Here is a 72,089-nt window from a genome sequence, read left to right on the forward strand (position 1 = left end):
TCGTATTTGTACAATTAACCGTTCACAGGAAATTTGATAAAGTTTCTTATGTATTGTGTAATATTGTATGCGGAAAATCGTTCATAATGAATAATTTTATTACTATTTTCATGTTATCACCTTCCGTTTCAATCATTTAATAGCATTAAAAATGCAAAACATGTTCAAAGTTCAATATTTAACTGCCATATTGTGTGAGTATGTTTATAACAAAACCATATGCCATGACTGTGTGCGTATTTTTATAAAAAAGCTTGCAGACATGGAGAAAGCTCTTTCTGAGTTCACCTGGAATTTACTCGAATTGTTGCTCATGCATCGTGGAGTGTCAACAAATATTTTGCTTTGATCAGACTCGTCATACACGAACTATTAAAAACATTTTTTTTATCAATCAATCTTTCCCGAAACTTCTTTTTTAAATTTGTACTTAAAAAGCTTGATATCCACCATTATTTGTATTCGATAATCCCGTTGGTAACCATAGGATCTGCTAAATTATTTCAAAACCTTCACCCTCAGTTTTTTTTTAATTTTTCAGAACATATTTTAACGGGAACCAGGTGCAAACAATGAGCGTGCTTCTAACGTTTTTATGTACGGAGATAAATCATCCTTAATGTCGTAAAGATGATAATTAGAATAAGCCTTCTTGAAACACATTCCTTGATCGACCTGAGAAATTTGCCATAAACGAACATTACCAAACTTAAGTAGGTACCATATATTGTGAAGATGTTTATTAATTCAAACAATTATTAGATTTTTCATCAGTACCGAAAATACCGGTACTCAATGTGTTCCAGTATCGGTATTTCGGTACCAAAAAATGGTCGGTATTACCGGTACTACCGGTACCAAAACCCTAATTTGATTGCGAAATAATACTAAGCTGGAAGTAAATAAGACAATCGGCCATATATAGAGAAACGAATCCTGTTACCGAAACTTAAGGTTGACTTCGCCATAATGATTTTTCTTAAAGCAAATTTTTCCTGCATTTTATGTCTGATTTCCGCATTCAAAAATCTAACCCACGTTCGTAAGCTGCAAGACCCGGAATTCAAAGAAAGTTTTTTCAACAGAATTATGAATACAAGAAATCATCATGTTCACATCGTTGAAATAGCTTGTCATCCAAATATCCATTCTACCAAATGTCCCATCGACCAAATGTCCCATCGAACAAACGTCATTCGACCAAATGTCATTCAACAAAATGTCCTAAAGCCGATGAATACACACCACTAGAGATTCCGTCAACGAAATGTCTTCAAATCCACAGGGTAGATGCTTAGATACATCATATCTTCTGATTGTTGAATGTGAACCTGATAAGTATTTTGCTCGTTTTGAAATGGTAAGTGATGAAACGTACGGGTTTTTTTAACATGAAAATATCCCTTGAAAATAGCCCTAATTTTTCAAATTACTATAACTTTCATTTTCCTCTATGGAACATTTTCAAATCAACGGAAAAGATGCAAGGATACCATATCTTTCGAATGGTGGGTGCAGAATCAATGGTCATTTTCTAACGGTTCTAGACACACCGTGGCCACTCAATGACGAGTGAGTTTCTTGTGCAATCAAGAAGTGCACATTCTTGTATGCCAAACCGGCCCGGTCGACATTGATGATGATGCCTATACACTTCACATATATACCAAGTCCTGGCTAGCATGCCACCCAAACTGATCCGAGCTACAAGGATAAGATTTATTTGCATAATTTAATATTAAATGTTTCATGCATTGAGAAATTATAGCGAACATGACTTTTCCGTTACACTTGTGTGGCCGCTGATGGCTCTATAAGTGTACGGCTCTGGTCCGACCAGAACAGGAGTGCCCTGTCGACGGCTTAAGTTATAAATGGCGCCGATGTTAACGGAAGTTGTATACCTCACAGAGACAGAGCTCGAACGAGAGACAGTCGTTGGCGAATGCTGGGCATCTGTGCGCTATCCAGGGCAAACCGGGTTCGAGTGTGATTTGTTGTGAGAATAATTGTTTGACATTATGCTGGCAGATGCCTAATGGAAAATGTTGGTTATGTGATGAATAAATGGTGCCAGAGTGTCATCGCTTTGGCGGTCTGGGGAAAATCTGAATAAATAATGAGAAATTTTTCTGTGGATAACTGTAACTGATCGGGATTTTTTGGAAAAAAAAAAGCTTTTCACGAAGTGAGTATTTTAGGGCATAGAGCAAAAATTAAATCCCAGGAGAACAACAATGGAGTGTGCATTAACTTTCTTAGCAACGCCACTCCCAACGATTTTAACTATAGCCCTGAATTGAAACGGTTGGTACGGTTGTCCCCGTTTCTTCCTTCCTCGAATTGAAAAAAATTTGTCAATTATTTTATTCATGCGTGAATAACCTAATCGTCAGACTTTTTCCAATCTTCTTCAACCCCAAAGTATGCACAGTGGGCCTGGCCATTTTAATGTTTGTACCATATCGCTGATATTTTGCAAATATTAATACTGACAAGAAAATACCTGAATATATTGGGCCCAGATAGCCGTAGCGGTAAACGCGCAACTATTCAGCATGACCATGCTGAGGGTCGTGGGTTCGAATCCCGCTGGTCGAGGGACTTTTCGTAAAGGAAATTTTATTGATTCCCAGGGCATAGAGTATCTTCGTACCTGCCACACGATATACACATGCACACACGGTCAATCGGCAAAGAAAGCTCTCCGTTAATAACTGTGGAAGTGCTCATAACAACACTGATCTGAGAAGCATGCTTTGTCCCGGTTGGGACGTAACGCCAGAAAGAAGAAGAAGATATTGAGGTATTACCAGGATGCTTTTCAATATTGGCTGTGCAAGCACTTAGATTAGATTAGATTAGATTAGATTGGATAGAGCAAAAATTGAATATTTTTAACATATTTTCTTTGCTTTGGAGCAATTCTCGCTGAAACCAAGCTGCCATCGGCACCCATCGTTAGAATTCCAATTTTATGTCACTGATCGCTAGTTTTCGATAAAACTTAAGAGTGGTCCTTTTGTTTTCTCAAATTGGTGAACCCCTCGTATGCCAGCTAGCTGAACAGTTTGCGAAAAAGCCCATTTTTTGATAAATCTTGGGTATTTCTTCACGGGATATGTCTCATATTTCGCTTGGAACACATAGCGAACTTAGTGGCATCGTATAGAGAAAGAATATAGCTTTCATTTAAACTTGAAAAAAATTTGGCGGCCATTTTGAATTTGGCCGCCATCTTGAATTTTGTTAGAAAAATCGATTTTTCACCATTAGCGCACCGCTGGTTTTGAATTCTGAGATCACCATCAGAAAGCTGAGGAAAAATTGCGTAAGATAGGCTACAAAAATTAGGTGAGTAAAGGTGTTTACCCTATGATGTGAACGATTTTCTAAATCATGTTCTACTATTTTGACGTATATGGCGAGTGCAATCAATGCAAACATATTTTTTTGTACAACAAAGAAACAAGTTTTCAATCGTTGGTGTATTATTTGAGACATATGAAGAATAGGAGTATAAATTTGAGTAAAAAAATCTGGCGGCCATCTTGGATTTTGACGCCATCTTGATTTTAGGTAGTAGAATTAATTTTACACCTTGATAGCGCTCAGCATGTCGAATTTAGAGGCTACCAATAAAAAAAAGGTTACGTATACTCTTCTTTTTATTATTCTTCATTTTACTGACGTTACGTCCCTACTGGAACCGAGCCTGATACTCAGCTTTATTAGTTATAAATCCAGGTTATTAAACAGGAATTTTCTTTTTTAATGCGATTTCTGACAACAGAATATTATTTTCAAGTTTAAATGGAAGTTATATTCTTTCTCTATACGATGCAACTAAGTTCGCTATGTGTTCCAAGCGAAATATGAGACATATTCCGTGAAGAAATACCCAAGATTTATCAAAAAATGGGCTTTTTCGCAAACTGTTCAGCTAGCTGGCGTACGAGGGGTCCACCAATTTGAGAAAACAGAAAGGACCACCCTTAAGTTATATCGAAAACTAGCGATCAGTGACATAAAATTGGAATTCTAACGATGGGTGCCGATGGCGGCCTGGTTTCAGCGAGAATTGTTCTTTGCTTTTAATGGCACCTTCAATACATAACTCTTGCCACAATAATGTTACACCAACAGTTACTCGGTCCCATGGCTGCTTACCTCCAATTTCTCCATCGTCCCACACTTCCAAGATCCTGATCCACCGGCCGCATTCGAGATAAATAACATTTTTGCGGGAATGTTGTCCGGTATTCTCACAACATGCCCAGCCCATCCTACCCTTCCTGTTTTGGCGACTTTCTGGATACTGGGTTAACCGTAGAGTAGCGCAAGCTTGTGATTCATTCTTCTCCTTCATTATTTCATATACCGTTTTGACTCATATTCCGAACACTTAAGGCCAGCAGTGACTTCAAATGCATCTAATGGGCATAAACTAGTTGATATTTGTGAAAATTTTAATTTCTTGGTGAAGTCTAATGGTTAGCTGTTGAGTGTGACAATAAAAATGTTCATTTAAGCTTGTTTAGTGTTGTTCAAACACAAATGTATAGAACAACATTTTGATTCAAATGCCGAACACTGTGTTCATTCTGTTTTATATTCCAAACACCTTGATTCAAATTCCGAACAGCACAAATAAATCGTATTCAAATTAACAATTTCGCAAATTAATTTAACTGAGCTAGTTTCACTGACCTCGAACTAGAAATCATCACTACTCCTAAGGTATAACCTAGATTTGAAGACACGTAAACTGAATTGCAACTGACTACCATTTCCTTGTTATTCGATGACATATTTCAGCGAAACATTTTAACCAAATCGCCATACAAAAACCGAGTGTTCGGAATATGAGTCTGTTTGGAATTTGATACAGAACGGTACACCGCCAAAGATCGTTTTTATCACACGTAGCTCGAAAACTCCTAGCGCTTGCCTTTAGAGGACTACCGGTCTTATCAACGTCTTGTACATGGTAGACTTAGTAAGAAGGCGAAGTTGACCAGACGTCATCGAATTTCTCTGCTGCGACATTAGCAATGATCAGACGTACACAATTTCATCCACCACCTCAATACGAGCTCTATCGCTGCCAATACGAGCCCTATCGGGCTCGGTTCCTCCTGCCAGTAGATCCTTCGTCTTCGATGTATTTACCTTCAATCCAACCTTTTCTGCTTCACATTTCAGCCTGGTATACTGCTCAGCAATCATCTGGAACGTTCTTCCGACAATGGATTTTTTAATGATCTTGTCCCGCATGTTGAAGCCCGCTTTTTTCGTAACTCCTTCTAGCACAATATTGAACAGGAGGCAGGAAAGCCCATCGCCTTGTTGAAGTCCTTTGCGTGTTTCAAACTGGTCCAATAACGCACCTGATATCGTCAAACAGCACTGTATCCATCGTCGCTTTGATGAGTCTAGTCAGTTTTTCTGGAAAACCGTGCTCATCCATAATTTGCCTAAGCTCTTCGCGGTCGATGATATCCTAGGCCGCTTTGAAATCAATGAATAGGTGGTGCGTAGAAGCTTGATATTCGCTACACTTTTTGAGGATCTGCCGCAACATATAGATTCGGTCTGTTGTCGACAGCCACGAAACCTGCTTGATAACTTCCTACAAACAGTGGCGTAGCTAGGGTTTTCGGGGCCCGGTGCGGAGTCTAATTTGGGGGCCCTTCCAAATAGGGATATGTGCCAATTGACTGATCAATTATTCGAAATAATAATATACTTTTAATCAACATTAATAGTTAGGTTTGAAAATATTGGACCTCGTGTTCATCTATTGTTGAAATGGTTTTTAATTTTTATTTAGTAGTCAAAATGTCAACTTCAGGGCTTTAAAAAAACGAACTTTAGAGACCTCATGCCAGAAAAATGTAACCAAAGTGAGACTGAACAGGAACCACATTTTGATAAGGATTCCTCAAGCAATCCGACCAGACAACTCTCAGAGCGTCTTTCTGAAAGTTGTTGTGGGATATATTGATTTTCTTTAGAAATTCCCTCAGAATGTAATTCAGATACCGTAAAATGGGATGGGGTTTTAAGGAATTGAGCTTCTCAATCAAGTTCAACAAGTCACAGAAATGCTGAATGTCGATATATCAGTAATCAGAAATGCTTGATTTGTTTGGAGGATTGTGAGCTGCATTATCTGATAGAGATCATTTATTAATATAAATTATAGTGGATTCTAGATATTGAAAACGTTTCAAAACATATTTGTTCGAATTTTATGGGCTCAATACATTTATCTACAAAAATATAAAACAGTATCGTGAAAAATATGGAGTAACTTAGAAGATATGTATATTCAATTGAGATCATACCGCAGATAAACACTTTTGAAAATTTCATCCAGTTTTCGACTCTAAATTATTTTAATGCAAAAAGTCGCCTTTTGAAAATTAGTGGAATGTAAAGGGATTACCTATTCTACCGTAAGGGTGGGACAGCTTTTGCTTTCGAGCAAACTTTTGAGTAAGATTCAGAGCAACTCTGAGTAACTCTCGTTGCTTGTTTCATGTGCGCTTAGCAACCCAAGTAGCAACCCGTTATTGTCTGGAAACTTTACGAAGACAAAGAAATTCCCCCTTTATTTGCGTAGGAATATTACGGTAGTAATCTGTGAAAACATGGTTACACTAAATATAGCAGTGGAATTTATGAACTCCGAGCTGCTAGTCTGCAGTTTACTGATACCTGTTCAATAGGCCCGTTTAAAAACCGAGCCCCAAGGCATTCACTGAACGGAAGGAGCAAATACCTGTTCCAAAAATGCAATCAGAGCCCTATGTTCAAAACTGATTTGTATAGGAGAAGAAGTTACGTACCGCTTAAGACTTGAAAACGTTTTGTAAGGGACGTTTTCAAACCCAATGGGCGTTGTACTTTGGCAAGCCAATCTGTTGTGTTGTGTGCTTCCTCTTGACTAGAACTAGAAAAAGACCTGTGTAAACTTAAACGATCCGATTCCTCAATTACAGCATCATTCATATGATCAACTTTCAATGGAATCTATCGTTTTAGTATGCTATCCAAAAGGTTTGTCTTGGCTTAATGAAAAATGACAACACACAGAGACATGCGCCAAAATTTTGAAACAAATTGATACGAGTTTTCTATGTGTTCTCGATTAACCATTATCAATCATTAGCACAATTCTATTGCAATAATCTTCAACAAACTAATAAATTTTGTTTAGCTTAATAATGGATATTTCCTTTTGTATTCGTTGAACTACCAATATTAGATAACCACCAGGCGTTACTCTTGTTAGCTGAAATTAAAAATAATTCTAAAACGGGAGATGCATGTGATCTATTGTAAATTATTTTGGTTACTTCCAACGAGACTTCCAAATTCGGAATACCGTCGAATTTATCCTTGGGGCCTGAAATGGAAAATAATTAAATGCTTCGTAAAGCTAAGTATGCTGTTTAGCTCAAGAAAAGTAAAGAAATTCCTTGACTGAATGGGTCAAGAGTCTCATTTGAAATGACATTTCTTTTCAACTGCGTACTGCGATCAGAAAAATGTGATTACCTGGACCATTTCTGGGAAGAAATTTTCCACGCATCGAGATTCTTGTCAGTAGCAAACCAGGCTTAACAGAAGAATGACTTATCGAACGAACGCTTGACATTAGTTGTTTTTCAGATCCAAGTAATCGTTAGTTACTTTGAGCAATATGCGAGTAACTCAAGCTTGCTCTGAGTTCAAAGTGTTGCTCTGTGCAATGCTGTCCCGCCCCTAGATTCTACCTTTTCTTAGTTTCTTAACTCATTTGATTCATGCCATTAACTTTATCAATATACTTTTGGCTTGCTCGTAAAACTGCAATGTGAAAGCAAAGGGATCTATTTTGTATGTCACTCAATATCTGCAATAATGACTATCTTAAAAATTGGTAAACCTGGGTAGGGATCTTAATAAAAATGTTTTAATGTCATATTTGTTTGTACATTTTTCTCAAAATTCGATCGATCACATAAGTAAAATGTTTAAAAATGGGAATGATTCTCTGATTTAGAAATTGTTTTGGAGCTATTGATCCTATAAGTATCACGTAGATAAACAATAATAATATTTCATCATTTCTGACCTCTTTTTGGCAAACTTGTTGGGCTTCGTGTTCAGTGTTGACGGGAATTAAGTACTTTGTTCAATAGAGTGTGCGTTAGATTTGCCTTTCATACTACGATAGGATTTTTTCCGACCATGCCACTGAATTTTCCATGAAAATACGTTGCTAGTATATTGCTTTACTTACATGGTAAAATGGCCACTGACCCTATTGAAACCAAAAAAAAAATTATCCTTACGTATGGTTATTGACAAGGTTGATCTGCATATCTTCTGGGATTCTAAAAGTGGTTATGAACATATAGGAACATATAGGAACAAACATCATTTCAAAACATTTTTACTATGCACTGATAGCTTCCAAATTATGAGAGATTTAGCAATTAAAACAAACCAGTTTGCATTTGAAGGAGTTCCAACTTGAATAATATCAGCAAATAATAAATAATAATGGTAATATCAGCTTTAGATTGAACAAAACATATGGAAATGAAGGAAATCATTGATATTATTGACCAAAAAGACAATGTTTTGCTGTTGACTATATATAGCTTCATTTACAAAACTCATGTTCCATTTTGCATTTCCGTCAAAAATATTACATTTTCATGATTATCTCAGAAATCTGTCATAGGATTGGCTTTTGATGTACACTTCGTATATTATTCAATTATTGACATACTAGAAGTGGCTTGAAATTGAAGTTGCACTTCTTTCTCATCCCTTAACACCCCATTTTTTTTAAGACACGGACACCGTCTTCAGCCATTTAGCTGCACAGACTGTAACTTAACACTAGACAACGGACAAGCATGCTCCAGTGGCACAGCCGAGAAACATTCCTGACGAAAAGTTTCAACGGCTGAAGCGGGAATCGTACCCACACCCCATGACAATCTCGAGTGGAACAGTGAGGAGCTTGTGTAGAATTTTGAGGTTTTAAACGCTACCAAAATTTTCAAATTCAAGGATTCAAGTAGAATTTACTTCGAAAATAATTCCAGAAATCTTTGAAATTAATCATTTTCTATGGAAAAATAATGGCAAATCCGCAGTGGAAATTTTTAAGAATCCTTGGAAAAATTGATGGACGATTCCTGGGATAATCAGTGGGGTAATTATTGAAAGATATGTTCTGAAAACGACTGGAAGTGTTTCTGAAAAATTGCCATGAGAGATTTTCGAGGAATTGTTGTATGATCACTCGAAATAGTTTTTACGAATATACACCAATCGTAGAACAAACCTTTGCCATTATTGTTATCTTTATTATCGAGATTTTCAGCCATAGGCTGGTTCATCTCCTAACAAACTTTGTTATTTTCGTGGAAATTATCTGTAGGAATAAGGTATCTCAATGTAATATCTGGAGAAATCGTTACAAGCATTTCTGAAAGAATTTTCGTTGTAATTCCGTTGTTGGTCTGCTGCAGGATTTTCTGGTGCAAATTTCGAAGGAATTCTTTTTAGCATATCTTAGGAAATCAAATTCCTGGGATAATTGCTAGAGGAATCTCCATAAGAATTCTTGGGGGGATCCCTGGAGAAGTCTTTGTACATATACCTGAAGAAAGTTCCGAATGAAGCTCAAGAAGAATTCCTGGAGATAAAAATCAATGAACCTCTGGAGTAGTCGCGTAGTAATATCTGAATCCTAAAGAATTTACATCAAGATTCATTACATTGCGAAAATGAAACTATAAATTTTAGAAAGATAAGATAGTTTGCATAGAAAAGATACTGTAGAGACCTTTGTTCACTTTTGTTCGCGTTATCAAAAAAGCTTTGGTAGTTTTAAAAAATATATACAATATTGTGTACAAATATTCATTTCGGCTCGGTGCAGGAAAAAAAGTTTCCAAACCAGTCCATGGCTATAGTTATAGAGGGCCCCCTGATATTCGATGATTACGATGTTCTGTTCAAAAATGCTGTTCTATAGTGTTGAAATAAATGCCGCCCTTATCAATATACTAGATGATAGAGGGGCCCCTACTTACTACTAATACAGGGCCCCTCCAAACCTGATTGTTTTTGCCCCGATAAATTTTAATTTGTGAAATACTCAATTTCTAATACTATGAGAAATTTTCACCATGATCTCGGGGCCCCTAAGAATCCGGGGCCCGGTGCGGACCGCACCCACCGCACCCCCCTAGCTACGCTACTGCCTACAAATCTGCTTGCTAACGGCGATAGACGATGGAAGATGATCTGGGCAAGCACTTTATAGGCAGCATTAAGAATAGTGATTGCTTGATAGTTCTTATATTCTAACTTGTCATCCTTTTTGTATATTTGGTATATTACTTCCTCCTTCCACTCTTCCGGCAGCTATTTCCGTATTCCAGATCCTGGCAATCAATCTGTGCAGACGAGTAGCCAACCTGTCCGAGTCCATTCTAATAAATTCAGCTCCAATACCATTCTTCCCAACTGCTTTGAGTAGAACTTACGCGTTTTCCGAGAAGCTGCTTCATCTCATCGCACTTCAACTCTTCCAGGAAGCGCTTTTTAATCCACAGCAGATTGGTTTGCTGCCTTCGCTTGTTTGTATCGTTCCACATTTTGACAGGTACCTTGCTGCTGCATCATCGCCCGCGATACATTCTTCTCGTTCTTAACCGTCTGAAATTCCTCGTCGAACCAACCGTTCCGTCGATTTCTTTCCACGAGCCCAATGACACCTTCTACTGCGTCAACGCCATGGAGCAGGCTTTGCGCATAACCAGTTGCGACTTCGGGTAACTTGAGTCGTTCCAGGTTGTACCGTTCGTACCGACGAATGCTGTTCACAACAGAAAGTCTTTGGAGAACTTTAACCATCACAAGGTAGTGGTCCGAATCGATGTTTGTGCCACCTTAGTTTCTGGCGTAGATTATATTCGAGAAGTGTCTTCGATCAATCAAAACGTAGTCAATTTATGATTCAGTCTGTTGGGGTAATCTCCAGGTGTATCGACACGGGAGACAGTCCTGGATGTATGTAGGTACTACGTACGGTCAAGTTCTTGGAGGCGATGAAATCAATGAAACTAACACCGTTTTCGTTCGAAAATTGGTGAGCGCTGAAGTTCCCTATAATCGGTCCGCATTCCTCTACTGGCCAACCTGAGCTCCTTCGATTACGATTTTGACGGTATGGCTGCGCATTGAAAGCGTCTTTATCGTCATCGTCACTTGCTGGGTGAGAGCTGTGCGCGTTGATTATGCTAATATTTAAGAAACGATATTTGTTCAACAACTTTCATATTCTGTTGTCGATAGTTCTACACCGTAATCACGCGCCTCTGCATTTCACCGATCACGAGAAAAGCTGGGCCCAGCTCGTGTCTGTTTCCGCAGCTCTGCTATAACCATCCGTTTGTACCGTCGACCCTTTCCAGCAAACCTTCTACAGCGCAACGATGTCGAACTTGCGGACCCTCAATAAGTCGGAAAAAGTGCGTCTGAGCATCGTCATATTGAAGTCTCCATATAAAGAACAAATGTGCAGGTATATGTGCGTTTCGTGACAATTTTTGCTCTAGATGCGTAAGTCTGGAGCATTTTCACCAATGGTCATTCGTCCCAATTAACGGGTCGGATTTGCTAAAAGTCAGGACTATATTTTACATAATTTCCTGGAATTCAGGTTTTTAGATCTACAGAAGTATTAAATGTTATATTGGAAGATTCATGATGCCATACTTGCTCAATTCTATTAACTCCTCTATCGACATGTTTATATTTTATCGCAATAAAAATATTCAAACCTCGCTAACTTTTTTGTTTCTTGATATTTTAGCACCATTATTTCACAAGTTAAAAAAACTCTTCTAGTTTTAAAATCTGTGTCAATATTGTTCATTGGTCAACTGTATCCTGAGATATTCCGAAATTCCTTGGGGGACCACCGCGTAGCTATAACCCACGTAAATGCATCAGGCTACATAATTTCTATCGTATTCGGATATTCACACTTCGGAATAAAACATTAATGAGAGTATGTTGTGAAAAAAATGAAGCAATTTGATGTAGCCGTCTTTGAATCATGAGCATTCATGTGTCTGGTACCACGCTGGTCAAATAAAGATCAGATATCTCCTAGAATGACCAATAGACCAATTTGTATGATTTTTCCAGAGTAGCTAATCATCACCTAGCTTTGAGTAGTCCACATTTTATTTTTTTGATAAATTGGCGTAAATTGGCCGACAAAGACATTATATATGAAGAATGTTGGTCCCCCAAGGAACATTAAAATATCTTTAAAACCAGATCACCAACGACTAATGTCAACATAGATTCTTAAACTAGAAGCGTTTTTTGAAAACTTGTGAAAAAATGGTGCAAAAATATCGAGAAACAAAAAAATTATCAAGGTCTGAATATTTTTATTGCGGTAAAAAATAAAGCTGTCGGTAGAGAGGTTGAGTAAAGGCAATGAACTCTAGATGTAATCGGAATATGAGAATAAGCATGAGTATAGATAACCGCTTCGTAATTGCTACTTCATGACTGACCAGAACAATCGAAGATGCACAAAGACTCAATAAATAGGGCTTGGGATAAATTAACGATTTTCAATATGCAAAAGCGAGAGCTCAAAAAATGTCAAAAGGTCAATATGGCGTCCGCTTTGTCGGTACGATCATCTTCTACGAGGGAGAAGAATGCCAGTTAGACAAACATTATAAATAGAGTCCGAACCTACCTCTGCATCTCCACAGTTGTCATGGAAAGGATGGTGGGTAAGTAAGATAAGGCAAGGTTTCTGAAAAATGACTTATTCAAAAATCTGAGTGTCGAAACATGTTGTGTTTTACAATTTCCGCTTTAGTGTGCCAGTGTGCCATATGAAAGCAAGAACTTCTAATCTTCACAAGCATATCATCATTAAGTAGGAAAAATGCTTATTTATCCCATATATGACAGCCTAAACCTAAACTGTTAATAGGAAATTGATGGACTCCCAGCATTAGTGCCCTGACAAAAAGAGAGCAAATAAGAAACTAACAACTTGTTTGCCTTCTCCGACAGTGCATTAGTATTTTCGAAGTGGGAAATATCCATTTGCTTGCCATAGAAGTTCGCCATGAAATATTCAGTTACATATCACACGTGCTCCTCTGTTTGTTGGTTTTATTATTACCTACCTCTTTCATTTATCATTGCTCAATATGTTTTGGGAGGATTTTCTATGATAAAAAAAACAGAAGGGATAAACGTAGCGGCAATCAAACGATGTATGTTCAAGCTTTAACTGATGGTTACGACAACATAATCATGTTTCTGACAGCTAATTAATTACTAGCGGAATCATGCTTAGGTCATTCTCTTCAGATAGGTATCACATACATATGCTTGTCATCTGAAACAGGAAAATTATGCTCAACTTTATGAGTTTTCTCTGGGTGTATTATGAAAACGGCCTGAAGTGTTAGGGAAACCATCACATAAATGTTCCCGCGTGAATATTTGATCGTTTGAGTAACGACTTGCAAATATCGCTATTGTGTTCCTAGTGATACTTCGAACGAAGGTGTCACCTCTTTCTATCTGAAAAAGGTATGGTCGGAGAAAATAGTTACCCATTGGCACAAGCAATTGAAATCGTCTAAGACGAGTATCTATGCACCAGTGTTAAACAAACGAGATAAAGGTCTTTCTGATACACTACCCAGCATATGTACTAGGGTTCCGGCCAAACACCACGTTCCACAAAACTTTTAAAATTCTTGTGTGGACAAACGTGGGGTATGAATTATGAATTCTGGTGACTTTATGCGTGCAACTTTGCTCTATACCTTTATCACAATTTGTTTGATGTCCACAATTTTTGATACAATATTTTTGTTTAAGCATTGCATAATAACCAATACTGTTTTGTCGCTTTCCATTTTACGTTAAGACACCTTTTGTGTTCTGTGATTTTACAAAACTATATCTCATCGGCCAGCGCCACTACGCTCCCCAAACTCTTAAATCACCACTGGCATACACTTTTACGAACAAGCAGCTTTCCATGTTTACCTTCCAGTTCAACAGAAGCACTCCGACACCCAACGGTGCACAATCAGTTGGAAAAGTGCTTCAATTTTTAAGGACAAGTCGATGTGCGAGTGCTTTTAGCTGCACACAAAAGCAATGCCAGCCGAACGGAACACACTCACTTAGACAGAAAAATAACTGTTGAAAGATATCCTCATAAATAATGCAATAAAATCGGCGAACGCGCGAATACATGTGCGCTTTACTCCTTGGGTTCTAGCATTGAAGTCCTCGGAAGCGAACCTTTGCCAAGAAGTCATATTTACATAAAAATGTGTTTATGATGCTTTCATAGAATATGGCATTGCAATACTATCAGTAGTTTAAATATTTCTATAGAGTAGCGCCACCTGATTGAACAGGCACTTCTCATATGTAATATATGCATGTGAAAGAAAAAGATTGACCAAATTTTTTAATCAGACAATTTCAAGCTTTTAACTTTTTCGTATTGATTTCAATCTACTTACAGTCTTCAACAAAGTCGTATGGCATACATTTTTTTAACAATAATATATTTTAGAGTTATTTTTTTTTTAACATTTAAAATTTAAAATGCTATAACGGTCATAATCTTAATGTATTGTTTCTTCAAATATTTTCTACTTTATTTTCTACAAACTTAACGAAATTTGACCGATATGACGAAATTTTGAGAAAAGCGCCAGAAGTGCATTCCAATTTTATCCTTTTAGAAGTTAACTATTATCTTGAGTTGATTATCTTTAAAAATGTTTATATTTCATACAAATTCTCCATTTATAGGGTGTCCCAGAAAGTCTGAGATTTCATCATTCTGAGTGGCAATTAAAACCAGGTGTGCAAAAATCGCGTTTTTTTTTTGAGAGACTTTTTGTACAAATACAGTGCTAGGTCAGAAGGTACATACAATTGAATTCATAAAAGTATATTAATCAATGCCAATACGATTATCAATCACAATATAACTCATTTGAATTAATATAATAAACTTAATTATAAGAAATTTGCAAAGAATTGCAAAATATGCTGCCAGCTTTGGATTATTTGAATATAAATAGACAAAAACAAGCATAATTTACGTTAAAACATGTACAAATCTTTTTTGTTATTGTCTGTGATTCTTATTAAAAAAAGGACACGGACACCGTCACAGACTGTAACTTAACAATAGACAACGGACAAGCATGCTCCAGTGAGATGATGCACAGCTGAGAAATATTCCTGACGAAAAGTTTCAATGGCTGAAGCGGGAATCGAACGCACACCCCATGACACGATGCGCCTAATTGCCTGACGACACTAACCGCACGGCCACGAGGCCCACTTATTGACTTGGAAGACAACTTTGATTTATTGAAACACCTAAGTTCATTTATTTTAAACATCTAATGAAACACAAATATCAAGATTACAGCGTTTGCAAAATAAAATTATGCGTTTGATTTTAACATGTTTCAGTTCTTCACTTTATTGTTAGATGCTGACTGTCTAATAATAAATGTTTAAGTCTTGTCATGATCCACTAGAGACGTAAAGCCTTATAAATCAAGAAAATTAAATGTAAGTCGGTATTTAAGTGCTCTTGATGCTTTTAGTAAAATACTTTACTCCAAAACTTATCGTGTGCACAGAACTAGGAACATTAATGCGCAGGATAAGGAACATTTCAAAATAGAGTGCGTAAAAATAGGAACACGAACAAATTTTAGGAGATTTATCATTCAGCAATAAAAATCATCACTTAGTGGAGATTTTAAACTTTACATTTTACACTAGAAAAACAAGTATTTGCTCTCAAAATTTCAGAGCATTGTGTTTCGTTTTCAATGAATTACAATGCGGAAAACGTTTTTGTCTCCTGCACCAAAATACCGCTATTCACTTAATTAAAGGTTGCTGAAAACATCATAGCACGTCTAGCTTTTAAGATATTGACTGTTGAAAATGCGAAAATTGACTATTTTAGCCAACTTGTATGCAAGTTTTCCAGCTTGTACGGCAATTTATTTGCTTAATTTGCCACAGAATTCAAAATTTATATGTATAACAATACTTATCATCAAAGTTTATCATACCTTCGATGCGGAAAAGTTATTTTTTGATGGTTTAGAAAATTATTGTATTTCGCCATATAAGAGAAACGAAGAATTTTCTATGGAGACTGCAAGCACGTTGAAAAAATCGTTTTTATCGAAATTTAGTTGTGTAATTTGAATCAAATTATATCTGAAATGAAAGTTTAAGTTCTATTTTGCATATTTGGTGGATTAGATTACAAAAAAGTTAGATAAATTGTACTTTAAATTTCATGTAAACATCAATAAAACCGGTGTTTTATACAACTTTGGCGACCTGTAGCTAAAAATTGTGACGTGCTGGATCATTTCTGAGAATGGCATCAGATTCAGCAACCCCAAATCTACTCGAGACACATATTTTGGTCCTTGAGACACGCAAAAATGTCATTTTTGTTACGCTGTGTTACAGCTGATTTAAATTTTAAAGCCTTAGGTGTATCCTCACGGTATACGTTTCGTGTTCAATATGGAGAAAATATTTATTTTTACTCATTTGAACATGTTTAATACTATGAAACAGTTTGTTAATAGTATGATGGTAAATAATTGCCCATATGTGCGCAAGATTAACATTGAAATTTGGAGGGCATTAGGAACTAACTTAGTTGAAACTTTGGTCAGAATTTCATCTTTTTCGATGCACGCAATCGAAAGTTATGCTTTTGCATGGGAGTATCATTATTTTTTTTGTTACAGTATGTGGTGATTTATGGCAAACCAGATCGAAATAGGAACAAATGGACTACTTGCCGAGTCCTGCGGCGGATGAAACCGGCGCCAATCGATTTCTCAGACTTTTTTATGTCAGAAACGGTCTACTTTACGAACTGAAACCAGCGGCCATAACAGATCCGTTTTTTGGGTCGTTTTTGCCCATTGTGCCTTGGTTTGAACTCAAATTTTGGGTGTATTTTGTTTTTCGTGTCCCTTCCGAAATGTCAGATAGGAACAATGATACAAACATTTGAAAAGGGCCCAAGAGGTCTTGAGCCTTTTTTCAGAAACGTTGCTGTTGAGCCCTTTTTAGCCCGCCCACGCAAACTAACACCACTATCAGAAAAATTGTTGTTAGCTCTTCCTAATAGTGGTATCGGTGAGTGTGATCGAGTTGAATTGGGCTCAACAGCGGCTTGCAAAGCCAATGTTTACCAATGTTGATGTGCCCTTTTGAAATGTTTGTCCAGAATCCCAGTGTTAAAACTAAAACCCCTGTGATTTTTTTGTCGACATGATCTCAAGTGTCAAGGTTCATATGGATCCAATTTTTAAATTAAAATTTTAGTAGGATATATCCGTTATTCGAGCGGGAAAAATTGCTAAAGTAGTTGCAGTAACATGCTCTTTCGTGTAAAGAAATTAAAACAAGATTTCATTAAACATTTTAGGACCCTATTAGACATAGCATTGGCCCTTTTTCAAATGTCGGTCGAGAAAAATTTTAGAAAAATGTTTTTTTTTATATGTTAAACCATATAAAAAATTAAAACTACAAAATTTTATTATAATCTCTTTGTTTAAACAAGTTGAAGAGGCATATTTCGTGTGATTTTTATCATATAAACTTCAAAAGGTCAAAGTTCTGTCTAAGGATTTTTTTTAAAATTCGGCCAAGAGGTGCAAAACAACGTCAGTACACGGTGGTTTGCGATTACCCTTCAATGGGTGAAAAAATACCCATTATCGAATAGCGTACTAGAGTTTTCAATCCCGGGAACATTTCCCGGGAAATGAGATTTCCCGGGATTCCCGTTTCCCGGGAAATGATTTCTGTTTCCCGGGATTCCCGTATTTCCCGGGATTATTCATTTCCAAACAAATCCATCGCACAATTTACTTTTCATATCATTTGAAACAATGCACACTGGTCCAGGAAGCTAATTTAGGCGGACATGAAGTTTTCGTCAAGATTTAGTGATTTTAGAGCCATAGTTTATTCTGAGAATATGTTCAGAATTTTCAGTACTACAAAATGTACGGAACAAAAATTTTTTTACGGTGATCGCAAGAGTGACGCATACGCCAACTTTTTTATTTTAACGAATCGTAAGTTGGTATGTTCAGCAAAGTTGTAGCAAATGATCATAGAAACAACATTGCCGAACAAACTTTTTCTCGGTTTTGCTTCAGAGCCGAGATAATTAAGTATTTTTAATAAAAAATCGTTTTTTGCTCTTAAGTGTTTTATTTTTTAGTTTTATTGGCCTACTATGTTCTACAAAGTTTTTATACTTATCATTTGTTACAACTTTGCTGAATATACCAAAGTTGTATTTCTTATGGTTTTCATGTTATTTGAGTTTTTCATCTTAAAATTAGCTATTTTGTATGCCTTGTATCTCAACTATGAGCACCTCAAAAAAATATATCTTTCCACCAAATGATTTTGTAGTCTTTCAAGTACCTGTGAGCAAAATTTGGAGACGATGATATTTTTCTATCTCGTTTAAAATCGATTTTACTAATAGACGATATGAGATAAATCCATATTTATTGAATATTCATACATGTTCAACTCACAAAAGTCATGGCTAACTAAGCATATCAAACCAAAAGTAACACGTGTATTTATATAGGAATATAAAGCACATCGTTTTTCAGTTGTTTTCGATTAACTTGGAAGCTTCTGCAAGAAATTCATCGTATTTTTCTCTACCTGTATTTAATCAATTCCTAAGCAAGATCACCGGGTTGGAAGTCAACATAAGCGGTATAAAATACTTATACAAAATTTACAGTCCGATTGAATTCTGTGGCATGATTTTCCCAGAATCTTCTGATGGATTTATTCCGCATTTTTTATGTTTCTTCGGCGGCATGCCGGACAACATCACTCCATGCGAAAGTAGTACATACCAATCGTAGAACTGACGATACTAACAGTACGTTTCTGACAAAAACTGTTCAAATGCCTCCTCGTTAATCTTCCGATTAAAGTTGACCACTTTTAAAATGATTGAGATCCGTGAAAAGAAGTTATTACAAGTGCGGAAACGCTAACAAAAGTACGCAATTGAATCAAATCGGGTAGGTGTCTTCGGGGGACTTATTCTTCGTAAATCTAAGAATAAGTTCTCTGAAGACACCAACAGGATTCAATGCAATCCCTCACTTTTATTCACAATTTCGGACTTATGACGCCGCACTTCGCAGTTCAGTAGTGAAAGAAATACACAATATCTACTTCCCGTAAAAAGCGGCATGCCGTGTTACGACCATTTGAGTTCCTACCAGCTGGAAGAGGTTCGTACAGTCTCAGCCCTAACCTTCCTTCGAGGGCTTTTCGGGGCGATCCTTTAGAATGCTGTTACACTTACTGATACGTCTACAACTATTGCACGGAAGTGGTGTTGTCCGGCATGCCGCATTACCAAAGAAAAACATGAAACGTGGAATCCATCAGAAGATTCTGGGAAAATCATGCCACAGAATTCAATCGGACTGTAAATTTTGTATGTGTATTTTATACGGCTTATGTTGACTTCCAACCCGGTAATCTTGCTTAGGAATAGATTAAATACAGGTAGAGGAAAAGACGATGAATTTCTTGCAGAAGCTTCCAAGTTAATCGAAAACAACTGAAAAATGATGTACTTTATATTTCTATATAAATACACGTGTTACTTTTGGTTTGATATGCTTAGGTAGCCATGACTTTTGTGAGTTGAACATGTATGAATATTCAATAAATATGGATTTATCTCATATCGTCTATTAGTAAAATCGATTTTAAACGAGATAGAAAAATATCATCGTCTCCAAATTTTGCTCACAGGTACTTGAAAAACTGCAAAATCATTTGGTGGAAAGATATATTTTTTGAGGTGCTCATAGTTGAGATACAAGGCATACAAAATAGCTAATTTTAAGATGAAAAACTCAAATAACATGAAAACCATAAGAAATACAACTTTGGTATGTTCAGCAAAGTTGTAGCAAATGATAAGTATAAAAACTTTGTAGAACATAGTAGGCCAATAAAACTAAAAAATAAAACACTTAAGAGCAAAAAACGATTTTTTATTAAAAATACTTAATTATCTCGGCTCTGAAGCAAAACCGAGAAAAAGTTTGTTCGGCAATGTTGTTTCTATGATCATTTGCTACAACTTTGCTGAACATATCAACTTACGATTCGTTAAAATAAAAAAGTTGGCGTATGCGCACTCTTGCGATCACCGTAAAAAAAATTTTGTTCCGTACATTTTGTAGTACTGAAAATTCTGAACATATTCTCAGAATAAACTATGGCTCTAAAATCAATAAATCTTGACGAAAACCTCATGTCCGCCTAAATTAGCTTCCTGGACCAATGTGCAATGAGCTCACTAAATCACTAGTTATAATTTGATGTTGATTTGCTGTTTTTCGTAATCAAATAGTGATTGATAAAATTGATATCTTTTTGATGATATGTTTATGAGAAAAGATTACATGCTTAACATTTTTTTCATGAATTGAGTAGGCTTATTTAGTTTTAATCGATGTGACAGTCACAATTTGAGCATAAGACTCTAGTTGGTTTTTTATTCTAGTGCTTGGAAGGATTAATTCAATGTTGGTAAACGTTATCTGAACTTTATACGATTTGTCAAGAACAACTCAAGTTTATTTAGTTAAAATATGCTTAAGAGTGATTTTCTCAACTCTTTTTTCACTAAAATGTTTGGTGGGAAACTTCACAAGGACTTTTGCTTAATGTTTTGAACTTTCTTGTTTGAAGCCTAGAGGTTTAAAACGAAGTCAACAGTTTTTATTTTTTTTTTTTTTTTTTTTGAGAAACATTAATAAATTACTCACAAAAAAACAAAAATAACCATGCAAATTTACTGGTATAAAATAAATACACTACCCACCAAAAGTATGGAATCGTTGTATTACGGTTGTTAGAAAAATTTTCCAGTTTGCGGTAGCCGCAGAGTTCTACCGCAGCTGTCAAAGTTCTACCGCAGCCTTCGAAATCATTCTATCATCGAAGCAAACAATTCAATCATAGTATGCGAAAAGAAAAAACGCTATGAAAAATAGCAACAAACAACAATCATCACGACGGTATCCAAGGTACCATTGAAGCCTACTGATGATTTACCAGTGCAAATCAATGATGTTACAGCTGCGGTAGCTTTTCGTTGAACCGTAAAACGGAAAGTTTTCCCTAAAATTGCAATAATACTGAGTATTGCAGCACTTTTAAGTTTAGCATCACCAAAAATCACCTAAAATTGAAAATATTAATGATTAAAGGCCGCATATTAAAAGAAATTTCCGAAAAACAAACTGAAATTTCTCTTTGCAATCCCGAAATAATATTCATTTTAGGAGATGCTAAACTTTTCAAGGTGCTGCAATATTCAGTATGAATTTTGCAATACGCGATTCCATACTTATTATCGGTAGCGAATACATGAAATACGTATAATTTAAATAAAAATTATACCCATTTGTTACAACCATTGTTGATCTCATAAATGGGTGAAAAATAGTTATGAAAAGCGTACATCAATTTGCAGAGAAAATTATCGTACTTCTTGATTCTTTTTGAATTACTCATATTATCTCTTTTATTAAGTACTGGGATATTCCATAAAAGTGGTAAGTGATGCTCGTTTCGAATATTTATTCAAATAACTAAAGTTGTTGATTTTTTTCAGGAAATTTCAGATTAGTTGGAGGGTTGCACCGGTTTGGCATCACCTTTCATTCCGGCACAATGTTACATCGATATATCAGCAATAAAAAGTGCTTAAATATATTTCCCATATGATAATATAAACCAAAACTATTATTCCTCAATTGGGTCCTAAAATTTTTAATGAAATCTTGTTTTTATTTAATAACACAAAAAAGCATGTTACTGTAACCACAGACAAACAGACGTCACACTCTCACGGATGTCCATCGACCACCTTTTTAACGGCCGATTCAAATATATGGTAGGTGGCCAATCCACCACCCGCAGCGCTCGCATCGTTTTTGTTCGCGTTTGACGTTTACACACTACCGCCATCTGTTGGTCCATCGGCCAAACACACCGATTTTAGCATTGGGTGTACGATGACATGATGACATTGTTGGCCGCCCACCGAAAATGAAGATCAATTACACAATCGCAAAAGAAAAGACCACACGAAATAGTGCTACGGATGAAATATATTCGAAGTTTCTCTTGAAACAGTTCACTTAATACTAAGTTATTGTATAAAAACAAACACTCGACTGTGTTTACTTCGTCTCGTTCATGGCAGTGCTGCCAGTTTATCCTACTATTGAGGGGCGATCACTGCATAATCCCACAGACATGACTATGATTTTGATCGGGATTTGTTCTAAGTGTTACGTCAAATAACACTGGTTTTTCTATCCAAATACAGATTTGCACTTGACTGCAACATTGCCACAATTAATTATAATCAAACAAGCCTATTTCAAGTGGCTGACATATTTTTACAAATGTTTTACATCTACAAGCAAAGTTTTCGTGAATCTAATAAAACAAACAAACTAGCAACCCTGCAGAGAGCACATGCTTTTGCTAAAACGTAAACAATAGGCCTCTGCACTGTTTTGATTTTGTATGGGGTTTTGACGTTTACTGACCTTGTTGTTTACAAATTTTATGTAAGTGTAAAAGAGAGAGAATGATTTTTGTGTAGAGCCCCATTTTCGTTGGTGCGAAACCGATTCACTGCCTTTCCTTGCCCGCCAACGGCGAAAACAAAGGGTTTGACGTTTCCGCACTTATGAACCCACCCGCAATTCTGAAGTGCGGGGTCCAATGGAAACTGGGAACTGCGCACAAGGTAAAAAATGAAAATTCTAATTAGGGTAATCTTTATTACATTCATGACATTTTATATATATATATATATATATATATATATATATATATATATATATATATATATATATATATATATATATATATATATATATATATATATATATATATATAATCATTGCAAATCAAAATAGTTTATACTTCGCAATGCATATCTAAAATATATATTATTTCTAATTGAATTTGTTGGTGCCAGTGTTACTCTTGGAACTTAATGATTTTTCTTCACTGTTAGCGACAAGTGTAACGGCATCTCCAAGAAAATCAAATAAGTTTTTGATGGGTTTAGAAATATAGATCTACGGCTATGTCAAAGGTGAGTTAATCTTATACATTTTATTTTTTTATTATTATTTATTATTTTATTGAATACCCTATGTATCAAACTTTTTCATCTTTTACTAACAGCTCGGCAGGAGGAGGAAATGGAGCTGACCGGGAGATTCCAGAGAGAAAATGAAATTTAACTTGTCGATCGAGCAGAATGTTGGGCCAAGTGTTCGGAGAAGCGGATCATTCCTGGTCCGTTGCAGAACGTTATTCCGAGCCATCTACATCAAGGCACACGCAGAAAATCAGGATCGAAATGGTATTCATCGTGAAATTATCCAGTGCCGGCTTCGGTGCAGGATAACGACGGCAGTAGCTCCAACCCGAGTAAAGCGAAAGGAAAACGAAACGACGCATGGCGAGCATCGCACCAATAATTGATTATATTAACAGGATATGCTAATGTGTGAAATAAAGAAACAAGTTTCTTCTTGTTTGTTTTTGTTTAGATTTCATTTTGTTTTTATTTTGTTTGAGAGCGAAAATAGGTTTTTATGTTTAATTTAATTTAAGAAGCTTTTAAACATTAAAGCTAAGTATGCTGTTTCGCTCAAGAAAAGTAAAGAAATTCCTTGATTGAAAGGGTCAAGAAATTTCCTACAGAGAGCCCCCTTTGAAGTGACATTTCTTCTCAACTGCGTACTGCGATCAGAAAAATGTGATTTTCTTAACCATTTCTTGGGAGAAATTTTCCATGCATCTAGATAGGCGATTCCTTTTCTTGTCAGTAGCAAACCGGCCTTAAGCAGATAATTGCACAATATGCATTAGATTTGATAAACGCCGTTTATACTAGCAATGTATAATGAAAATAAATGCCTTACACGCTCAAAAAAATAGATACAAGATAGCTTAATTATCATTCTAAACCCATATTCGGTCTATTCACTCATTTACATGCATTTTAATGTATTAAGCTTTGCTTAGTATAAACGGTTTTTATATCGGTAAATGAATTTTCGAGAATTATGCATTTAATGTTTAAAGTTCTAAAATCATGCACAATGAATATAAAGGCCATTTTTCTTTAATTTTAGTAAACAAAGGCAATGAAAATGTAAGAAAAACAATTTTCACATGCAACTCATTTATTTTCATATAAATTATATCTTGGTGAATGTGTCTCTGCAACTCATGGTTAATACTTATTCCAACCTGTTCCGCGTTGATCAAAATCGCAGTTGTTTCCGACTTGATTACGGCGACCGGAATGGAGCTCTCTCACAAAATAATCTGCAAAACTTTGGATGATGACGAAACATCGATACGATTCTTATAAATGAACATACCTTCATGATCGTAATTCCATATTTCATCCCATTATGAGCTTTTAATCACAGACAAACAGACGTCACACTCTCATCACTGTCCATCGACCACCTTTTTAACGGTCGATTCAAATATATGGTAGGTGGCCAATCCGCCACCCGCAGCGCTCGCATCGTTTTTGTTCGTGTTTGACGTTTACACACTACCGCCATCTGTTGGCCTATCGGCCAAACACACCGATTTTAGCATTGGGGGTACATGCTCTCGTGACTATGATTTTGATCGAGATTTGTTCTAAGTGTTACGTCTGTTTGTCTGTGTTTTAATCTCTTCCTGCGGCAAATTTCCTGAGACAAATCTCCTTTGGGGATGGCGTCTCTGATAAGAGCTGAGTACTGATCTGCTGCGAGCATTTATTTTCTCCACATTCTGGTTTTATTTTATGGGCTTCACTTGGGACATATAGAATGCTGGTTTTGAACAACACTCGGATGTAAAATAATTTGCTTGGACTCGTATTATTCGAGGATATGCTAAGGAAGACGATGTGATTCTGATACCGAACCGAACAAAATGAAATTAAATTTCGAAAAGTCACAAAGGTACACGGAGAAAAACGAATATACTAGCTAGTGTACGATATATTACTTGTTCAATATTATGCCCTTTTATTCTTGAGGGTGCTTAAAAATTATTCCCCATATTATTATATTTTATGATTTACCATGCTTATTCACGATTAATTTTTTGCCCTGCATATGTAGTGAATCACATTACTCTTGGGACTTATTCAAAATAAAATGGCATTTTTTTTCAGTACGGGTTCGTCATCTCATCGCGTTATTCAATCATTTCTGTAATTAAAACCCATTATGAAAAGTTTTTCTTTTCAATCAAAGTGTCGTATCATTCCGACTTTTTTGCCTGTGTCTCAAGTGAAAACCGTTGAAAAAAACGAACAGAAATGTGTTGGTAGATCATCCGTCGCCGCCACCATGCCGCCTTTTCGCAATTTTCACTTCGGAAATAGCATCATCGAAGGGAATGAGAAATCAGAAAAACCGCCACAGTAAGCGATCAAGAACTCAGCACTTGAAAGTAAAATATGGAACCGTTAATATCGAGAATGAAGGTAAGTTTGTTTATCGTATTCATTTTGGAATTTCGTCATCATTTTGTCAAACTTTTCCAGATTGTTCTATGGGAGACCTCATCCATTTCGGTTGTCGAGAGCATGATGGAAGCAACTGCGGCAAATATGCGGAAACTGGATTTTTAACGATACGAATAGGTAGCAAAGTCAGATATAACTGTACATGATTAATATTAAAATAAATTCACTAAATGCAAAAATCTACATTTTAGTATTTTTCTGGTCTTTGTTTACTATGATTGACGAAAATGGCTAATTTTATTCATATCACAATTTTTTTGAACATTAAGCCACAGATAAACAGACATAACACTCTTATTATTCTCATCGTACAGCAGAATAGCGCCCAATTCCAACAAATGGTAGTTGGCCGACGGGCCACTCGTGGCGCTCGCGTCGCTTTTGTTCGATTTTGACGTTTGCTCACTACCGCCACCTAGTTCGCGGTAGGCCAAATGAAGAATTCTTAGCATTGGGCGTAAATGTTCGCGTGACTATGTTTTAAATTGATAATTGTTCTAGCTGTTACGTCTGTTTGTCTGTGATTAAGCATCAAACGCATACTTTCCAAATAATCATTTACCAATATAAAATTCGTTTATACTAGCCAAGCTTAAAACGTTAAAATGCACCGTAATGAGTGAATAGACCGAATATGGTTTTAGAATAGTATTTAAGCCATCTAGTATAATATTTTCTTAGCGTGTAGCGTGTTTCACTACATAAGCACGACAAAAAATAAATCACGGATAAGCTTGACAAGGTATAAAATAATAAGCACAGACAAACAGACGTAACACTTAGAACAAATCCCGATCAAAATCATAGTCATGATGACATGTACGCCCAATGCTAAAATCGGTGTGTTTGGCCGATGGACCAACAGATGGCGGTAGTGTGTAAACGTCAAACGCGAACAAAAACGATGCGAGCGCTGCGGGTGGTGGATTGGCCACCTACCATATATTTGAATCGGCCGTTAAAAAGGTGGTCGATGGACATCGGTGAGAGTGTGACGTCTGTTTGTCTGTGTAATAAGCTTCTCAAAGATTAAAAGAGTATTATTTTGAGAAAATAATATATCGTACACTAACTAGTATTTTCATTTTTCTCCGTGTACAAGGGGTGAATAGATCGAATAGGATTTTAGTATGACAATTAATCTATTTAGAATGCTTTTATTTCGGCGTGCAATAGTAAATTTAAAAACTTGTCTACACTGAAAGGAAAAGCATAGTATCGCCACAGACAAACAGACGTAACAGCTAGAACAATTATCAACTTAAAACATAGTCACGTGAACATTTACGCCCAATGCTAAAAATACCTCATTTGGCCAACCGTGAACTAGGTGGCGGTAGTGAGCAAACGTCAAACTCTAACAAAAGTGATGCGAGCGCCACTAGTGGCCCGTCGGCCAACTACCAAATATTAAAATTGGGCGCTATTCTGCTGTACGATGAAATTAATTAGAGTGTTACGTCTGTTTGTCTGTGGTATCGCTAACCATGTCGAGGGTGAAATTAAAACATTTTTACCACTTGATTTCAACAGAACATGTTTTATTATTGGCGTTACTATACCATCGTGAAATTTACTACGTGAGTTCCATCGTAGTAAAATTTACCATGTTGCTGGTAATAATGATTATATGGATTTAGTTAAAGCAACCCCCGTTTGTAGTTGTATGATATATACAGTTTAGTTGGTTTGTTTACATTGGTAAATTTTGTATTTTGTTAATCTATTTTTTATTATTACATGGGGAGGAATAACAGTTTCATCAAATAAAATAAAATCGAATGCTGAATGATGCAAAGTAAGGTGCAATCAACAAAGCGAGAGTCACAGCTCACACCGTAACGTGCTGCCGTTCCAACTGGATTTACATCTTTTGCTGTTGCAGCTGCGAGGGCTGCGGGACATCACCGCGTCGAACGATAGACATCTGCTGCAGGAGTTCGGCAATGGGATCCACAGGTTCCCGTCCGGAGGGTGAAAGTGCAGAGATGAGATTACCGCCTTGTTTGGGACCGCAGCTGCTAGCGGTCTACATTTTCATGAATTCACCGGGACTAACCGGAGGAGGTGGAATGGTTTCAGGCGGTTCCGGAGGTTCTCGCGATGCATAGTTGTGGAGGTTCTCGCGATGCATAGTTGTGGACACTGGTGGCCAGAGTGATAGCGCCAACATCACTCTATGGCCACCAGTAGCCAACCTCAACAACTATGCATCGCGAGAACCTCCGGAATAGACCTATTCATATTTTCAAAAATGTCTGGAAACTCGCCAGTCAACCAATACTTTTATTTATCATTGAAAAATGAACTTCTGGCCAAAATTTCACTAAATTTACAGTAAATTTAGGTGTGCTTCAAATCAATTATGTGTTTTTGGGCTATTTTCAAGCTTTAAAAAATCATGACTACCGAACGAAACATCAAAGTTTATTGGAAATACCTCTACATAGTAGTTTATCCAATTCTACGAACTTTTGCCGAACGCGATTTTAAGATTGGAGCAAGTTTTAACATAGTTTGGTTGAGGTTTGTATCTCGAGGTTCTTGGAAATCTCTTTTTTCGGGAAGTGTTTTCACTGAAAAGCATGCCTGCATGAACATTTCGGATTTTTAATTTTCAGGCATGATGACTATGCATATCTTAAAGTCAATCCCGTTCAAAGTTACCATTTATCTTACGAAAATAAATTTTAAAAAATTAGTAATCGTAAAGCACATTTGTAAATCCACTGTGGGTGAGCCAAGAGCACCACCGTGAGCTTCAAAGAACACAAAAAATGAACGCGTTAGCACTGGCTTTTCTCAGTCGATGATGATGATTGTTTTCAAATCGTTCTAAATGATCAGTGAAATGCGATCAAAACAATCATCACTCGGAAAGAAAAAGCAATGCTAACTTGTTCAATTCATTCGTTTTCGGTACATGTGTCATGCATGATTTAATTATCATTAGGTTGCGATGCAGTGCTCGATCTTTGGGCATTTATTGTAATTTATTGCCTTGAGCAACAAGTAAGCTGTTGATGGTCATTGAAGTAATAAATGTATTATGTTCGATTCCCGTTGACAAGGGCATGAAAAAATAATTTTATTGGGTGTTTTATATACCATGTATATTGAGAAAACTGTAATTTCTGGGTACTGTGGAGAACAAATTTGGATCAAACAATGTTAAAACTCAATTTAATCTTACTAGCGTGTTCGATAAAGTTTAACAGAATAGAAATTGCTTTCAAATAGTGGTGAAAGCATGTGGTTTTGATTTTCCACATGCTAGTTATGATTTATTAAACCTTGAAATAAGCCCAAAAACACATTTTCAACTTGAAGCATACTGAAATCTTTATCAAATGAGCTGATAATAGGGTCCTAAAGCCCTGTCCCAATTTTATTACCAAACGCTTAAGTTTAGGGCAGAAACACATGTTTACTCAATTTTTAAATGCTTTTCATTGGTTTAAGTACAAAAAACATTTTTTTTATGATTTTTGAGATTTTGTCACACCCCTTGGTTTAAACTCGAATTTTGGGTATATTTTGTTTTCCGTGTCCCTTCCGAAATGTCAGATAGGAACAACCCCAGTGTTAAAACTATATGCCCTGTCGCATTTTTGTCGAAAAAGTGAATGTCAAACAAGATCACAAGTGTCAAGGTTGATATTTGGAACCATTTTTAAAATTGAAGTTAAAAAATGATATAGCCGTTATTTGAGCGGGAAAACTTGCTAAAGTAGTTGCAAGAACATGCTCTTTCGTATTATTGAATAAAAACGAGAATTTATTAAACATTTTTGGACCCAATTTGACCAGACATTGTTCTTGGCATGAGAATTCCGAATACTGCTTGACCGGTAGATTTCCAGACATTTTTTCAAATATGAACAGTTCTAATCCGGAACCGCCTGAAACCATTCCACCTCCTCCGGTTGGTTCCAGATGAAGCTAGTTGAACCGGTGGTGGAAGGGTGCCGTTATTGTTGGTCTTCTTATTCTCCTCCATCGTTCTCCAGTTGGCTTGCTCCGTCCTCTAATAATCAAATAATTAAAATTTCGAGCTTCTTAAGTACCAATTTGAAGAAAATACCTTATTTTCAATTCTTTTATAATTATGAAGTCGTGCACGAACTTTTAACTTGGAACTGAAGTTTTTGTCAACGGTATAGAATATGGCTGACTAAAATATGTAGTTAAATTTACCATTTTAATTGCCGTTAAGCCATAGTAATAATTACTATAATGTGGTAAAAATCAAATAATACGTGTTTATTGTTACCATATTGTGGCATAGTAAAGTTAAATATGCAGTTATGGTTGACATTACTAGGTATTTTTTTATCAGTGTATGGTTCTCATTACTTAAATGCTTGTTTCAGTGTAGTTTTTCTGTAAGTGGGTATTTTTTTACTTTTACGGTACTTTGATTTTACAGTGCACCGCTGTGATAAATATTATGCAGAATCCACCTCCTCACTGACGTCGCGCGGCGTGCAGTTTTGTGTTCGTTTCAAGATTCTTCAGCTCAGTTTATTTTTTTAATTCTGGTAATTCTCATAAATTTCTTGAAGAACAATGGATAAATTATTCCCAGAACATGATTGGGACGACAGCCCTGAAATAAGCAGCTTCAATTTTACCAAGGAGAAGGTTAGTGTAGAAGTCAATGCGTGAAAAGCATGTATCAAAACTATTCTCTTGCAGGTGAACAAAAAAAGTAGGAAGACCAAACCGAAAAGGGACTTCGACTCCTCCACACCCGGTCGGTTTGTGCGTGCACCACTTCCAGAGGAGGAATTCACAACTGCCAAGTCACTTAAGCGGAAATCGTCGGAATGTGTAGAAAACTTGAACGGTGCGCCAAAAAATCAGAAACGGAAAATTCAAAGTGCTTCCGCGCTCAAACGAAATGCCGCAAGTAATCCACAAGTGCCGAATGTTACGAAACCAACAAATTTTCGAGATAAGTTAGTGGATAGCTTGAAAGGATCCCGATTCCGATTCATCAATGAACAGTTGTACCGAACTACCGGAACTGAAGCCAAACGGTTATTCCAAGAGGATCCGAGTGCATTTCAGGCGTACCACGAAGGATACCGGCATCAGATTGTTCAGTGGTCGGTCAATCCATTGGATCGCATCATCAAAAGTTTCAGTAAATTGTAAGAATATATAAAGTGGATCAATTTCATATTCCTACAGGATACTGTTTTCACATCAAGTTGGTACAAAAAACTATCAAATCATTTATGTACCTGATTGAATTTCAAGTATGTAATTGATCAAGATTGAAGGTGGTAGGTTTCATCGTTTATTCAACATTCATAAACTGTTTCCATTCACGTTCATCTTTGGAATAACGGAAAAGGATTAAATTTGTGTCTAAAATTGATCCAATTTCATATTCGTATACTATCAACACAAATAAAATTCAGTGCTCTAAGATACCGTGAGATGAATAGGTATGGAAAAATCATCATCGACATCATAAATACTTCCAATCGTGAATATTTTTTAGAATAACTACTACCAAATCTATGCGTTATCCTCAATTTGATTTCTCCAGGAAATAATACGTCCACGAATTTTTCGTAATGGAAATTTCCTTGTCTTCCCTTGGCAAAGAGTACCATCGTACCTGCCACACGATATACGTATGCGAAAATGGTATCTTTGGCAAAGAAAGCTCTCACTTAATTACTGTGGAAGTGCTCATTGAACACTAAGCTGAGAAGCAGGATGTGTCCCAGTGAGGACGTAATGTTAGGATGAATGCGAATGTGGAATTAGGTAAATTTTAGACAAAATCTACACGTTTCTGTGATTCCAAAGATGAAAGTAAATAAAAACACTGCCGACATAACCGTCCTATGTATACAGGAAATCCCATAGAACATGGGACTGTTATGCGAACATGGGCAGCAAACATAAGAAGACACAAGACGACACTATGAGCTTCATTATTGATAAAGTATTTCGAAGTCTATATATCGCACGCTATGTCTGAACCAGATGATTATGAAAATCTAATGTACATCGGGTTTTTTCTTGTTGGAGCTCAGTATTGGGACTATAATTTCATAATCGGAAGGTTTTAAAATATTCCATCGGTGAATTTTTTATTTATTCCTCTTTTTGGCTATTTTCCATACTAAAACTTATGAAAACTGCGTTTTTTGGCGCATTTCAGCCCATACAAAATGTATGGAAAAAAAAGTCACCGATAGAATATTTTAAAACCTTCCGATTATGAAAGTATAGACCAAATACTGATCTCTGGCAAGAAAAAATCCGATGTACATTCAATTTTTATAATCGTCTAGTTCAGACATACCGTGTATCGTTTGATAGATTTTTACCATCTTGATGTGAAAACAGTGCCCTGCCTGTACGATTATAAGATCATTTCATTCAATTTATAGGTAGGTACCTATAACATTTGTTTTTTTTTCTCTACTTCCCCTCTTCAGACCTTCTGACTACGTTGTAGCCGATTTCGGATGTGGTGAAGGAAGGCTAGCGGAGGCCATCGAGCAGAAGGTGTACTCGCTGGACTTGGTAGCTGCCAACAGTAGCGTCATTGCATGTGATATGGCAAACACCCCTCTGGAAACTAATTCCATCAATGTGGCCGTGTTTTGCCTTTCGCTGATGGGAACAAATCTTCGTGATTTTCTACTGGAAGCCAATCGAGTTCTGAAAGTTGGGTAAGAGCGTAGAATGTTTCTACATAGTTTACGTGGCTTCATTCGATTTTTTTTCAGTGGTTTATTGAAAATTGCTGAAGTAGTTTCACGGTTCGACAACGTCAAAGAATTTATCGATTGCGTGCACAAATGTGGATTTCTGTTGGACAACAAAGACTTGAACCATAAGCTGTTCTATTTCTTCAACTTTAAAAAGGTACGGACAGTGGATAAGACATCGCTCAAAGGTAAGCATTACAGTTTGAAACCGTGTCTCTACAAGAAACGATAGTGAGAAGAGGTGTTGAATATATATGTTGTAATTGTTTAAATTATCATAAGTTATTGTTAGAGAAATTTCGTTAGCTCCGTGGATTAATTATGGATTAGTTATTGCTTGTGGTTTCCTTTGAAAAAACCCAAATTGATTTTCCTAAAGGTATCTATAACAAAATTCTTAGAGCAATTCCTTAGGAGATCCGTAAAAATCACCAAATGAACTCATCAGCATTAGCATTAAGCAATTCGAACAAATTCATAAGTGGTACAATTCTAGACCGTTGTATGAGGGTTGTCTCCTTCCCGTCCGTTATCAAAGGCAAAGATTTGGGACCAACCCTTGGCTCTTAGACAAGATTGACGCATCCTCCAATAGTCGAGAGCTGTCCTGGCTACGTCCTTGCAAAATGCTGAGGAATGGAAAAGAATGATTAATTGAACACCTACTTAAGAAAAATGCAGAGAACTTTACGACCTTTCATAGGATTTACGGGATATTTTGGAAAGTTAATAGGATGGGAAAGACCATAGGATATGTTTGGTAGAGTTCTGGTACATACAAATAATATTTAAGCATTGGTTCATATTGGAACAAACTCACAAAACAAAATCACTAAAGGAACTCATGAAGAAATATTCGGAATATTGTCGGAGCAAAACTATGGGCAAATATCTGAATTATTTTTCTGACGAGATTCCTAAACAAAATCATGAAAAAAACACTAAAACAATATACTATTACGAGTGAAACGTAATTTTGCAAGGAATTCACAAAAAAGCCTTAGGATATTCTTTGGGAAATGTCAGATTCTATTAGGATTCAAATTCTTGTCTTCTGATTCTTGATAGATTTTCTATGCTCCCCGTTTTGGCTCTTTTAGGCAAGCATTTTTATAATTATTAACTGAGAACTTTCATTGCCAATATTCCGTTTTTCGCATTCGTGAACCGTGTGGCGTTAATACTCATGTCGGCTACATGAGAAAACCTTGAAAGTCAGGGAATGTCAGGAAATTAAATTTTTGAACTGGAAAATCTGGGAAAGTTAGGGAGTTTCACTTGAGGCCAGGGAAAAATATCAAAACTAAAACATCAAACGATTTCATTGTCTGCGAAGTGAACGATCAGGATAAGTCCGCAATACAATAATTAATAATCATGATGTTTAAAATAGCAGTTCAAGTTTTTTTTTTAATAAAAAGCATCAACCGAACAACATGTCGTTGATAGAATTGATGCCCATTTCAAATAATTAATCTATTCGAAGTGGACGAATAGATTAATTATTTGAATTTTACAACGCGTAATAAGTTAATTAATTACATTTTAGTATTTTTTAAAATTGTATTATTTTATGTCCCACAAATGCATAGGTCTAATTTAAAGTGTAATGCACAAATGTGTACACTGAACCAAGAAATATCATAAAAAATATTAAAAAAGTCACATACATTCAAAATAATTGAAATCCTATCAATGTTATATGTAGATTTTGATTTCCAATACTCGCCAATTTGCTAAATTTCCCACGTGTTTACATAAAAATATGCTTAACACAAATGTTATATTTTTTGTTTGTTTGTTTTGAAAGTGTACATAGAAAGGCGACACTACTACTATTAAGGTACCGCGGGGCAAGTGGGTAAATGGGGTAAGTGAAAATAATTGGTATATTTTACTGAATATGTGAATCAACGTTTTAAACTCATGCTTAAACCTTTGAGGCCATTGAGAACATTACGATAGGTAAGAGATTCTTAAGATTTTTCAGCCATTATTGCATAATAGAGCGAAATATTGTTAACCTGTCAACTATTACTCCGTAACAAGTTGGCGGCGTGCAATCATATTTTGATATTTTCAGTAGAAAAAAGTTGCGAAAAATAATTTTCTGTACCACTTCTAAGTTGTTCCCTCTGACAGTTTTAAACTGCAATAAAAAAATTTTAGAACTAATTTGACATAGATCTAAAAATAACTAAATTGATACACTGTCAATTTTCTAATCACGTGGGGCAAGTGAAAAGTTTCTCAATAGAGATTGAATTTGTGTTTTCTCTTTAGGTAGCTATAAGTATAAAAGGTTCGCAATTATCATAGAACAACAGAACGTGCTGATAATTCATGAAACACTATCCTCAAAGCGTTAAATGCTATTATCATGGCCAAATCATGAAACTTCTCTAAAAATCAGGTTGCCAAATATTACGATATTAATATGTTTACTTCGGACAGCCGATTAAAAGAAAGACGTTGATTGAAAAGTCCAATATAAGGCAACGCACGGAAATCTCGTGGAATGTCTATGTAAAGCTAGTTCAAAACATAAAAAAATGGGGTATAGGTGTATCCACATAAAAAAGTTTCTAATTACTTTATTGAAGGATTTCGTTTGATTTATTTTGAAGAGTTATCCGACGTCATATTCGATTTTCTTAAAAACATATAATGAGCGGTAAAAATTCTACAGAGCGGAAATGCAATTGCTGTCCTATGATGTAAGAACTAACATTAGAAATGTTGCAGTTATAATGTTGTCGAATTATTTCAACAAACATAACTGAACAGAAGAAAATTCAAGTAACAAAAATAAAATTTTCTTTGTTTACATGTTACTTATGTTATTGTTCATTGGGACGCCTTAACAAATGTTAAAGGTAATAGAAATCGTGAATGTTACTGTTAGTTTTTGAATTTATTGTTCAAAACGTAAACGTAAACGTTCAAGACATTTTCAAAAACTTTTTCTGTACTTTTTTCTTCAATTTTACATAAAAATCAATTTCAGTATACTGCTTATATTTGGTGGGAGTCAAGATAAAAAATATACACGAGCTCATTTGTTTTAATTTAAGGTCTCTAGAATTTGAAGAATCCCAACTATGCGAAATCCATTACCCACTTGCCCCACGGTACCTTACATCAATGATGATTTTAATGATTCTTTGAGTTACACGCCGCTTCACCGTTGCTGATTTTCACAATGGGTTTTTTCAAAAACAATCACGTCACAATACTAGAGATGTACCGAATATTCGGCCGGCCGAATATCTCGATTACCGTGACCTGCTCTAATTCCGTGTGTTGCCTAATACCGTGTATTTGGGAATTATGAGGATTTCTAGCATATTATATAATTTATTTTTTCTAAATGATTGTCACAAACGTTAGCACATTAAGTAGTATTTAGATAGCCATGCCAAACTTGAACTGAAGTTGCACACACAAACAAACAAAAATAATGTTAGAATGTAATCGCCTAGTGTCAACACACGGTATTAGGGCACGGTTGCTTATATGTTCCAAATACCGTGTTTCAGTTATAATGCCAAACTGGCGAAGTGAAATATGTATTTTATTTCCCGCATCAATCATACAAACCTCAATACGTTGTTTGATACAAAAGTTTTATTTTTGATGCGCTTCGTTTGTTCAATTGATAGATGTTTCAAAATGTGACCCGGCAGTCTGGGTCAGATGTACGGTATTTGGAACACTGGTATGTTTAACAACACCAACTGTAACTATGGTTAAATATTTTAAAATGGTTCAAATCATATTTTTTATGCAAAGTATATAAAACGGTCTACTATATAAAATATGAAAGACTTGAAAATAATCATACGTTATTATTATCTGATCGATTGAAACTTGAGTTTTTTTACCCTCACGGTAATAGAGCATGTCACGGTATTTTGATTTTGCCGAATATTCGGTCTGCCGAATAGTGAAATCTGTTATTCGGCCGAATAGTGGCCGAATAATAACAAACTGAATTAAAATGTAAGAAAACATTATGTTTCACACAAAGGAAAACGTAAAAAAATCAAATTTGTTGGATTCCATTGAGAATTTTTCCGTTCTACGTACGGCATTAAGGCGACTACGGTCAGGACTATTCATACTTTTGATATTTTTTGCGACACTTCATAGAAACGAACACAATAATGCTTCCCGTAGACATAACATTTGAAGGAAGCACCACACTAGACAACAAACTAGCATGCAACGACCAGTGGATCAGTCGGAAAACTTTGCTGACGAAAAGTTTTCCGGACTGAAGCTGGAATCGAACCCACACTCCTTGGATCGATACGACAATATGCATGGTAACACTAACCGAACGACCACGAAGCCCACACGATCACGTTCTTCGGTTATTATGCGAGTCAGTGGTCTGCGGTATATTTGTTCCAATTTCTTTAGGAATCAAGTGAAGTACAAACCGAGTTTCTTAAAAAAAAAAATGAAATGCATAAAAATACCATCAATTGTTAATTAATAATAAGATACAACACCATAACTTCAGAAAAACAAATCATCAGAACTTTTTTTCAACACTAGACTATAACAAAAGTTTTGCGGATACGCTATTAAAAGTGCGCAATGGCATCAAAATGGATAGGTGTCTTCGGGGGACTTATTCTTCGTGAAAATCAGAGAATAAGTGCTCTTAAGATACCAACATGATTCGATGCACTTTTATTCACACTTTCGTCCTCACACTTCACACTTCGCAGCCCATTAGGGAACGAAATACACAATACGATTATTGTAATTTCTTCAAACGATTGTAAAAGCTCAATAAAACGATCATTCCGTTCAATTCTTCACCTTGGGAGCAGCTTTTTTTGTTGTAGATCAAAATTAAAAATATAGTTTTCGGGAAATTGTACGAACATATGGGTGTCATTCGGTCAAATTTTAAGGTTTTATTTGGCCGAATATTGAGTCATTATTCGGCCGAATATTCGTTTGGCCGAATAATAATGTTTCAACTATTCGGTATTCGGTCGAAAGCCGAATAGTGCTATTCGGTACATCTCTACACAATACTAATGAAAACAGTGTTCATGTGGGCGCCATTGCCTAGTCCGTCTGAGTATTGGTCCTGGTAGAGGGGAAACTCGGCTAAAGCCAGACCGAGGGTTCAGCGTTGCCTAGCTTTGCGTCCGTACAGGATTTACGAGATGTTTTATAGGCACAATTTGTCTCTTAATGATGTTTTATATGCATTGTAATCAGGTGAAGTTATTTGTATACTTTTGAAGCAATTAACTGTAAAGACATATTTCGAATTCAATTTTAATTTTACATAATGTGCACGCAAAAAAATTGTGCGGTAAAAACTATCATTTTAGGGAGTTAACTTAAGCGCTCGCACCGGCAATTTTCAGCAGATCAGAAATGCGCTTGATTTTACCAAGTCTGTATTCGAAATCAGATTTTGTAAATTATTTCTGTCAAATGTACCAGTAATGTGGTAGGATGTACCGTAAACATAGTAAATTGGTCTGAAATTCCATGGTAGTTTCAAGAATGGGCGTAGTCAGCTAAAATAGTAATTTTTACCACAGATTTTTTTTCCCGTATGTAGGCTTGTTGATATTCTTTTTTTTTTTTTTTAAAGACATTCTTAATTATAAGCACCATGTTTTTTTCTGATCTTTTAGTTTGGACTAATGTTTGTAGTTGTAAAGTCACTTTTCAGTCACTTTTTTGATAATTTTAGTCACTAAAGTCACGATTATTTTGCTGTCTTACCGATACCAGCTCTGACAGAAACATAGGCAAATAAAATGCGCCACCATCATAGAGGTCGCTGGGGAAGAAGGAGAGAAATGTCACTGAAAATGTTTGTTTACGTCCAAAATCCAATTTATCTCCCCAAAAATTAGGTCATAATCAATTAATTATTGAACTATTTTCCATTGGCATAATCATTTTGACACTTTATTCTTGCGATACGCGTGATTTCACAACAAATTCAGCCACTAACAAAGAATCCGGAAGTTTATAACCTATGTTGCCAAACACCAATTTTACAATTTTATCCCACTAATCGTACATGAGCACTGACCGAATCTATACATTGTCGAAGGAAAAAAAGTTTATCATAAATTAATTAACTCATTACGCGTGGTAAAGATGGACAAATTATGGGTGAAATTATGAAAAAAATCCACGTGCTCGGCTGGGATTTGAACCCAGGACTCTTGTATGCTAGACGAGCGCTTTACCAACTAAGCTACCGAGCCACTTGGTGACCCAATAACTGAGTTGGTTACAAGTTTAGAATTCAAATCCCTACAGACCACGCGGACCCCTTTCATAACCAATATCCATCCATCTCTTGTTCCTACACACGCGGAGCGAGCGAGTGCGATTTATTTAGTGTTGAAACTGTTTGCCTATCGTACCTACATCGCTTCCACAACAACTGTATTGTGGAAGAGTAAAGATGTGGGAAGGCTATCAACGTGTCGTTCTCACTCAAGTGACGACATGACTACTACAGAGAGGCAGTACACTCTAATATAAACTGACACTTACATTGAGCTGTTCGGTAATCCAATCCGCATGGTTATTAAATTAATTAACTCATTACGCGTGGTAAAGATGGACAAATTATGGGTGAAATTATGAAAAAAATCCACGTGCTCGGCTGGGATTTGAACCCAGGACTCTTGTATGCTAGACGAGCGCTTTACCAACTAAGCTACCGAGCCACTTGGTGACCCAATAAGTTTATCATGTTTTTTTAATGCTCTCTGACCGTCTACAAAATAACTAATCAGAGAAAAAGTGTAAATTGTGTGCTCCTTCCTATGCTGCACACGGTGCGTTCTCCACACAACCTCCTTTTTGGCGGTTCTCCTACTAGCCACCAAATGTCGAAGTGATCGTTTAGCTTTGAAAGTATTAGCCTATTGAGATTATCAGGATAGGTGACGAGACTTACCCATGATTGATTGTTTGTATTTCCGTGATACTGATTTTATTTTTAATTATATGAGGCAACGACTAACAAGTAAATTAATCTCAAAACATATATGTAGCTTCGATTACAGGAAAAAACATTGGAACAATATAAAAAACATGTGGCCAGAATCGAACGGTTTAGTTGCCAACATCGAAAGGAAATGTTGCGAAAATCGAACCGTGACAAAAACGAACCGCGCGTAAAATCGAACGAGCACTGTAATTGTGTTTTTTTCTGGTTTTTTAAACCCTCTAAAACACAATATTTTATTTTCGATCTCAATATATTTTTTATCAAATGGATCATTTGACATAAAGCCGTTTGGCATAAAAGATAATTTGGCATTATGGAAATTGGTTAAAAGTTGAAACTATGTGAATTGCAGTTGTTTACCCCGTTAGTATTTTCAGAAAAAATCGTCAACTTCAATCGGAGTTATGGTTTTCCGAAATTTAAAAAAACACTTTACGAAAGAATTTAATTTTGATTTCATCTCGAATAGAAAATTATTAAATAATCGCAGTGGTGCTTATCCGCCATGCGGCACTCTAAGTCTAAAAATGCCGCCCGCGGACCACCTTTGGAAAAAGCAAAATTGCTAATTAATTTATTTATTTATTTAATTTTTCAGAATTTATCTGATACAGTTTGTGTTTCTAGAGTTCTTATATTGTGATATGGGATTCCTTACAGCAATTTAATTAGACAAGAACTAGGGTTCCGGTGCCATTAGTGGACTACCTAAGCTATAAAAAAAATCATAACAAAATAACGAAAAGCCTTAACAGAGATCTTTTGGCGTCAACAGAAAGATTTCAACCTCTACTATATGGGAAAAATATAAAAGGAGTGATACAACTAATTTTGTAACATAAAATCGCTTGAGCCACTATTTGTACACGTGTTCCAGTAGTTGCGCTAGTGCTCCAGTAGTAGACGTTCGGGAATGATACAAGGAATTTTAAGCAAAATGGTAAATTTTTACATAGGTTTAATATTTTCCCCTCGGAACACCAATTAATATCTTTCGAATGAAGCATAAAGATCATCTCTAGGGCTTTGCTTCATTTTTATACATCTGTTTTAAAAATTGCTTCCATCCGTTGATCCACTACTGGAACACGACGGCAACTACTGGTGCAAGGGAGCAAATTTTTTGCATAAACTTAATTATTTATATGACTTTTTGATAAAATAAAAAGCTGAAATTTGGCAAATCGACTAAACTAGAGGCGATCACCAAAATTAGCACATGTCGTTTTTATCGAAAAAAGTTCGTTTTATTCCATAGTCCAATCTACTGGTACATTACAACCATTGGTACCGGCACCCTTACATTTAATAGTACTGAGAGACAAACAACAATTCGACAAAGAAAGAAAAATGCAAAAAAAAAACTCCGAGGTAATTTTAGGAAAAATGAAATAGGAAAGAAAGCTTAATATCTAATATCACATTTCTATGCGACCAACTCTTGTATAAGATGGTTTGGAGAGGAAGAACAACTTAGTAAAAACTTGGGGATCAATCTCTGGAACCAGTCGTCAATAAGCTCGACGCCAGCAAGCCTGTTAACATCATTTGTCGGCTGGTAAGGGCTCAGATCAAGCATCATCTTCAACAAACGATTTTTCTTGGTTTGTATTTTCTTTCGGTGAGATGTTGCGCAGTTGTACCAAGCGTGGGCCAGAAAACGGTTTTTTTTATAGGAGCACCTTAATACTGGGATCCAGTCCGCAAAATGGTTCCATATTACAGAGACATTTTATTCCAAAATATCCATCAACCGAATATTACTGATGTGAATTATATATACAAAACTGCGATGGAAACTTACTTTTCGGAAGTTCCGGGTTTCCGGAACCGGGTATGAATAACTAAGTGATTTGAGAATCTCTATTCACAGTCTACGTGAATACCTATTCACCAATATGAGGACGGTTCAGATTATTTTTTTAATTACGAAACCACAGGTTGTCAAAGTAAGGGTTTCTAAAGGGACTTTTTTCAGATGTTGCAGATGTTTCCGGTGGCCACAGTGACCAAATCCGGATCTCCTGGAGGGTTTCTGAAACTAGACATGTGTGCCTTTCATTAAAGCCCAACAGAACTAAATTCGGCAACACACTGATATTTGCGAGCTGTTTGAATTTTCGGGACGAAAACGTACAATTTGTAACTTTTTGTTAGGGACTAAGGAAGGTTAAAGACGGGGTTGGCTAACAGAGGGTTAAGTCATTTGCACCTCGGAGATGCACCTTTATGCTCATTTTTTGATAGTTATGTATTACGTATTATTATTATATATTATTATTATTCCCATTTTGGGGCATTCCTTAGTCAAGTGGTTAGAGTCCGCAGCTAAAAAGCAAAGTATCATCGTACCTGCCACACGATTTACGAATGCGAAAATGACAACTTTGGCAAAGAAAGCTCTCAGTTAACCCTCAAAGCCCCGGGACAGACCTTTTATTTTCAATCGACTGGTGCTTAGAAACAAATAAGTTTAACGAAATGCGGTTTTCACTATGATCGATGGGATGAGTTAGACTTCCTGGGAGTGGTGTCTTCAAACCGGAAGTTCAAGTCTTGACATGTTTTTCAACAGGAAATAAGTGTTCCCTATTCACATATTATATAACTTTAACAACAAAACTAATGTTTAACGATAAGTATTAGCTATTTTTAGACATTATGTAATGGACCAAGGCAAGAATACACTATTTGGTGTATTTTCTTGCATGGGACGAAAGCCGGAACCTGGTTCCAGGAGTACTTTACGGGTAATAGCCGAGGTCAAGGAACACATGTAAGGTTGACCTGAAGCAACATATGCGGCTACTTGAATGTCATGAAATCAGCTCAGGAAGTCAATGCAAGACATCAACTCAATATTATCAATTGTACCATATGGCCAAGGCTGGTTTGTAGGGTCACTTCCGGTGAACCAGGAGACAAATATGGATGAAGCTCAAAACTAAGCATGCGGCTGCTCAAATTTCATGAAATAGCCACAGCGTAGCTGTAAGAACATGCTTCTTGCCTATATGGACACTTCGGACAGATGATCAGACAATGACCGGATTTTGAGGTAACTTCCGGTGAATAAAACGAACATAAATAATTGGCAAAACTAGGCATGTGACCGCTCAAGTTTCAAGAAATAACTTCAGCGTTGCTATAAGAACGTGCTTTTGTTTGTATCGTATACTTGTAGACTTCGGCCTCATGAACAGACAATGGCCGGTTTCTGAAGTCACTTCCGGTGATTCAGGGAACATACATGAATAATAGGTAAAACTAGAAATGCGACTATTGATAAAATCGCTAAACCGTTTCAACTCTCGAAAAGTAGAAATCAAACATGATTGTGCACTAAAATGCGTTCCCATAAGCTTAGCACAGTTGTTCAGATACAAATTGGCCACTTTATCATAAGTTTGAGGCGTCCCAGGACCCGAAAATGGTCATTTATAGGATTTATCAAATGCAAAACTCATAGTTATCCAATTCAATCGTTTCTCAAAAGGTCTACACTGATGCAATTTTCCTAAAATTCCGTCATGTAGTGGCCACATTATAGGCGATTCCGGAAATTTTCTGTGATTTGAAATTTACCTACTTTCAGGGGCACAAACGCACAGTATCCTTCTCACCCGACCTGACCCAGTGATCCACCATTATAACTCCGGCCGCAAGAATATTTCCACGTTCCTCTGCCCACTTCTTGAAACTAGATATGTGTGCCAGCATACTGACAAAAAATCATTTGAATCCATTAAGAATTCGCTGAGCGGTGAGGTTTTAAGAATTTTTGCTTTCACTCAGGCCTATACGGGTTAGAATTAAACCTATCGTTAATCGTTCTGAATAGCCTACTTTATTTACACTTACGTAAGAAGTATATGACACTTGCTTAATAATCCGAAATATCTGCAAATTTTATCCGCTCCGCGACAAAAAAAAAGCTCGCGTAGTACAAACGAAAATTTAGAAAGAATGGCAAAACTTACCAAAAATAGCTTCGATTATGGTTTATGGATACTCCGAGACTGTAAAAAAAATGCGATGATCCGAACTCCTTAAACAGAAGTCTTCTGCACGTCTTTTACTTTAATTTAATACAGCGCACCGAATGAATATTTCCACCTTCTTGCCTTTGAAAACTAAAATGGCGGGACCGTTTTATGCTATACGCATGATTAATTGAATCAACAATGAAAGAAATTGAAACAAATAAAACTACAATTTGATCATAATAAATCTTCGAGCTGCCATTTGATGTAATGATTTTCTTTTGTTATTTCAACAACATTCTAGTTAGGATTGGTCCCATTAAATTCAACAATATTTTTGATTTATTCTCATAATAAATATTGTTGTTTCAATGTATTTTTTAATTGCAACATATTAAAAAGGTTTATTTGAAAACAACACAAATATTTTTTATTTTGAATAGCTGTTATTTCTCTGCGTGTACCATTAGTAGAGCACCTAAGGTTAAATAGCTAAAATATGCCGATAAAATCATGAATATGATTTCAATGTATCAGTCGAAAGATTTCAAATCCTTTTATCGTTGAATTGTATGAAAACCACGATTCACTTAAAATTTCCATGCAAAAACCAACAAGCCTTGAACCAATAAAACGAACATTGTTGCTTTAGTTTTGTGTTTTAGCATGGTTCCTTCAATAACGCAATCCATTGATTTCTTATGAGGCCCTTCACAATGAGAACTGATGCACTACTATAGGTGCAAGAGAGCAATTTTTTATAGCTTTATGAATCATTTTGGATATTATTCGGTTGATGGTATCAATTTATATTGTACATCATAGAAAACTATCGCATAGTCATTTTTTAGTGTCAAACCAACTACCTCCACTAGGGGAGCGTTTAACCTACTTCAATCGAAATACACGCATCTGCCAACAGACAATCATTAGGGGCGGAATTTGAAGGTATATAATACTTAAATTTGGATCTTTTAACTGCAACAATGGAATTTATTTGGTTTCTAATTCAGCTAACTTACATTCTAACAAACTGCAATTCAGTTTATGCATGCATAAAAATTGCCCGTTAAGGAACAGAACCGGAATGTCGTTCCGGTATAATCGTAGAAACTTGATATTTTCCTTCTGGGTAATGTTTACTTTTTCAAGGCGATAGCGTCCGCTGAATTTTGCTTCCAATTCCTCTACCAAATCATCACACAATGAGCAATGATCGTGGGTGTAGAGGGTTAACGTCGGTATGGGTCGCCCACATTCCGGATCTGTTGGGGAAGGATTTGATCTGTTCTCCAAATCCGATGCATGAAATAAAAGAGACGAATGATGACAATTATACAGATTGAAATTTATTTTTATAAATTCTCTATAACACGAAATAGTTTATAAAAATCTAATAAATGCACATTTTCATATCTCATAATCCCTGATCGTCTGTCTTACAGGAGTTTTGGAAGCACTTGTGATAGTTAGAGAAAAAATCAATGTCTTACAGTTTTTCGATCAGGATAGAAGAGGCGCCACCTCCGCCGTTGCAAATGGAAGCGCATCCGTATTGACCAGCCTTCAATGAATATGTCAAGTGGGTCACCAAGCGAGCACCAGACATTCCAATTGGATGACCGAGGGAAACGGCACCTCCATGTACGTTGATCTTTGCCGGATCGATATCCAATTTTCGCTGATTGGCAACAACGACCACCGAAAAGGCCTCGTTGATTTCCCACATGGACACATCTTCCTTACGAACTCCAGTCTGCTCAAGTAGTTTAGGTATGGCAAGAGCTGGAGCAATCGGGAAATCAATTGGGTCAGTCTCTGCATCGGCGAATCCAACCACGCGTGCAAGAGGTTTGCACTTAAACTTTTCAGCGGCTTCTGCGGTCATCAAAATCAAAGCCGATGCACCATCATTAAGGGTTGAAGCATTTCCCGCGGTTACGGTACCATTTTCTCGCTGAAACACGGTCGCAAGCTGGCCGAATTTATCGAAGTTAACTCGCTTATATTCTTCGTCTTCCTTTACGACAATATCCGGCTTACCACGCTTTCCAGGGATAGTCACTGGAGTAATCTCAGCGTCAAAAGCCTTATCAGCCCAAGCTGCAGCGCTGCGTTTGTAGCTATTAACAGCGAATTCATCTTGATCCTGACGAGTGATACCCATTTTCTTGGCCGTATTCTCAGCACAGTTTCCCATGTGAAACTTGTTGTACACATCGGTCAGGCCATCGAAGACAATACCATCCTGAAGCTGTACACCGCCGTATGGCGTGGCACCGCGCTTCAGGTAATAAGGCACATTTGACATTGATTCCATTCCTCCGGCGAGCACAACTTCCTGGTGTCCTAGCATCAAGGTCTGGGCACCAAGCATAACGCTCTTCATTCCAGAAGAACACACCTTGTTCACAGTAGTACAGATAGTGCTCTTCGGAAGTCCGGCAAAAATGACCGCCTGTCTTGCTGGGGCCTGGCCCAAACCAGCAGCGTTCACATTACCGATGTACACCTCTTGAACATCACTACCAGCAATGCCTGCCTGCTTCACAACAGCTTGCACGGCAACAGCTCCCAGCTGGGTAGCCGTAAGAGACGATAGGGAGCTCTGGAAACTTCCAATGGGAGTTCGTGTTGCTGCCACAATGACCACATCGTGTCTTTTCGTCGAATACCGGCGAACTCCTTGGGCGATGGCCTTGAATGGAGATAGAAAAATATCTAAATTAGTAAATACTGATGTTACACAATCACCGGTTAGGAGATATTAATATTAAAACTTCTTCGTTTACGTCATGGCATGCACAAACCAGACCTTGGCAACAAATATTATTAAAGTTATTATATGTTGCTCAATTAATTACCTGATTTACTTTCAAGAACATTCTGAATACCACCGTTTGTGTTTGAGGAATTGTAAATCAAGAACGATTTTGAATTGAATATTAAATTAAATCAAATGCCGCTCTGGGAGAAACACGCCACGATGCTGTGCGTACAGACGTAGGGAAATGAACTGATAGGTAGATTTGAATCGAATACAGTCATTGCCTTACTGAATACATGTATGTGTATGCGATGAGTAGTGATTCCTATGCTTTACAGTGCTTTTTGTCTTCCCACCGGTTATTTGTACACTGATAGTTACACACTTTATATTTTTTTTTGTGAATCCCGGTATCTTACTTATAAGACGTGTACGTCACGTAAAAATGCTCTATGTGTATGAGATCTACGAAAATTGTAGGAAAAGTGTGGCAGTTTGGCCACCTTAAGGGAAAGTCGATAAAAGTTCTGAAGATAATACGGAATCTTCAGGTTTTTGCATGATTTCCATTGTCTTTATAAAGGTTACGAATAAATGATGAATGATTTTTAAAAATTCATAATTTTCCTAGTAGATTTTTCACCGATGCACACTGGTTCAGAGTCCGAAAAACGTGCGTTTTTTTGGTTTTCGATGTCGATTTTAGAAGTCTCGTGAAAACTTGGAGTTTTTTTTATAAGCTTTATTTTGATTCAAAAATACTTGTAATCTAGTGGGATAGAAGCAAAGTAGTGTAATGCAGTGAAAAATATTTATTTATATATTTGCTCAAATCAAGTAGCTGTCTTCAGCAAAGTTGTAGATAATGATCATTGATCAGTGAATCAAATTGCCATCAAAACATATGAAAAACAAACAACAAAGTAGGCTCGCTCACAATCGTTTGTCCCAACTTATGCGGAGAAGGATGCAATCTGAAGCAATATTGTCATGACAATCACAGGGCGCAACATTGTTGCAACTTTTTCAGCTTGCGATTAATCAATTATTTTAAACACAAAACCAAAATTGTTTTATGTATGCTGTTAGATAATGTGTCAATGTTTACTAACACGGAGAAAGTTCTCGTAAATTGTAATGCGAAGCCCAGAAAATCGCTGTGAACGTGATGATCGATCATTGTCATATTCTTACCACTTATAAACTGATGTTGCGGAATGAAATTGTTGCAACAAGAACAGGGAATGACAATGTCTATGTTGCTGCGCGTTGGGTGACAATTGATTCAGTGTCATTGATTTTTTTCCGACACCAACTTTGTACGAACGTTTGATCAAGAGTTACACGAGCGTTTTGTATAAAATACTCCAAAAACAAAATGTTTTAAAAATATGTTGATGTTTTATATAACTTAATAAGAATATTTTAGTTTTAATAAAAAATATTTTGATAATATGGGTATATAAAAAAACTACCGCTTCTCAATACTAATGAAAAAACAGTGTTCATGTGAGCGCCATTCCCTACACGCGAAAAAATTGTGCGGTAAAAACTACCATTTTAGGGACTTAACTTAAGCGCTCGCACCGGCAATTTTCAGCAGATCAGAAATGCGCTTGATTTTACCATGTCTGTAGTCGAAATCAGATTGTTGTAAATTATTTCTGTCAAATGTACCAGTAATGTGATAGGATGTACCGTAAACATAGTAAATTGGTCTGAAATTCCATGGTAGTTTCAAGAATGGGCGTAGTCAGCTAAAATAGTAATTTTTACCACAGATTTTTTTCCCATGTAATCCTTTGATGTTTCTACCCTATGTTTTAAAGTACCAAAAAAGGGGTTTCTAGGTTTTTCGTTAGTCCATTTGTCTGAGTGTGGGAAATAGAGAGAAAGAGATAACAATGAAAAATAATACAATACAGAGCAGTGCAAATTTAATAGCCATCAGACTTAAGGAGAGTCACGGCCCCATCTCAACAAAGCACTGAGAACAGCGTTGCAGTTGAAAATACTATGTTAGAGGGTTGAATAAGAGTGACACGGGAGACCGTGTTATTTTCCCTATCTTTTGTCTCACTCTAACAATTATCATCAAAATTTCGGGGAAGCAAATCTCGAGTTTTAGTGAACCGATGAAGCTGAAAATGTATTGGGTTGTGTACTACATACATAGAATCATAGTGATTCATTTTTCGCATCGATATATTTATTTATTTATTTATTTATTATTTGAATCCAACGGACTTCACTTATTGAATTTTAACTAACATACTCTAATATTGATAATAATCACAAAATATGACAATTAAATCTGAAGAATTGACATTGAAATAACGATGAACAAAGACATTAACGAAATGACAATTTAACAACGCATTGAAATACACCATACAACGTACAACTTTTGATCAAAACGAAAAAAAACAACTGTTGTCTACGGTGCGATTTGCAGTGGTTCCCAATAGTTATCGCGAAACTCTCTAAAATGCAATCCGCTGGGCCATGTCGAGGGGAGCAGCGCAATTCGTTTCAGGCGTTTCAGGCGTACATTAATACCAATTTTGAAAGATATGAACGGCATCGATAAGGAATCCTTCCGTGCCGGAACTAATCTCTTCACCATGACGTCATCCGTTCCCAGTGCAAGCTTGAAGATTTCTCGTTCGGTTACGCTATTTTTATCCTCGTCAAAAAGAGCCAAAAACGATCGTTGGTAGACCTATCTTTCACGATACTGGTCATACTGTCAACTGCTTTTGTGCCAAGCTGGGTAGCAGGTAGTGTTTTCAACGACGAATCTGCGATGGAATGATCAACATTCGGTGGATCCGAGTTCGGTTTGATGCAAGAAGTCGCAATAGAATCGACAAGCGATTGATGGATGGTAGTTATCTGCTTCTTCATAGCAACAATTTCATTGTTAATACGTGCAATTTCATTGACCTCTGTTACGCTAGTTTTGGGATTATCATTCTTTACAAGTGCATGACGATTATTTCGTTGCTTCACCATCATATCACTGCATGAGTTACATATCCACCATAAGTTACGGGATTGACGATATTTGACTAGCCAATGCTGTTTGAGTCACGAGCAATAACAAGCGAGCAGTGTTTACAGGTTTGATGCTTGTCATCCATGTTGATCTGGCTGCAGCAACAATTCGGTGAACGATTTTTGTTTGTCTAATTACAGCAATAGCACAAAACTTGTGTATGGTATCACAAGAACGATCACACTAAATGTCTCTAAATTAGCGTAGAACGAATTATTGAGTGATTAAACACACGTTATTTCGAAAATATTCGCGACGTTGAACGAATGATGTAGCAATATCCAAAGCACACACAAACAATTTTTATGGAGTGGTTCTTGGGATTTGCTTCTTCAAATGGATAGGGTGATTATGATGACGTCCCGTGCGGCCTTAAATACACAACGCCACTTGATTTGTGCAGACTAAATTTGCATTTATTTCAAATATTTTGTGCATTCAACTTTACCATGGTACCATTTCGACAGTAAAAATTACTATATCATGGTTAAAAACTTATTATTATTATTATTGTCTTTATTAGAGAGACTTTCAGCCCTCGGCTGGTTCGTCTCTGAATAAAAAGACGAATCTATAAGATTCATCTTAAAAAACGTTTACAGAGTTATATATTACAGTCTAATGTAAGTATACAATAATCAATTATTCGTGTTGTAATTTACCGTTTTGATTCATATTACGGACACTTAAGGACTGAGCATAGTATAACCGTCCGTAAATCATATAAATTGAAACATAATATATGATACCTCTGCGTTATCATGCTTTCAAAACACTAATCTTTCGGATGGCGGTCGAAGATTCGGATTTCACAGCTAGAATTACCTGAAATAAATTGAAATTAGTGATCTTTCCATGATTCTTATTCCGGACGCAACCTCAGTTTTGTTTCATATTGCGGACACTTTGTTTCGAATTCCGGACAGCCCACGAAAAGCAAAACTAAAATGGTTAAATTATAAATTAAACTTTCTCATCCGTTAGAGCAACGTCAAAACTTATCGCGAATTATAAAATTTCATGGATTGCTATGGTAAATTCATATTAAAACGTGTCGGAAAGTTGTGAACTTTTGAACGGGAAATTTTGAAACATTTCATGTGAAACCTTTCCCATACAAAGTAGAATTTGAAGCTGTCCGGAATCTGAATCAGAACGGTAATTCCGTGTAAGGTTTCATCGTTGTTCCGTCTCGTTCAGTGTGTCATTGTATCGGTTCATTGGTTTACATCTAGGTGGCGGTAATCACGACAAAGCGATAGCGAATAGTGTTCTCACATCGACCGCGAGATGGCAGGTGGCTCGCAATGTTGGTTGTCCGTTGCTAGGGAGAACTGTCAAAATAAAACTAGGAAAATATTATTATTTACATCGATGCAGATAGAAAAGACAGGGAAATTGTTTATTTCAAAACTAAATCACAGAGAACAGACGTTCATCTTTTCTCGTTAGCGTGTGTAAAGCTTGTACTGGTCATTTCAAAGTATGCCGTTATGCTCCTGTTACGTGGCGCTGTCGTCAGATTGAGAACGCTACAAATTTGCCGCTTTTTACACTTTGGCGCTAGTGTCGATATCAAAAATTGCCATTTGTCGCTAGCGTTGCTTTGTGTGCTAATGCATTTTGACGTTCACTAGTGACATCGTGTTGTCGAAACGAGTTTGTATGTCGGGCTGTCTGCGTTGGTGGCGCTGATGGTTGATTCGAACCTTTACACATGGTTCAGAGGAAATTTTGTTCGAGCCTCCATGTCTGTTCTCTGTGTCAAAAGTGCTTAGAATAGGGTCCGGCTCCTTATTCTATAAAATCCGCCGTGTGAAATTCTTAATCGCAGGGCTGTGCACTATCATTCTTCATTTATGCGGAGTGCGAATAAAAGTGTGGTATTGCATTGAATAGTGAACTTTTTGGATTTACGAAAAATTAATCGACTGAGTATTGTAAGCATTACTAACAAATGTGGAAGAAGCAAACGATAAAGGCATTGCTATGTTTAGAAGCAGGGGACGAAATAAAAACAAATTTCACTGTTGTCTGCCGATCCGACTGCTTCTTATTCACACTCTCACTCTGATTTACAGCTAATCAAGAGAGTTCAAAGCGGTTCTAAAGCTTTCCTTTTCGGATGTTAATCGTCTTTTGTTACACTGTAAACTTTGAGTCGATATATGTAAGCAGTATATTTTTCCTGGACTACCTACTTTTGTAAGTTAATGCAATAAAAACCATCAATCAATTGTGGGTCACGTACATTTTATCGATTTTCTTTTGTTATTTTTTGTTTCAAATAAAATAAAATAAACATACCTTCTATGAATATATTTTCAAAACAACATTCAGAAATCCTTTGAAAAATTCTTTAGGTGATGATTTTTAATGATTTCTCGCATACTCTGAGATAACGCCCTAAAAGCCATTGGTAACCACGTGTGTAGCTCGTTGTTTCTGAGAAAATGAAAGAATAAGCACCCAAACCAACACCACGGACAGGTAGATAATGATCTTTTCTTCCCCATAGCGTTGTTAAATAACATGAAAATACATTCAAATGCTCAAAAACAATGAGCTACACACATGGTTACCAATGGCTTTTAGGGCGAGATCAGAAGTTATGCGAGATTTCTCTGTAATTCTGTAATTTTAATTATGTGTTTGAAATGATGTTTATCGCACTACGCTTAATCGACATAGGAACGCATTCAACGCTTATTCGCCCTTTCAAAGGTACAATCCAGGCCAAATAGTTGTGCATGCTATTCAGCCTATTCAGCAGAACCGTCAAAGCTAACATCTGACCGATCTCTCAGACTCAAGGTTGCACAAAAGTTGTACAGCTACTATTATTGCTGAAAATTTTTTCTGTTGTTATAAAGGAAAAAAATATTTTTCCAACAATAAAATTTGTGAAAAAGGTGAAATATTTATTCATTTTAGCTATGAGATTGCTGTTAAATTGAAAAACCTCAGTGTTTATATTCATCGTAAATGCAGATGTATGTTGCAGCCTAATGAAAGTCTGCGAAATCCAAAATGGAACAAAAAGTATGGTGACAATGTAGTCCTCCAAGTTTGTTCTCGGATAATAATCAGGATTAGTCGTGAAGGTGCAAAAATTATCCAGTCTCGGAGACAAACATAAACGGTGCATTGAATTCGATTTAATCTGTTTGACAATTGGTATGTCTTGTATCAACAAACTCTTTTCGATGAACAGTAATCAATACTAATTTCCAATTATTTCATTGCAGAGCAACAAGGGTCATCTTGCGAAGTTCGACATTTTGGCAATCTGTTGTGAAAAGTGAGAGTGTGAGATATTGCCCATCTGCAAGAGTAAGAGACATGAACGTTGAAGTGAACCGTGTTCGCACCTACCGTCGATGGGAAGCCACAGAATGGGCTATGGAAGATGCGTTCGAGCTTCTGCTAGCTAAGGCAGGATTCTATGCCACAGAACAATATTTGAACGTGAAGTGTCATTTCTGCGGAGTGACTATCTTCGTGGGAAATTCTGTCTCTAATGTGAGTATCTTCAAATCTGATCAAAAACTATACATGCTAGAACTCAGCTACATACTGTTTAGTATGATTTGCTCAAAAAAGGTTCTTCTTGACCAAAACTAAATTTGTGCAAGTTTTAGATGTGCCGTAATCAAGAGCAGAAATATTCTAATTCCCCGTATATTGGATACTATTTAATACATAAATTGAAAATGATTGTTTATGATAATTGATTGTGCAAAACTGATGTACATTTGTCATTTGTTCCAATGTTTCAACATTAAATATTCTACGTAACTCATTAGTACTATAATTACAATAATACCAGGGAGACAGCTTCAAAATCATTTTCAAAATTTTATTTAAATCCTTTGCAGAGTTTTGTTTCTAGTATTACAACAGCTAGTTCCTATTGGTACAGCATACAACATGGCTAGCCTGAAATTTTATTTGAAGAACCAAAGCTTATTCATGAGACAAGTTTCGATTTTCTGTTTATAAGCGGATACTGATATTTTATATATTTGTTACATTTGGCTTGAATGCCCTCAACATAATTTTTGAAAGCTAAACTATTATCTAGCATGAGCTCTAGATTCTTAAAATCTTCGGACCAATTTATTGGAATCCCGTAGGCAACTTGCCTACGTCTTCTTCTTCTTCTTTTTCTTGGCATTTACGTCCTCACTGGGACAGAGCCTGCTTCTCAGCTTAGTGTTCTTATGAGCACTTCCACAGTTATTAACTGAGAGCTTTCTTTGCCAAAAATGCCATTTTCGCATTCGTTTATCGTGTGGCAGGTACGACGATACTTTATGTCAAGGGAAGTCAAGGATATTTCCATCACGAAAGAATCTGGAACGACCGGGATTCGAACCCATACACCTTCAGCAAGATTTTGCTTTGTAGCCGCGGACTCTAACCACTCGGCTAAGAAGGGCCCTAAAATTTTTCGTCATATAGGTAGTACGGATATAATGTAAATTGTATAAATAAAAGACTTTTTACGTTAATTCTTGTACGATTTCTGGTTGTCTGGAATTTGATACCATTATATGCTTTCCACATTCCAACTTATTTTCCTACATGAACAAATATTTTATCTTGTGTCTAGCACAACAAGTTGTGAAAAATATCGATGATGATACAAATTTTATCAAATGTTAGAAAAACGAGTTTAAAAACTGGACTTTTCTCAATTTGTCATTTAAAAGTTTTTCAAAATTTATTCCTGAATAGGGTAAAAGCACCGGTTTTGGCCAGTCTAAGAGAAATTGTCAATATAAACTAAATGGGAAGTGGTATTTATACCAAAAATATGTCAAATGCAAGCTATCAATCCATATTATGTGTGTAAATATCAAAACTGAGCTTAAATCATTTTTTCGCTTTAAAAATCCCGTTGGTCAATATAGGCCAATGGAACCAGTTTCGGCCAGAGAGTTAACTTCGGTTCTTAAATTGGCCAATTGCATTGATTTCTAACGAGAGTGGCCAACTTAGGAGTGCCCTGGCCAAATTAGGTATATGGGAGTTAAAATTATAAGGAAAATTAATTGTTTTTCTCATGTTTTGAATCAATTTGGATGAGTAAATGAATGTAGCTCTATCATATGAATGTGATCCACTAAACACAAAAGGTTTTATGCTGATTGGCCATGTTAAACGGTGTATAATCCACTATGGCTTCAACTGGCGTATGGCCAAAACCGGTGCTTCTACCCTACTGCATAAAAATCAAACTAGAGATAACGTTAAGATTTAATAAGAGTAATTCAAAAAATATACACCCGATTCTGTTTTTGCACGGGGCATGCGTACGGAGCAAAAAATAATTTCAGTAAAAAATTAAAAAAAGTAACACAACTTCTCGACGTTTCATGCGAAAAAGTGCTTCTTATTGCAAAGTTTTAGACAATTCGACCGAGAAAAACCCCCCATAAAAAAGTGAATCATGGAACTGCCCCTATGGTCACTATGTCCCGCCTAGAATTACTCAATACCCCTACGGATAGAAACAAAAAATAAAGTAATGAATCCTTTATCGTTTGAACTTACAGATTGAAGCAAAGCATCGAGAACTAAGCCCTAACTGTGCATTCCTGTTACATCCCGATCGTACCGACAATGTGCGTTGTTTCGATGCCGATGAACTGAAGCGCGAAGAACACCGTCTGGCAACGTACGTAAACTGGCCCATTTCGCACATTAGTCCTAGCTCATTGGCCAAGGCCGGTTTCTACTACACGTACAATGCGGATCAGGTCAAATGTGCCTGGTGTGAAGGCGTCATCGGTCAATGGGAACTTGGAGACGATCCGTTTGTCGAACATCAAAAATTCTTTCCAAACTGTGCAAAGGTCATTTCGAATGGTATCAGCTCGAATCCCATTCTGGATCCCACCATCGGAATACAACCTGTGAAAACACCATATGCTCCGCAATTTAGTTCGTTGGACTCGCGAATCCGATCATTTGAAAACTGGACCACTGGTCACATTCAAGATCCAGAACGATTGGCACAAGCGGGATTCTACTATCTGGGCAGAGCAGATGAGGTCCACTGTTTCTACTGTGACGGCGGTTTACGATTCTGGTTAGCTGATGATGATCCATGGTTTGAGCATGCGAGATGTTTCCCCAAGTGTCAGTTTGTACAACTGGTTAAAGGTCAACTATTTATAGAGAACGTACAAAGCCAGATTAAAAGCACAAGCTCAAACCAGCAGCAACAAATGCAGGCTAGTGGACCTACCATGAGCCTTGACGAGGCACTTGCTACTGAACCAGTCCAACTAGCGTTATCTATGGGACTGAATGCAGGTCGTATACGAGCTGTTACTAAACGACAGTTGGATAGTACCGGTCACCCATATGCTGATTCGCAAGCACTCATAGAAGCAGTCCTGGATGGTCAAATCCAGGATGAGGAACTTGAGCCCAGTACCTCTTCTCGCATGGATCGTCGTATAGAAAGTGAAGTGTCACGTCTACTATGGACGGCCATTTCTTCCACAGCAGGGCCTAACTTGTCATCATTTAGCTCCACTTTTTCCACACCCTCTCCCTCCTTCGATTCTGCCCCAACATCTGATGTAGATGTAATCGTTAGCTCTGATCCATTATCGTCGCCGTCTACCTCTAGCATTGCCAACAATGCCTCCACATCTTCAGCTGTAAAATGCAATAATGTACCTGAATCTCTGGCCCAGATGGCTGCTGCGGCACGTCCCACAGAAACTGCAGAAGTTGACAAGACTTTACGTTTAGAAGAGGAGAACAAACGACTGAAAGATGCTCGTGAATGCAAAATATGTATGGCAGATGAAGTCGGAGTGGTGTTCTGTCCCTGTGGTCATCTGGGTAAGCGGAATAATAATTTATCATTAAACATCAAATAAAATGCTTATTCTCCTCTATATTTTCAGTATCCTGCGTACAGTGTGCACCAGCCGTTACGAATTGTCCGGTATGCCGTGCTGTGATCAAAGGACGAGTTCGCACGTTCTTGTCGTAAATTTAAATCTTGTTTGCACCGTAGATTATCATCTTACTTATGGTATAAGCATTTACAATCGTCACTTGTATTTGAGATCGACAATGGAAGATTCTACATACTTGGTCCTTCTGGATACATTGATAAAGCGTAGACATTTAAGACGATTCTCTACATGAATGAGGTAGACATAAGTACTACTGCGCTTGGTTATAGAGTGGAACATCAGTTTTCTGTCTAAATTATGCGCCTAGTATTGATGTTGAACAAGATTCGCAGATTACAATAAATTATTGTATAAGTTGAATATCCATGTCTACACTGTAATGCAAACAATATCACATTCTGTAAAAACCAGCGGCCGTAATATGAAGCTTTCATATACCTATATGTAGTTTTCAATCTCAAAACATGTTTATGTCTAACAACTACCGAAAAGCTAAACATTACATATAATTTGCAATTGGATTAGATGGACAAATTGATGTGAAGATTTGCGAAAAAGTTACACGTCTTCTCAGTGAGAATCGAACTCACGACTCCCCGATCTCTAGTTGGGGCGCGTTAACCACTACGCCATGAGAGGACTCATGAACGCAGAAGTTAACCTGAATTCGATTTCAACTCAATAATCACGTAGTTATTTTGTAGACGATCAGAGGGCATTAATGTACGATTAGTGGGCTTAAATTGGAAAATTGTTGTTTGGCAACATAGGTTATGAACTTTCGGATCCGTTGTTAGTGATTAAATGTGTTGTGAAATCACGCGTATCGCAAGAATAAAGGGTCAACATGATTATGCCGATGGAAACTAGTTCAATAATCATTTGATCATGACCTAATTTTTTTATTTAAAAATTGAATTTTGGACGTAAACAAACATTTGGATGGGCATCTAATTCTTCCGAAAGAGGTGCGCTTTGCGAAAAGGACCACGTGATTATTAAGCTGAAATCGGATTCAGGTTAACTTCTGCGTTCATGAGTCCTCTCATGGCGTAGGGGTAACTCGCCCTAACTAGAGATCAGGGAGTCGTGAGTTCGATTCTCACTGAGAAGACGTGTAACTTTTTCGCTAAAACTTCACATCAATTTGTCCATTTAATCCAATTGCAGACTATATGTAATGTTTAGCTTTTCGGTAGTTGTTAAACTTCCACTTGGCTGGTAAGTCGTAAACCACGATACATAATTAAAAAAAAAACGAGTATCGAGCATCGGACTCATGTTCCGTAACCGGTCGTTTGAGAACGTCGCGACCCATTGGAAGCCCACACAATAGCCGGCCGCAGTTGCTGGCTAATGCAGTGTGCTTTTTCAATAACTAAAAAATAATGCGCTCTCGGGCTAGGCATTGGACATATATAGAATGCGTTGTGTTTGGATAGGCATCTAATTCTTCTTGTGCTAGAATAAGGGCGTAAGTCGATTGCTCTTCATCGATCCTCTCTTCTGTGAATAAAAGTGAATTTCAGACCGCTTGGCAGTGATGCAATCTTGCGTCATAAGGCGGAAAAATGCTGAAAAATGCTGCAGTTGTTCATGGCGGAAACCGAACTGTTCATTGGCAAAAATTGAATTTTCGTTTATGTGGGCCATCATTCTGTCCTAAATGACCTTTTCAAAAAGTTTACTGATGGAGGAAAGCAAACTGATGGTACGATAGCTAGAAGCTTCTGCAGGATTTTTGTCTGGTTTTAAAATTGGAACAACCTTAACATTTTTACATTTGTCAGGAAAATATGCTAATTGAAAACATTTGTTAAATATATCAACTAAAAATGATAAGCTACTTTCTGGAAGTTTCTAGATGAGGATGTAGAAAATTCCATCATCGCCAGGAGCTTTCATATTTTTGATTTTTTAAATTATGGTTCTCACTTCTTCCAAATCAGTCTCACAGGCATTTTCGAAAACGTTCTCTTGATTGAGAATATTTTCGAAGTCCTGAGTAACTTCATTTTCAATTGGACTAGTAAGTCCTAAATTAAAATTGTGCGCACTTTCAAACTGCATAGCAAGTTTTTGAGCTTTTTCGCAATTAGTTAGAAATAATTTGTTTTATTTTTTTTGTTTCGATATGCGACGTGACCGTACGAGAAAATTTTTTGAAAAAGCCTCTGGAATAGTCGGAAAAACGGGAGAAGAATAATGTGTTATTTTGTATGGGGGTTACATGGCGTTTTACAACAGCCTACTTGATGGCAAGACGAAGTCTGCCGGGACCACTAGTTAATTATAATTTTATGCTCGTTCAAGTACTCCTGCATTTGGCTTCTTTAGGGGTATCCAGTTTCTAACATATTCTGAATCTACGTTAAAAAATGAACTAGAGTCCAAAGTTTCACTATTTTCCGTGACCTGGAACTATTTAAAAAAACACATTTGAAATTAGTATGGAAATCACTTTTGAATCATCCCTCGATAAATTACATTTCGGGACGAGCTATCAATATGTAAATTGAAATGTCATTAAGTCTACGGATTGAATTCTTTTTTAATCATTTATAATATGAACATCCCACCGGTCGAGGATCTTTTCGGGTTGGAAATTTTCTCGACTTCCCAGGGCACAGAGTATCTTCGCCACACGATATACGCATGCAAAAATGGTCAATTGGCACAGTAAGCTCTCAGTTAATAACTGTGGAAGTGTTCATAAGAACACTAAGCTGCGAAGCAGGCTTTGTCCCACTATGGAAGTAATGCCAGAAAGAAGAAGAAGAAGAAGAAGAAGTACATTAAAATCGTGTTATACTAAGAAAAATGTACCCTTTCCATCAAGCTACAAAAATCTGTGAATTTTTCTTCACAAAACATCCCAATTGGTCTTTAACAATGATCTCTAGCACTTTCTCATAAATACGTAACATGTTAATCGGCCTATACTCCTCAACTTTTGTTGTACCGGATACTTTTACAATTAGACTTTTCGTTCTATACAGTGGCCCAATTTCATATTCGTACAGGATACTGATTCCACATCAAGTTAGTAAAAAACTATTAAATGAAGTATTGAGCTACAAATACTTTATCCACATTGAAGGTAATAGGTGTCATCTATTGTTTGCCAATCACAAAATGTTTCCATTTACATCCATCTTTGGATTAATAGAAAAGTATTGAATTGATGTCTAAAATTCACCCAATTCCATATTCGTACACCTACCAAAATTCAAACGCACAACGTTCAAAACTAAATTTAGAAGCTCTATTTGATTACTGAAGTGCTTTGTTATGATGTTCAGATGTAGTGAAATACATTTGGACAATTTATTAGTGGACATATATAAAATTTAGGTAAAATTATGAGAAATGCCAGTTTTCCAATGATTGTTGCTATAAAATCCTATATTTCGAACAATAACGTTTATTTTTGTCATTGGATCCAATCTATAGATTATACTCGTAAGCTCTGATAGAAATTTGGTTGAAATATATATAGTTTACAGAAATCATAAACAGTTTTTATCCCTTTTGAGTTCAGAAAATTGTTGTGCCATAAGTTCAAAACTCTTCTAAAATGATATTTTTAATCAATGTAAACCAAATTTTCATTCTAAACAACAGGAAAATGTTAATTTCGAATTTGTCTGTAAAAATAATTTGAACTACGAACTTCGTTTTACAATAAAGTACCCTAAACTACGCTGTACATACCTCCACATAATTGATGTCATCGTAATATTCAATTATCTTTGAAATAATATTTAAATTGTATTCAAAATAGCACCCTATTTTGCAATTTATTGATTTTATAAGAAAAATACAGAATAACTTGAATGAGCAGAAAGCATTGATACACTATTTAATAGAATATATCCTGTTGTTTTCATCATTTTAAAAACACGTTTGTGTTGCGGTTATGGCAATAATATTTTTTCTATAAATCTCTATAATCATGTTTGGTAGTAAAATGTAAATTAAAAATGATAATTACGCAATGTTTTGATAGGAACATTAACAATGGATTATGTATATACATTTAGGAGCCAAACATAAAGAAATTGACTAAAATTTTTGGTTTTGGATTTGTTATAAATATTATATACCTAAGATTCAAAAGTATAAGTTGTCGATATCCACTCTTAGCTACCCTAAAACTGATTATAATTTTTTGAAACTTGTGCAATATTCGCAATTATCATTCTTAAGGAAGTGATGATGAAAAAAAATGCAATTTATTGTTCGACTTACCGAATATTTTAGCAAAAAACATGGGAAAACTGGTATTTTTCTTAAATTTACTTAAGTTTCAAATATATCCGTTTATACATTTTCCAAATGTATTCTACTCCATCTGAACAACACAACGAAGAGCTTGAGTAGTCATCTAGTCCATTAAAAATTAGTTTTGAATGCTGTATATTTCATTTTTGTTAGCTGTACGAATATGGAATTGGGTCAATTATAGACACAATCTCAATACTTTTCCATTATTCCAAAGATTTAAGCAAATGAATACAGTTTGTCATTGCCAAACAATAGATGACACCTATAACCTTCATTATTGATAAAGTATATCGAAGTCCATGCACCATTTAATAGTTTTATACCAACTTGATATGAAAACAGTGCCCCGTACGAAAATGAAATTGAGCCACTGTATGTTGAGAATTCATTATGAATGTTATCCAACCCATGTGTACTGTTGTTTTGGTCGTCCACATGAATAACGTCTTCGTCATTTACCCTAGTTGGTTGTCCTTTTCCACTTTTTTATAAAAGTGCATTTCAAAATTCAACGGATGTTTGGTATCCTGTCAGATCCTAACCAAATATTGCCATCAATTGGCACTTTATACTGTTTTACTTCAACGAAAATCTACTGTACTTTGCATACACAGTTCGTGCAATAACGCTAATTATTGGATTACCTATATTGTCCCCTCGGTCGGTTGGTTCCTTCGCAATGTCAGATATGACAGCGAGACTTCAAAACTGTTTTGTTTTGTTTATTTCGCTCTCGTCGGTATGATATAGAGAGAAAAGAGTGAATATAACAAAAAATCGTTTCAGAAGAGCAAGAGAACTTCGCATTTTTGCTGTTTTGCTGTGAACGGTTTACAGCGATGCCAATGTGGAATATAAAAATTTCATTGGAAAGCTATTTGTAAATCTTTACTAAAGAAAGTATACACACTTGGAAAAAAACTACCGACTTCGGTAATTCATTTACCGAAATCTCAACAGCTGAACGGTCGGTAATGAGTTCAGTAATGAACAAAATTACCGATCAATCAGTAATTTGGATCAGAAGGACCAACTCTCGCGGAACATTACTAAAGGACCTATGTACAAATGAGAGATTCTCTCCTCTCTCGTTCTCTTTCGATTATAACAGTGGAATACTAAATATTTTGGGAAGTTTTTCACTATAGATCGAAAGTCAATTTCCTTGACTAGCGTTTCATACAAAAAACGCAACAGAAGTGGTTAATGTGACTCAGTTATCAATGAAAGAGAAAGTAAACAAAGAGAGCCTCTCAATGTTAGATAGGTCCTTTAGTAATGTTCCGCGAGAACTGTCAAAATTGCTGATTGATCGGTAAATTTTACCGAAGCAATTGAGCTTGGAATATAATTCAGTTTACCGTAAATCTGTAATTTCCAAATCAATGCTGGTCCATGGAATTACCAAAAAACTGGAATTTTTACAAGCCACCGATTTTTTTGTGATATTTTGCAATATAGACAACATAGAAAAGACATGATATTCCGTTGAGATGGTCGAAATTTTATTTTTAATTTATAGATACGTTTTAATAAATTCACTTCGCATCCATTGGAAACGCGCATGCAAAAATTTCGTTCCGGTTGTAGTCAATCTGTTGGTGCTTGTAATCCTGCGATGAACAAAAATATTTTTCCGGGGGGATTTGGCGACAGATTGAAGACATCGAAACAGTGCAAAAATATGCCAAATGCCTATCCAAACCCAGTTTTCAAGCCACCTCCAGGAATATCTATCGAACCTCAGCAGACCGCACATTCATCAAACAGAGCCGGGAAATTTCCTCGCACTACTAGCGACGGGGGGCATTTCTTCCTCGCGTACATGTATTGCTCCATTTTTAATTACACTTTAAATTTTTGGAAATGACTTCCTCACTACTGGATTTGCACAGTCAGTTGAAAAAAACGAAAATGGCGGATTTGACAGTTCGTGCTGCTATGTTACCAAATTCGGTAATCAGCGCTTTGTTTACCGAAAATTCAGCTTTATATTTCACCGACATCAGTGCTTTGACTTGTTTACTGATTTGTCTGTGAAAATTTTTACCGTATTCGTCAAATCTCAATAGAATCACTGACAGTCGGCAATTTTATTCACAGTTTTCGGCAAACAAGCTGCTGTTTACCGAAACATCTGTATTTTACAAGATCACCGAATCAAATCTGTAAAAAAGTTACCGAACTTAGAGAGTCTGTTTAAGTGTGTGTTCATTACAAAACAGCAGAAAACCCGAAAATCGATTGAAATTTTATAAAATTATTACGATTTCAATTTGGGGTTCATTTACCCCATCGCACATACGCAATTCCGTTTCATATCAGTATTATCAAAAGAATGAACAACATCCCGATTTTAAGTAAAAATAGGGAAGATGCTGCTAGAAATAATCCAACTACATATAACGAAAATTTTCATATGGTATTGCAAAAAAAAATGTATGCAATTAGTTGCAAAACTATTTTTTTTGGCATTCGTCGTATTCACCCAACAAGGCTTAATTGTCGACGCAGTACTTGTGATGCAAAAAATCTTCATTTTACAACTTGTTGCATAAAAATCTCTTTTTCAGCGTTAGTAACTATGTTGACTGTTGTTAATCAATTCGTATTGATAAGATCACACTGGAGATTTTCTGGAATAGAATTATTGATGGTGACTTGCTTGACTATCGATTATCAGCTACGGTGGCAACACTTTCGTTTCTCTCTCAGAATATGCTTCGAACAGCTGCTTCTCGCGTATCATCATCAAACACCGCGAGTGAGAGTCCCGAGAGAGCAGCTGACGGTAGATCATCACAAGCCCAAGACGGCAAACAAAAAGTAACAAAGCAGCCTGTTTGGCCTGTTTAGGTTTAGCACTGGCGGCTCTCTCAAGCTTTGCTCGAGTTGATTTTCAAACGCGACTGAGTACGGTTGATGTAAACGCGAGCGCGAATGTTCTGTCAGTTTGTAAAATCCTCCTGGAAGCACAAAAATATCAATAATATCGCAAATCGGTTGGCGTGGTAATTAGTACGTGGAAACAAAGTTTAAATCTGCTTGTTTCCTGACAAGCCAAGTGTCCCATGAGTGGTCCAAATCCATGAAAATGATTAGTGCCATCGTTTCGCGAGTTGTTATGTGAGTAATGTGAAACATGATTCAAGAAAAGTGATGTTTTATCGGTTGAGTTGCGACCAAGTCGCAAGAAAAATAAGAGAAAAAAACCCATTTGTACAAGGATGCAGATTGCGACAGTGTGCTTTACGATTATTCAAATTAGTTTCCATTTTTGGAAGCAGCACAAGCTGCTCGTTGACCGATCTTTGACCAGTTGAAGGATAAAAAGATGAATAAAACGGAGCTACTTTGGAGGAATGGAATTTTCGATGGCTAACACAAATGCAACGAATGGATAATGGAAGGAATCAGCCGATCGATAATGATGGCAAAGTTTTCTTGTTTTCTGCACAGTTGATGACTAGCTTCGTCGGTGTTCTTGGAGGCTGTGATATGTTATTGCCAATTGCTAGAGTAAGTCTATTAAGGTGAAACATCTTGGAATACAAAGATGGCTGTCACAATGGCCGACTTGTGCCCCTACTCACGATTTCAAAGGCACTAAACTGGAGTAATAGTTGCCAAACATATCTGATCTTCTTATTTTAAGCTTTCTGCTAGTGCACAAAGCCCAAATAAAAAGTTCACTGTTGTTGGATGCTTTCTTCGCGAGATTTGTGCCTTTGAAGTTTTAGTGCAATCTTAGGAATTGACTCCAAACTGTTTCACCTTAAGGTGGGGTTCGATTATCAAAAATATTCAAAACACGTTTTGGCATCTCCATGGTTAGGGTTTTATCTATCAAATTGCAACTTTTTTTGGTTAAGAATACGATAATCTCTATTTGATAGTTTTGCAGCGATATAATTTTCGGAAGGTACAAAAACCGTACAAAACTTCAGCGCTTCACGATGTATGCACAGAACACAGAACATATAATCAACATGATACCAACATCAATTAAGAGATAGTACCGTCGTTGGGGGTGAGATTGGTTAAAAAATGTGTATACAGTACTGACCCGATTTTATCAGCCCCCGATTTTGTCTAGGTACAGGTCGGACTCGATTATCCGGAGACTCGATTATCCGGAGACTCGATTATCCGGGATTCGATTATCCGGAATTTTAGACTCGATTATCCGGAATTTGTTTTTTGATGTTCTTGATTTTCAATTTTTATGCATAAATCTGCGATAATTAGGTATTGCAATATACAATATGAATGGTTTTGCAGTTTTGAACGTATTTAAGAAAAGCAGGGTTCGAAAGTGTTTTTTGTGTATGCTGGTCAAAAAAAATTTTTTCTTGTAGAGACCCCTATTGTTTCTAGAAATAATTTTTGGCTACACCACCGCATCATATAAAAAAAAAAATAATTAAGTTCTTTTATCGAAGATTTTAATTTTTTTCTTAGTGATTCAATTATCCGGAGGATTCGATTATCCGGAGTGAAAAAAAAATCGATACTCCGGATAATCGAGTCCGACCTGTACCACCGATTTTGTCAGCCTATTTTAAATAGCGGACTTTGGGGCAAATAAGCCATAGGGGCAAGTTTGTCACCCCTGCTTTTTATAAAAACTACAATATATATTTTCTTTTTGAGCTTAACAATATGTTCCCTTATAGTTCACAATACAATGATCAAAATATGATGAAACTTGCTTTATTTTTCACGTATTTACATCGACTTGTGCAAAGGCCCTGCCCTTGGGTGATGGGATTGACGGTGATTAATCAAGTTGGCATTACATATTGTTGATATTGTGAAATTACTCTAATGTTTATTGATCGCGAAAATTAATCGTAAAATTGTAAGTTAATCTAGTAGTTTAAGTTATATAATGACATGTGTTTCAATGCTTAAATATATTTTACACTTGATTTATCACACCTCCAGCATGAGTTTAGTTACTGTCGCATGATCTAACACCAGATAACTACGCGTAATGCTGGAGGGACCGGCAGGGCCTACTACCAGTCTCTACTAACACTCAAATCACTAACAAGACTGGGAAACCAACGATCACCTTCATCAGTAGCACTATTTCTAATAGTAGTATTAGTTCAATATACACAAGTCGTTTTCAATAGTCCACGAGGCGCAAGAGTGGGTGCGGGTGGTCTCTGCGTCTCACACATTGAAAATAGACTTTTATATGAGGTTTACTAACAACGTAGTAATACTTACCTTGGTATAAGACCAATACTGTGAGTTGCCCTAATTCAGCGCATCGCCTAAATCCGATGCCCATACCGCTATTTGTTTCTGTATATTCATAATTGCAATTAAAAACATCATTAACAATAATTTCCAATGTTTGAGAAATATTCCAAAATGTGCTGATTTACGGCATTTTACAATATTGCGTTATCTAGTAAGGTTGTAGCGGAATTAGAGAAGTATTACTGATATATGTATAATAATTAGAAAACTAATGGCGCTGTTGTTACTGAAATGTTTCATTTTTTACTGTCTTTTAAAAATAATATAATATTTTTGAACAGAATGCTGTAATTTATAACTTATTTAATTCTCTAAACATTTTTGCACTACCTTGCATTCACACCAACACTGGCGACATTAGCGTTCTTTGGGTAGTATTTCTGTTATGTAGTAGTAACCTCTACCGTTTTTATTCTAACGATCATTATCGTGAGCGTAGTAGTGGAAATAACATAGAAGTAGCTTTTGTATTTGTAGTTAAGGTACCATGGTATTAGTTGAATCCTGTCCTTTGGTTCAGAATGGGGTACGGGCGCGTTCAGCCAACTCGGCAGAACAGAGGCAGACTTCTTGTGTGAACAAGTTACAACATGGACGTTCTAAAGTGCCAGAATCAAGTGGTGGGCTTGTGGGGAGCACTTGAAGATGGAGTGGAAGGTCATTACTTCGCGTTCGTGCTATACTTCTCTTTATCTATAAAATTATATAGAATAACCGACCCTTAGCTTAACTATTTAAATTATCAGTTGCAAATACAATAATCTTTTTGAGCTTACTAACATGTCGTCGCGTTAATTTTATCATAATGATCTTTTATCTACATTCGTCGAACCATTCTGAATGGCCGTTGTGAGAATATCACCAAGAACTTCTCACATGCAATAAAGCTGGATTGTCCTACATTGAAACATTAAGATTTTTGCTCTTTCGGATAAATTTTATGTGGTTCATAATCAGTTTCAGGGATTGTTATCGTGGGAATCCAAAGAGCGAATTTTGTATGACTTCAGTGTAGGCCAATACTGCAATAAAGCATGTTACAATCACTAACATTTCTTCTCTCCCTATCCTTGTTTTCATATTTAACCCGCCACTACATCGAGCAACAATGCAATGTAAACAGCATAATGGCCGAGGAAACGCGGATACGGGAACGATCGTCGGAACCAACGGACCAACGAAGGATTGCAGCAACCTCCAGCTAAATGAAAGAAGTATCCAATATAACAGTCTAATTTGGTTCAAACTTAAACAACAATTTAACATTGTTCCCTCCCCTTGGTTATGCGACCATGCCGCGATGGGAGGGCATAATCCATTAGCCCATATGATGGAAACCAAAGGCGTAACCTGTAGTGGTGGTATCACATTTTGGCATTTTTTGCTTAAAGCCGCGTCATAATTTATATGGCATAGACGCAATAATATCTCGGATGTGATCCAACGGACATTCTGCGTCATTGATAGAATTGATGCCCATTTCAAATGATTAATCTACTCGAAGTGGACATTAATACTATTGGTGATGTTCAGTTTGCCTTTTGCTAATCAGAATGATCCGTAGCCACTCTTACTATCAGCTAGCTGGACACATCGTTATCATATACGACGTAGGGAATACTTAGGAACTCCTAGGAAAATGACTAGTAGATTCACTGAGTAGAAATAAGTGGCGACAATCTTATTTTAATATGGTTTTTACATTACCATAATAAGAAATACCTCATTTGTAACAGCGGTATAAATAATCTAATTCCAGCTTCATTTTCGCAAAATTTACAAGTAGAAAGTAGGCGTTGTGAAGCATTGCATTTGCCACCGAAAAGTGAATCTTGTAGGAGACTGTAATAGAAGCCTAAGCTAACTTTACTCTTCAATATTCACTATAAAAATGACTATGGAAACTAAGACGCTGAGATCGATCATTAGGGTACACTTGCTAGTTTCGAAAAATTGTTGAACAGACAAAGAAAGCGACTTTTTCTTTAAGGATATATGAACGTAATGACCAATAAATACTTTTGACAACAAAAATTAAATAAACTACAACTACTACTAAACAGCCTAATTTTGTTAAGACTTGACAACAATTGACATTTAAGATTCCAAGCTTACGTAAAAGACAGGAGTAATCAGAATAGCACTTGAATGACAAATTATTCAAAACCATTTCGACTAGACAGTATACTTGTAAAAAACAGTGTTCATGTGGGCGCCATTGCCTAGTCCGTCTGAGTATTGGTCCTGGTAGAGGGGAAACTTGGCAAAAGACAGACCGAGGGTTCAGCCTTGACAAGTTAAGCTGTCAGGCAGCTCCAACTGAATACCACAAAAAAAAATTACATCGACTTGTGCAAAGACAACCAAATTTGAGTGGAATTTTATAAGATTTCGTGGTTTCCAAATAGCATGGTGAAAGGTAAAAATTGTTGAAGTGAAATTCATAAAAATGTAAACATCATCAACAAAATCATAATAATAAACCAAAATGAGACACCAGTAGTAGTTTCTGAAGTATAGTAAAGGAATAACTGCCATTTTTGCCCCCAAAGTCATTTTCTCTCAAAATATTCAATAATAACATGTTTCTCGGCTTATTAAGTACCGGTTTACATATCTACATCAATATTTTACCGTTATTTAGTGCTGATCTAGTTTAATATTATACATATTCGCCGTAATATATTGGTAATACATATATTGTATTGAATGAAGACAAAAAAAAAACAATTTTATTTATTTATAAATACGAATTGAGTAATAGAGAATTACGCATGTTTTGAACCTTGTTATAAAGCATCCCCTTATTACGGTAAATTTAAAATTATTTTTTAAATTGTCGATTAGCGTCTGCTTTGTAAGTAATTTAATAGGAAATAAATAAAATTTCATTTCAAGTAGAATTACATGCGATGTTCATTCGGTGGCTGTCTTGCCCCATATGGGTGACACACTTGCCCCATAGTGTCGAAAAATAGGTTATATTGGATGATATTTGAGATGCTCCAAAACTAATACTTTTTAGATTTTTTTTTAAATGGCACAGTGGTTATGAAAAGATGTGAAACTAACATCATGAGGCTAAATTAGTGGATTTTATAAGCTTTAGGCAAAGTTATAGAAACATTATCTTAAGGTGGACCACTTGCCTCAAATTCCGCTACATCAAAAAATTGTCTTCGTTATGTTGTACCACATTTACATTAATATTGATGATGATGTTCGTTGTCATGCACGGGAAGAGCACACATGATAGAGACAAACAATCTCTGACTGCGTGGTAATTCCCAATATCAGTCTTTGATAAATAGAACCGTTGGGGTGATTGCCGTCAGCATATAAGTATAATGAAGCCTCCTGTATGTAGTATCGAGAGATTGCTGATATTAAATAAAGACTTTAAATCCGATACTTTAAACTACGCACTATTGTAGATTAGTTTATTCCAAAACCACTTGCTTCGCGTGGCACACTTTTTCGGTTCTCTTACAGATAGTGTTATGTTAACCAAAGTTTATATGATTACGGGTGTAATGATTAATATAGTTGGATACTACACTGTATTTTGCCTGTATTGGTAGTAAAGCTCAAAGCTTTGAGTCAACCCTTCTCCAGTAGTCAAAAAAACAATCACGGTCGATACCATTTTCTATGAAAATTTATATAGAAATCTCCAGTTGAAATATTCTATGAATTATACTTATGGGAATTTCAAGAAGAGCTTTGAGGCAATTTATGATGCCGTTTTGAAGGAATTTCTAGAAAAAATACCTAAAAGAATTTTCATATGATTTTTTTTACGAATTTCGATGTCCTAAGACATTTTGGTTGATTCCGGTTGTTTTACTGGTCAGAACAAAATTGCCGATCAAAGGGATCACTACGAATCGAATCTTCAAAATTTTTCCAGTAAGTAATTCTCCAAGACTTCTTCTTTCATACAAAAAGGGTGCAGATGCAGTGTATACGGAACGTTTTGGCGTGAAATTTGAGAATCAAATTGTTAGGGCCACTCTTCTTCCCTTGATAAACAAAAAAAAACTTGGCTACGCCCATGTCCCTCGCCTCCTTAAAAGTATGTAGGTTGGAAACGTGGTTCATAAGCAAATATTAACACGTCAAAACTTGAAAAGCAGAAACAAAAACTATGTCTATATGGGCTCAGATAGCCGTAGCGGTAAACGCGCAGCTATTCAGCAAGACCAAGCTGAGGGTCGTGGGTTCGAATCCCACCGGTCGAGGATCTTTTCGGGTTAGAAATTTTATCGACTTCCCAGGGCATAGAGTATCTTCGTACCTGCCACACTATATACGCATGCATAAATTGGTCATTGGCACTGTAAGCTCTCAGTTAATAACTGTGGAAGTGCTCATAAGAACACTAAGCTGAGAAGCAGGCTCTGTCCCAGTGGGCACGTAACGCCAGAAAGAAGAAGAAGAAAAACTATGTCCCGGTTTTGTCAGGTTCCCCATTTTGTCAGCATGTAATTCATCGAGGGGCTGACAAAATCGGGTCTCTACTGTATTCTGATTGATTTAAAGGCTCAAAAGTCTATCATCAAAAAATAAAATAAACTGTTTTTTCGTTCACGTTCAATTGAATGTTTATGACAAACATTCAAGATAGCATGTGTATTGCAAATATAGATTTTCATGGAACTTTGCTTCATTTTCGAAGAAAAATCTGTAAAACAACCCAGGTAACCATAAGCCGTATATCGGGCCCTTTCAGCCATATACGGCTAATATAGTGCTATTTAACGGCTTATTGGCATTATATCAGCCGTAAATCAACATTTTGGCCCAATATACGGCTTATTGGTTACCTGGGAATGACGGTTATTCTGCCTAAACAGCATTCGAGGTTTCGCCTTTATGCGGAGTTAAATCTCTTCCCGGTATACAAACCCAATTCCGTATTTCACGCATCACTGAGAACATCGTGGCAGTTGAAAATACTATATTAGAAGGTCAAATTAAATACACAACGCCACTTGATTTGTGCAAACTAAATTTGCATTTATTTCAAATATTTTGTACTTTCAATTTTACCATGGTACCATTTCGACAGTAAAAAATACTATATCATGTTAAAAACTTGCAGCAAGCCAGAATCGAACTGAGGATCTTGCGATTGTCAAGCGCGAACGCTTACCGCTCGGCTATCGATGCGGTTGGATTGAGAGGGACCAAAACGCAAATAAAAAGCGTTCTTGATAGCTCACTCGTGATTGGAATAGTAAAATTGAGAACTTGTTCATGGTTCTCATTACTTCAACGCTAGTTTCAGTGCATACACGATAGCTAGAACTTTGACAGAGTTTATTATGATTTCCAAAGCAGCTTACTGTGATAAAATTGATTAAAATTTGACACTTTGAGTACCATCTCCAAAATACGCATATTAGATGTCGGTAACAAGTTTTGCAGCGACATTAGCGGTCTAATTTGTTATATGTCTATTGTTTTAGGTCAAAATGTGCACTAGATTGATGCAAAATTTGAAATATTGGCTCCCCTATGCTTAAACGTTTTTTTACTATAGTAAATTGTTATTTACTATAATAAAAAAAAACGTTTAAGCATAGGGGCGCCAAAATTTCGGATGTTGCCGCCTCTAAGTTTGAAATGATTCGAAAGAAATTTAACTGTGCACATGGTATTTAAAGTTATGGCAATTACTATGAAAAACGCCAACCTTTTGTGTTCAGCCCTCTATCTCTTCGTGATAATATTTTATGGAAATGTGAACAAACTCTTCTTTGCTTTGATATCTGAGCTGAAAGTCTTTTTAATAAAGATAATAATAATAATTCATTACTTTGCAGAAGACCACATTTTGATTGGACGTCATTGTTATTCATCATCATAAAGTGGGTTTGCATGTAGTATGCTCCACCAACTGTTCGGCAGGCAGTGGTGCCCCTGGCGGGAAGAATAGATCAAAGTAATTCAGGTTGCTATGTTCTACAGCAAAAAAAGCAGTGTTACTCTGAATGCAATTGAATGATCATCTCAGCATGATTTAGAATTTGTTATCAAGAATAACATATTATCCTTGCGTCTCATCAAAATGTGGTCTTGGGCAAAGTTGTAGCTTGGAAGATTTCACATGAGAAGAGTTTGTTCAATTTTCCTGAGATTATTATGACGAGCAGTTAGAGGACTGAACACAAAAGGTTTTTTTTTTCCATAGTAATTTTCATATAGACTT

At 36.4% G+C, this 72,089-nt stretch overlaps 3 protein-coding genes across 5 annotated transcripts; 2 read left to right on the forward strand and 1 right to left on the reverse strand.

Annotated features, from left to right (window-relative positions):
• The first annotated feature begins 30,263 nt into the window (after nt 1-30,263).
• On the forward strand, nt 30,264-32,822 carry LOC5568201 (ribosomal RNA-processing protein 8). Its single transcript, XM_001657869.2, has 4 exons — nt 30,264-30,451; nt 30,506-30,963; nt 32,272-32,508; nt 32,566-32,822. The coding sequence occupies exons 1-4, from the start codon at nt 30,377-30,379 to the stop codon at nt 32,777-32,779; spliced, it is 984 nt and encodes a 327-aa protein (XP_001657919.2). The 5' UTR covers nt 30,264-30,376; the 3' UTR covers nt 32,780-32,822.
• A 12,050-nt stretch (nt 32,823-44,872) lies between these two features.
• On the reverse strand, nt 44,873-46,578 carry LOC5568202 (acetyl-CoA acetyltransferase, mitochondrial). Its single transcript, XM_001657868.2, has 2 exons — nt 46,410-46,578; nt 44,873-46,243 (listed from the first exon to the last, which is right to left on the reverse strand). Exons 1-2 carry the CDS (start codon nt 46,428-46,430, stop codon nt 45,035-45,037), a joined length of 1,230 nt encoding a protein of 409 aa, XP_001657918.2. The 5' UTR covers nt 46,431-46,578; the 3' UTR covers nt 44,873-45,034.
• Nucleotides 46,579-52,123: 5,545 nt separating this feature from the next.
• On the forward strand, nt 52,124-56,630 carry LOC5568196 (baculoviral IAP repeat-containing protein 7). 3 transcript variants are annotated; one of them, XM_021850114.1, is made up of 5 exons: nt 52,124-52,282; nt 52,338-52,547; nt 52,619-52,892; nt 54,932-56,234; nt 56,300-56,630. In XM_021850114.1, exons 3-5 carry the CDS (start codon nt 52,713-52,715, stop codon nt 56,386-56,388), a joined length of 1,572 nt encoding a protein of 523 aa, XP_021705806.1. In that variant the 5' UTR covers nt 52,124-52,282; nt 52,338-52,547; nt 52,619-52,712; the 3' UTR covers nt 56,389-56,630. The 3 variants fall into 3 exon arrangements, with proteins under 3 accessions (XP_021705806.1, XP_021705807.1, XP_001657917.3); XM_021850115.1 differs by having other exon boundaries at nt 52,362-52,547; XM_001657867.3 differs by having other exon boundaries at nt 52,124-52,547.
• The last annotated feature ends 15,459 nt before the right edge of the window (nt 56,631-72,089 follow it).

This window comes from Aedes aegypti, chromosome 3 (genome assembly GCF_002204515.2).
Source record: "Aedes aegypti strain LVP_AGWG chromosome 3, AaegL5.0 Primary Assembly, whole genome shotgun sequence".
In the NCBI taxonomy this organism is placed as follows: domain Eukaryota; kingdom Metazoa; phylum Arthropoda; class Insecta; order Diptera; family Culicidae; genus Aedes; species Aedes aegypti.

Coding starts and splice junctions, on each gene's coding strand:
- LOC5568196 (XM_001657867.3), top strand. CDS start 52,713: ATGAACGTTGAAGTGAACCGTGTTCGCACCTACCGTCGATGGGAAGCC. Junction 52,893..54,931: donor TGGGAAATTCTGTCTCTAAT/GTGAGTATCTTC, acceptor TTGAACTTACAG/ATTGAAGCAAAGCATCGAGA. Junction 56,235..56,299: donor CTGTCCCTGTGGTCATCTGG/GTAAGCGGAATA, acceptor CTATATTTTCAG/TATCCTGCGTACAGTGTGCA.
- LOC5568202 (XM_001657868.2), bottom strand. CDS start 46,430: ATGTTCTTGAAAGTAAATCAG. Junction 46,244..46,409: donor TGTTCTTGAAAGTAAATCAG/GTAATTAATTGA, acceptor TCTCCATTCAAG/GCCATCGCCCAAGGAGTTCG.
- LOC5568201 (XM_001657869.2), top strand. CDS start 30,377: ATGGATAAATTATTCCCAGAACATGATTGGGACGACAGCCCTGAAATA. Junction 30,452..30,505: donor TCAATTTTACCAAGGAGAAG/GTTAGTGTAGAA, acceptor ATTCTCTTGCAG/GTGAACAAAAAAAGTAGGAA. Junction 32,509..32,565: donor AATCGAGTTCTGAAAGTTGG/GTAAGAGCGTAG, acceptor ATTTTTTTTCAG/TGGTTTATTGAAAATTGCTG.